A 72089-nucleotide genomic window follows, 5' to 3' on the forward strand; every position below is an offset into this window, starting at 1 on the left:
AGGTCTGCAATGTTCCCCAATGATGATCCGCATGTGCTGTGCACATGCTGCGGAAATTTCTGCTGCGGATTATCATTTCGGAAAAATCCGCAGCACTACCAATTATTTTGCGTAAGCGCGGCGTTTTTGCCGCCATTGACGTGCATTGAATCGCTTAATATCCGCATGACTACATGTGCACATGCGGATATTAAGCGATTCAATGTGTGGATGGTACCCGGGTCTGGTGAAGAGGAGACTCTCCTCCAGACCCGGGTACCATTAGTACCTGTAAAAAAAGAAAAAAGAATTTAAAATAAAAAATAAACCTTATACTCACCTTCTGATGGCCCCCGGTCTCCTTATTGATGCGTCTTGGCTCCCCAGCGGCTCGCGATGGTCTAAAAGGACCTTCCATGACGTCATTTAGTGATGTAACGGGTCACATCGGATAAGGAGACCGGGGGCCATCGGAAGGTAAGTATAATGTGTTTTTTTATTTTTTACCATTTTTATTCTTTTTTTTTAAACTAACTTGGTCACACTATAATAAAAGCCGGTTGCATGGATTTATATAGTGTGACCAAGTTGTCAAGCACTTTTCCAAGTGATGTTAAAATCGCTTGGAAAGCGCTTGATAACCCGCATGCGAAATCACATGTGCAAAACGCGTGAAAAACTCTTGTCCCTGGCCGAAAAAAACGTATGTAAAATCCGCGTGTGTTTTTTCTGCCAGGGAGATGCAGAAACGCTCAGGAAAAATCCGGAGCATTTCTGCATCGTGGGCACATAGCCTTAGAGTGCCGCTGTGCAGGCAAAGAAAGCATCCCCCTCTTTCTGAGAATAAGTGGGGTACGGCTCCCCATCAGTTATAAAGCCATGTCATATCATCAATCATATGAGTGTTATGTGGCAATGGCATTGTCTTGACAGCCAAGGATCCTACTGAAGGCCTCCATGTCTTCCATGATTGTACAATTATGAAGCCCATTCCATATCCGGATTTAATATCAGATTGGTAATTTTACTCTACACTGTAGCGGTAAAGCGATTGTATGTTTTCGGCGACCTGAGCCTGCAAAGTTAAATTCTCCCGTTACATCATTTTTGGCTTCTCCACATCTGTTTGTGTTAAAAGTAAAAAAAATATCTTGTATAAATCCAATCGTGTGGGTGATGGAATGAAAAAGATGAAACGGCAGAATCTCTGGATTTTTTTTTGTTCACTTTGCCTCACCAAGAAAAGTAATAAAAAGAGATCAGAAAATACTTATAAAAACTACAGCTCTAACTGCAAAAAAAAGCCCAGATACAGCAAATCTACTGGAAAAAAAAGAGATTAAAAAAATTGTAAAAGTGACGATTATCCCACATGCACTTTGTCACCCAAGGATCTGCATAAACTGCAGCCGGCCCATCTCAGCACCACTTCTTCTCTTTGTTCTTTTTTCTTATGGCATTCTGTGCCTTTTTAAAAGGGTTTTTTCATCATTTTTTTAAAGTAATTTTTTCCAAAGCATTTCAAATTGTGTATGACCCTGTGCAGGATATAATAGACATTTTAGCACACTAGGAATATTCTTTTAGTGCCACTAGATGGCACTCTAATCCTGCGTCCAGTAGTGACGCTCCTGTTGGTGCTGCTTTCTATGAAAATACATGTATGTTTGGTGCCCAGGAGAGTGCAGAGCAAAAAGGGGATTCTGTTATTAAAGCAAATAAAATGTCAATATTGTGTTATGGAAAGTTCTGAAAATTAAAATACAATTTTGTGTTTTTATTGCCATTCAATACAAATCTGTTGTGGCCGCACGATGGTTCTCAGCTTGTTACAGTGCGATTAGTAGAGCTCTCTGATGTGGTATTTAGGCTCTGGGAAGTTATCAACAAATATGTTGCTGGATCCAAATTAGTTTTAGATCCAAAATTCAGTGTTGACTAATCTCACAGCATTTCTGACTTAAATGAATGTAACTTGATGAAATACTATTTTGCTGCATGCAGCCACCACCAGGGGGAGCTGTTGACATGTGATTATGTACAGCTAATATTGGACCCAACCGCAGCAGTAGAAGTCTGTCTCCAGTGAGCGCCCTCTAGTGCCAGCTGTATATAGCTGTAGTGAACACATGCAGTGCTGGGTCCCAGAGCCGTTGCTACCTTCTTTTATGGTAGATTTGTACCTGATATTCAATGTAGAATTTGAATCTGCACTAATTGTGATGTTATATTACTCTCATTGTTTCCTAGATATGCTGAGCAAGTAGGTTATCTAATCGCTGGGATGAATGACGTACAGGAAGCACAAATAAGAGACACTGTGCATTTACTGAAGCAGCCAGTGGAGCCTCTGCCTGGCTTTAAGCCTGCGAAACCCATGGTGTTTGCAGGTGAGTTGAACCCTAATACAAATTAAATGGTCGCTGTACTTGATCTTATTCGATAGATAATGTGCAAAATCCCTTTATGAAGTTCAATTAAGTTGGAGTTACTTTTCAGGGGTTAGATAACATAAGTGTCGGCCGCTAGGGTCTCCCTTCTGTCCAAGTGTAATTTGTCTCTAGCAGCAGAAACCCCCCTATATGGATTACCGGAAGTGGGGCTTGGCCTTTGTCTCTCTGCTCCTCCCTGTCAAACTGTATATGCAGGCATAACAGAGATGCAGCCTTTCAGTTAATTGTAGGCATCTCATTAAGCAATGGCAGAAGCAATGCATGCTGAGTAATGAGAGAAAGGATGTCCCAGGACCTATAGTGCTGACAGAATGCTGATAATGAGGAATCGTCCACTCCAAAAGAGTGGATGGCTAGTTACAGAGCATGTGTATTGGTACTGTTCCAGGACCTACTGTTTTATCTACAGTCCATTTAGAATCAAAACTCTGTTCTACATAATATTGTACATGGAACAAAGTATTATGCCAATGTAACGGCAACACACATCGAAGTCAAAATCTAAGCAGAATTACACCTATAGCCCCCTCAGACTATGCAAAACACCAATTGAGCTTGAAGAACTTCAGCTCAAGTGCTCAAAAACTGTGTAACGGGGTCATAAAGCTATTGTACAGTATACAGTATATATTTTATTAGCGTAGTATTAAACCCTGTATTACAAGAGCACTTAGTTCAAGATTCAGCCTCCAGATGGAGTGACATCAGAGATTAGACACATCTGCAAGAGCGTCCTCAACAATGAATGTATAGTCAATCACATGGACTATACGTGTAATCTATTAGTACAACAGTATAATGAGTGTTGTGTAGAGATGAGCGAACCCGAACTGTAAAGTTTGGGATTCATACCGGACACCTAGTGTCCAATGCTGAACTCCGAACACTCACAAGTTCATTTTAAGAAAGAGAGACCCCTAGCTCTTACTACGACCATTTTACAGCAGCAAAGTTTGTGTCTCCATTGACTTCTATGGGGTTCGGGTTCAAGTTCTGGTACCCGAACCGAACTTTGGACTAAAGTTTGGTTGAAAACGAAAATCCACGGGGTTTGCTCATCCCTAGTGTAGTGTGAATTCTACATATTTTGTGCCTGAGTGCCAGTATTGAGGAGAGCCTTACCCATTATGTGCCTGCCACTCTCCTAAACACGCGTTTCACTTTTATAGCTTCTTCAGAGGGACACAGAGTATACCAAACACTGCCCCCCAGGCACCAGATGTAACCCACAGTATCAATTCCTTTAAGGCTAAAGTTACAGCTATAGAATAGATTGACCTTGACAATTCAAGTGCTTTCTCGTGGGAAGTATGTGCACCTCCCGATCATTTCAGTGGAGAGCGACCATTCCCAGCCACCTCTATTGAGAATCCATGACAGGCACAGGCGCTGTACCCTCGCCTATCACACTTTAGTAATGCTTCTAATTCCTTGTAACGGCCAGGAACGCCTCCACGATTGGATTAGGAACGGTGATCACAGAGTAGATAAATGCCAGAGAACATTTATTCTGCAGCCGCATTTTTCATCCCATTAGACTCAGCCTATTTTACAGAAGCCGAGATAATTGAGGAGAGATGTAAGGAAGGAACCTCACGATACACCAGGACTAGTCAGCTCAGAGCCGTGACGTGTGGGCAAGGTTTTTGCTACATTGTCGGGAATTTAGGGAGTGCTGCAGCAAGGGGGTTGGTAATGACACGCCACCGTGATACATAATGCATGGACTGTCTCCTCTCATTTGTTCTTTGAAGCTTGTTTTCCTCGTGAGTGATGCTCGGCGCATGAAAAAAGCCCAAACAATTAACATCAAATGGGTTTTCTGCGATTTGTAATAAATATAGCAGAGAGATGGGAATCTAGGAATGATTACATATGGAATAAAAAAATAAAAGACCTTCTCAATCTCTGCCCTTTGAAAATTGCGGCTCTCACGGTCCCTGCTCACTTCCTGCAGTGACCACATCCAGTATATCATTCATATGGACACTTAACCCCTTTCTGACCCAGGGCATATTAGTACGTATCTGTGCCCTGGGCCTTATGGGCCTGATACGTATTAATACTCCCTGGCGATTTCGCCCGCACACAAGCGGTGCGGGCGAGATTGCCGCCGGGGGTCAGCTGATTGTTACAGCTGACACCCTGTGCTATGTTATCCCAAAAAGGTCAAAAAGATTATTACCTCCAATCAAAATTTATCAACACAAAAACCTCAGGCTATAAACCCACGGTTATAAGGAAGCAAAAAGAGAAAAGACTCGTAAAATAAATAATTTATTTCAATATTTTTTAAAAATACTAGTAGAAGTTAAAAAACAGGAACCTTCAAAACAGCCCACAACAAACATACATCCCTCTTGGCTATTACAAAAAATTCAATCAACACCCTATTTAAAATAATAGTATATTACATCTGTAACTAATATTGCACATGCCTTTTTAGTAAAGTGCTATAGTTGCTGAACAAAGTGTGTATACACATTTAAGGAAGCCTTCAATAATTAAAGTGCCAATGTGCACATATACACATTTAGTAAGCAGAAAAAGTGCAAAAAAGTGTACATATAAGTAGAATTCAAGGCAGTGCAGACAAATACAATAATATATATACTCTATGCAGCCTATTCACTCAAGTAGTGAAGTTAAACCTGTAAGGCGGATGCATTAGAGTAGAGACTTTTTTTTTTTTTTTCCAAGGGTTACTTACATAATGTTTGCAAAAGAAAGAAATAGCCTGGGGGGATATGCCGTTGTAAACCCCGACGACGCCCTTTCGCCTTCAGCTGACACCCTGTGCTATGTGCAGGGAGTAGTCCCGCACCGCTCCCGGCACATTAACCCCCGAAATGCTGTGATCAAAATCGATCGAAGCATTCCGGTGACAAGAGGAGGTAAGCGCTATACTTGCCTTCTCTGCTGGCGTCCAGGGGCGTCTGAGTCCAGTGCCGGATGTTGCCATGGTGACCCGACGTCATCATGACAACATCCGGGTCACCAGGAGGCAGGAAGTTGCTTTGGTCATGCGCAGTGCACGACCAAAGTAACTTCTCCCTGTGCAGCGCTGACAGGCTGCATGGTATAGGGAGCTGCTGCTCTCTATGCCATGCAGGCGATCAGGCTACAAAAAGTGAAAGTCCCATAGTGGGACAATGTGAAACAATAAAAATGTCAGAAAGTAAAAAAAAAAAATTGTAAAAATATTTTTTTAAAAAATGAAAAAAATAATAAAATAAAAATAAAAATATATTGTACCCATAAATAAATAATCTTATGGGAAAAAAAAATAAACCAATAAAAGTACACATATTTGGTATTGCCGCGTCCGGAACGACCTGAGCTGTCCTGCTAGTTAACCCCTTTAGTGAACATGGTAAAAAAACCCAAAAAAACGAAACATAAAGCGATGTTTTATCATCATACCGCCAAACAAAAAATGGAATCAAAAAGACGAATGTAAATAAAAATTGTACCACTGAAAACGTCATCTTGTCCCGCAAAAAACAAGCTGCCATACAGCTCCAACAACCGAAAAATAAAAAAGTTATAGCTCTCAGAATAAAGCTATGCAAAAACAATTATTTTTTTCTATAAAATAGCTTTTATTGTGTAAAAGCGCCAAAATCTAAAAAAAATATATAAATGCAGTACCGCTGTAAATGTACTGACCCGAAGAATAAAGCTGCCTTATCAATTTTACCAGATGCAGAACGACATTAAAAACAAAAAACAAAAAATAATTCCTGAATTGTTGGTTTTTATTTATTCTGCCTTCTAAAAATCGGAATAGAAAGCGATCAAAAAATGTCACATGCCCGAAAATGGTACCAATAAAAACGTCAACTTGTCCCACAAAAAACAAGCCATCACATGACTCTGTCAGCCGAAATATGGAAAAATTATAGCTCTCAAAATATGGCGATGCAAAAACTAGTCTTTGCAAAAAAATGCGTCTTTTATTGTGTGACAGCTGTCAATCATAAGAACCCGATATGAATCTTGCATCGCTGTAATCGCACCGACCCAAAGAATAAAGACGTCTAATCACTTATACTGCACGAGGAACGGCGTAAAAAATAAACTTTAGGGTTAGGGTTGTGCTAGGGTTAGGGTTGTGCTAGGGTTAGGGTTGTGCTAGGGTTTGGGTTGGGGTTGGGATTTTTTCAGAAATAAAGAAAAAAAAATGATGACGATATGGCGACTAGTGAGTGCAAGTGCTCGCTACTTGAGTTTGCATCGGGTGCTTGCTTATGCACCGAGTATGGCGGGTGCGCGAGTGTCATGCTTGAGTCTCCGCCCCAAATGTTTTGCAGCTGTTATACAGCTAAAAAAACCTCGCGGGGATTGCCCGAGCATGATGCACGAGCTATCCCCGCATGTTTTTTTTTTGGGTGTCTAATAACCGTGAAACATGCGGGGCAGGGACTCGAGCATGTCACTTGAGCACCCGCGATACTTGGTGCATACCCGAGTACCTGATGAAAACTCAAGTAGCAAGCACTTGCACTCAAGACTTATGACAACTTATTCAATATGATGACCTAATGTTATCAAATTCTGTGTCGTACTTCTGGGTTCAAAATGTTCACTATACCCCTTGATAAAATCCTGGAGGGGTATAGTTTCCAAAAGGGAGTCACTGGGGAAAGGGAGGGGGTGGTTTCCACTATTTAGGCACATCAGGGACTCCACAAACGCAAATTTTACAAATCAAAAAGTCAAATGGCGCTCCTTCCCCTCTGAGCCCTGCCGTGCACCCAAACAGTGGTTTTCCCCCACATATTGGGTATCAGCTTACTCAGGAGAAATTGCACAACAAATTGCATGGTGCAATTTCTCCTGTTACCCTTATGAAAATGCAAAATTGGGGGATGAAAAACATTTTTGTTGGAAAAATGTGAAAATTTTATTTTTACTGCTCAATGTTATAAACTTCTGTAAAGCACCTGAGGGTTCAGGGTGCTCATCACACATCTAGATAAGTTCCCTAAGGGGTCTAGTTTCCAAAATGGGATCACTTGTGGGGGGTTTCCACTGTTTAGGCACATCAGGGGCTCTGCAAACGTAACATGGTGTCCGCTAATTATTCAAGCAAATTTTACATTCAAAAAGTCAAATGGCGCTCCTTCCCTTCCGAACCCTGCCGTGCGCCCAAACAGTGTTTTTTCCTCAGATATGGGGTATCTGCGTGCTCATGGGAAATTGCACAACAAATTTTGGGGTCCATTTTTTCCTGTTACCCCTGCAAAAATAAAAAAATTTGGGTCTAAGGCTGTGTGCCCACAATGCGTTTTTTAAGCGTTTCCGCAGCGGCAAAAATGCTGCAGAAACACATAAAAAACGCATGGTAGAAGGCCTGCCATGTTCCCCAATGATAATCCGCATGTGCTGTGCACATGCTGCGGACATTTCCGCTGCGGATTATCATTGCGGAAAAAAACGCAGCACTACCAATTATTTTGTGGAAGTGCTGCGTTTTCGCCGCCATTGACTTGCATTAGAACGCATGCATTCCGCTTCACTAGATAAGGACATGCGGAATGCATGCGTTCTAATGTGCGGATGGTACCCAGGTCTAGAGGAGAGGTGACTCTCCTCCGGACCCGGGTATCATAGAAACTGTAAAAAAAAGAATAAAATAAAAAATAAAGATTATATTTACTTTCTGACGGCCCCAGCTGCACTCCTCCTCTCATGCCGACAGATCGCGGTACACTGAAGGACCTGCGCTGACGTCATAGTCATGTGACGGGTCACGCGACGCTGATGTCGACAGGTCCTTCAGTGTACCGCTGCCGGCAGCCAGGATGAGCGCAGCAAGACACCGGGGGCCATCAGAGGGTAAGTATAGATTTATTTTTTATTTTTTACCATTCTTTCGGTCACAGTATATAAATCCATGCCGTTTGCGTGGGTTTATATACTGTGACCAAGATGACAAGCACTTTCCAAGTGATGCTAAAATCGCTTGGAAAGCGCTTGTCAACCCGCATACGGAAATGCAAGTGAAGAACGCTTTACTTCCGCATGTCCCTGGCAGGAAAACGCAAGTGCAATCCGCATGCGTTTTTTTCTGCCAGGGAGATGCAGAAACGCTCAGGAAAAATCCTGAGCATTTCTGCATCGTGGGCGCATAGCCAAAGTAACATTTTTGTGAAAAAAAGTTAAATATTGATTTTTTTCTTCCAATTTCCAAAAATTCCTGTGAAGCACCTGAAGGGTTAATAAACTTCTTGAATGTGGTTTTGATGACCCTGAGGGGTGCAGTTTTTAAAATGGTGTCACTTTTGGGTCTTTTCTGTCATAAAGGCCCCTCAAGGTCACGTCAAATGTGATGTGGTCTCTAAAAAAAATGGTTTTGTAAATTTTGTTGTTAAAATGAGAAATCACTGGTCAACTTTTAACCCTTATATCTCCCTACTAAAAAAAAAATTTTGTTTCAAAATTGTGCTGATGTAAAGTAGACATGTGAGAAATGTTATTTATTAACTATTTTGTGTAACATATCTCTCTGATTTAAGTGCATAAAAATTAAAATTTGGAAAATTGCAAAATTTTCAAAATTTTCACCAAATTTCCGATTTTTTCACAAATAAACGCAAGTGATATCGAAGAAATTTTACCACTATCATGAAGTACAATATGTCACGAGAAAACAATCTCAGAATCAGCGGGATCCGTTGAAGCGTTCCAGAGAAATTACCTCATAAAGTGACAGTGGTCAGAATTGTAAAAATTGGCCTGGTCATTAACGTGCAAACCACCCTCGGGGGTAAAGTGGTTAAAGTGTATCCATCGTTTTAATTTTTATTTCATAAATCAATAGTTTACATGAAAATAAGAAACTTTGTAATATATCTTATCAAAGAAATTTGCTTCTATATTTGCTAAAATTGATCAGTCATCATCAAGTCTCAATTCTGAGGATTTAAATTTGTATTCAGTGAAGACAGACTTTCCCATTACTGAGATAGGAGATGGCAGCTGCTTCTGATAAGGGGGAAAAGCTGTCTCAAGCTCCTCCCTCTTCCTGCCCACATAGAATTGTATCAGTAGCAGCTGCCATCTCCTATCTCAGTAATGGGAAAGTGTCTTCACTGAATACAGATTTTACCTCAGAGTTTCATAATGAATGATACATTTTGGCAGAGAATGAAGAAAATTACAATGTTGTTTAATTTCATGTGTACTATTGATTCATGAAATAACAATTAAAACGAGGGTTACTCTTTAAGATAATCGGGAGCCTTAAAGGTCATGTGCTGGAGATGTCGGCTTCACTGCTGAAGCCAGTACCTTAGTCACATGAATGATGTACGGAAAGTCTGCAGGAAGTAAGCGGAGACCAGTGCGGACTACCGGAGCAATAGTGATGGAGCCATGGGGGGAACAAAGAGGAGAGAATAGGGATTTTGAATTGAACACCTTTCCTGCTGTTTCCTGACTTTTTGGAAAACCATTTTAAGCTATGTGCACACGGCGTCTCTTAGATTTCGGCACCGCCACATAGATTTCCCAGACAAAAACGCTTCAGGAAGACCGCGACGGTCGTTTTCCTGAGGTGTCTTTTCCAGCGGCTTTGCAGCTTTTTCACTTTATACTGGTAACTATAGAGAGCAGGCGGCTTCCTAGCGAAAGACGCTCAAAGAATGAACCTGTTCCTTATTTTAACCACTTCAGTTTCCGAATCCTAAAGTGGTTAAAAGACATAAGACAGAAGATGTGCACAGCAATGTTGCTTTGACATTGCTGTGCATTATGTTCATATTATGGGGTGCTTTATCTGGCAGATTCTAGGCTGAAAAAGACGCCATGTGCACACACCCTTGGGGTAAGTTCACACACAGTATTTTGATGTGGATTTTTTTATGTGCATTTATTGAGTGGCCATACCCACTCCCAGTTGAGTTCTGACCACTTTTCAAAAACTTGGCAAAGTGGTCCTAGACGGGCGAAAAAACACACAAAATTTTAAGCAATTTTACACTAGAAAACAAACGTAAACTGCTGGATGAATCGGCCCCTTCTTTTTCTGAAGCAGTCAAAAAACTCAGTGTGAACATCCCCTAAATGTGGTTTTTGGAGCAGAATCCACTTCAGAATATTGTGGGAACATACCCTACTGGTTTCTTTTAGCTTTCTGTTCCAGGAGTGTTTCCAGTTGACCAATCCGAATACAGCAATTTGAAGAGTGCGCTGGAAAAGCTGACCTTGGACGATTCAAGTGGGTCTGTTAGTTGGGACAGCAGTGCAGCTCTGGGTGCTGGCTGGAGGTGCGTCTACTACTGCCATTATCTGACTTATTTTATATCACTATATATTTTATTTCAGTCATTTCCTATACTTATGATGAAAATATACCATGCGGGCATTAATGTGTCCTACAGTGATCATAAGAGCACAGTTATCACCTACTGGCCGATTAATTGAGCATTAGATAGACATTTCAATAACTTTAATTTCTGAAAAGGGGTCATTTGTGAAAGGTAATTATTGATTTAGTGTGTAAGGCTGAAAAAAACCATCTTCAGCTCAGAAAATTCTTCTGTAACAATGATCAGGAGGAAAGCAAAAAAACGTTACAAGGTAAAGGCCAATTTTTGGCAGAACAAACCACTGGCTCAACAATTCATCTTGGTAATGTGTTAACCACTTGTATATTATACTCACGAATGGTATCTAGTCCCCTAGTGAATTCAGCATTGTATCACGCAGAGAGTTGCACAGTCTCACGCTCTTACAGTAAAGAATCCTGGTCTTGGCCCTTTTGTTATAGATACGGTACTGAATATATTACACTAGGTCACTCCTTAGCATTTCTTTTTAACTAATAATTTAATAATAATTAATAATTTTAACTAATAATTAATTGTATTACTCTTTCCTTGTATTGCAGTCCACCTATTCCATCTTTACTTTAATTTCCCACCTTGTACTTGCTAGACTTCGGCTTTGTCTTTCTTGCACACTGGTGGCCAAATCTGTGCACCATGTTCCATATGGAGTCTGACTAGTGAAAATGTATTTTTCATTGTTAAATCACATTTGTCACTTCTCGGCCCAAACCTCCAGCTTATCCAGATATGTTTGTGACATATTATCCTGCAATTCCATAGGTAGGATTGTCATCAGTACAGTATTGTGTAGATCTGAATCCTCATATCCTCATCAATACACATGTACATGTACACATGAGCCTGCTGGACTTCCCATAGAGAAGTCAGAAATGGTTTATTATCACCTCTGCCTTCCTGATTGTTTCCTAAACAAGTGCTATAGTTTAGGAAGCTATGACGGTGATCATGTGAGTACCGGTTGCTGGCAGCATGCGTTGCTTGGTTAGCCCCAGATTGACTCAGCAGTTTGCAGGAAGTTGAATTTTGTCATGTTTTATTACTGAATTCCCCTGTAACTGGGCCTGGCATATAAGCCCCAGTTACAGGGGAATTCAGTAATGACAAAATGAAGACAAAAGTTATTTGGATGACTGAACCAGAGACATTTTTAGAGATCTTAAAATCCCATGTACGAAAAAGAAAAATTATGCCTGGTGATGATCAGAAATGATCTGGTCTTGAACTGGTTTGTAGTCCATTCTACGACCTGCCTTGTGTATAGTAGGCAGTGCAAATAGCCTGGTGTTTCTCTGTTATGATGGACACCGCGTTACTGGTATTTTCCAGACCAATTTCTATTAGAGTGGTGGATCCCTATCGAGCACTAAGTAGTTTCCCATTTTATTAACACTTTTGGTATATTTGCCTCTCTATATAAATTATAACTAACGTTCATGTCCTGCACAGGTTGGGCTTCCTGGGGCTTTTACACATGGAGGTGTTTAACCAGAGACTGGAACAGGAATACAATGCATCTGTCATAATGACGTCCCCTACAGTCCCATACAAGGCTGTGCTGTCCTCTCCAAAGCTGATTAAGGTACTTTCTGTCTATGGCTTCCATGATGCAGTAATGCCTTATACATGGATCTGGTGGATCATAGGCTGCAAAACGTAACCACTCTGCGCTGTATTGTGGGCCACTCTGATTTGTTGTGCCATACGCCAAAACTAACTATCAGGGTGTTTCATTACTTCTGGGGGAAACAAAATCAGTAAAATTGGACTTTGATGTTGAGATGTTGACATTTTTTGTTCAGTATTTGCAGTTAAAGTGGTTTTCTGCTACTGTAACATTAATGACCTAATCCCAGCACTGGTTATCAATGTCAGATCGGTGGAAGTCCCAACAACTGGCATCACCAACAATCTGCTGTGTGCAGCGGTGGCCAGATGGATCCACACCGCTCCAGCACGCTGGTCACTAGTCACTGCCGGGTTCTGCAGATCGGCTCCAATTGTATGATCCCATCTAATTTTCCACATTATTCCTTTAGGAATATGGAGAATCGGAGATTACTATTGTAAATCCATCTGAATTTCCTGACAAATCTGTAGTAAAGGAATATCTTGAAGCTATGATTTTGGGTACAATTATTTCACCAGATGACTATCTTGGAAAGATCATGTCACTGTGTCAGGTCAGTGACCATTGGATCACAAAGATTTGAGGTGATATTATTGGGAAATTATATCATAAACATTAATTTTGCAAACACATTATATGTGTTATCTTAAACTCTCCATATGTTAAAGGGGTTGTCCAAGACTTAGATATTGATGACTTAACCTTTGGATGGGTGGAGGTCCGCAGCAGCTCCCCCGGCAGCTGGGTGTGCACAGTATACGGAGGTGGAACACCTAAGCTCTGTACATTGTGTAGAGACCGTTATCAGGTTCTGCAGCTCTGCTCTTATTTACTTCAATGGGAGCTGAGCTGTAGTACCTGAGAATGTCCACTACGTGGTGTCCTGACTCCATACACTGTTCACTTTTGGGTGCCATGTGAGCTGCAAACAATGGATCAGTGGGGTGCCGAGTGTAAGAAGCCCCCTGATCTATCAAAGTCCTAGATAACCCCGTATTATACAAGGACGGCAGATTATAGGAAATGTCACCCTATTTTGGAGTAGATGTAGCAAAACTAATGTAGGAGCCAAGTGGAGCAGAGACACGTAGCAGGCAATTTGGTTTCTGACACCCTCCATTATATCAGGTTTCCACTCCCTTTTAATGTAGCGGTCAGTGGCGTACCGCCAATGGCGGCAGACCACGCGACTGCTATGGGGCCCGTGAGCCGGGGGGGCCCCATAGCAGTCCAGGGGTGGACATACCACCGCCAGTGCAGCTGCACCGGGTCCCCACCATGCAGCTGCACCAAGGGGCCCGCAAGGTCCTGCTGCTCCCTGCACGTGGCAGTCAGTGAGCGATCCTTGCAGCTCCGCTGCTGTCAGGAGGAGAATAGCAGCGGAGCTGGAGGGTTCATCCTCTGCTTCCTCCCTGACCCAGGTGCATGCAGCTTGATGACGTCATCATGCAGCGCGCCTAGGTCAGGAAGAAAGCTGCCGGCAACCAGGAGGATGCTGGAGGGGAGCGAGCTGAAGTAAGTTGTTTTTTTTTTCGTTTTTTTTTACTGAAATGCTGGGGAGGGGAGGTGGGGGAGAGCAATGATGGGATGGTGGGGCTGGGGAGAGCAATAATGGGGCTGATGGGGCTGGGGAGAGGAATGATGGGGCTGGGAAGAGCAATAATGGGGCTGATGGGACTGGGGAGAGGAATGATGGGGCTGGGGAGAGAAATATTGGGGCTGGGGAGAGGGCTGATGGGGCTGGGGAGAGCAATAATGGGGCTGATGGGGCTGGGGAGAGGAATGATGGGGCTGGGGAGAGGAATAATGGGACTGATGGGGCTGGGAAGAGCAATAATGGGACTGGGGAGAGGAATAATGGGGTTGATGGGGCTGGGGAGAGGAATAATGGTATGGTGGGGCTAGGGAGAGCAATGATGGGGCTGGGGAGAGGAATGATGGGGTTGGGGAGAGCAATGATGGGGATGGTAGGGCTGGGGAGAGCAATTATGGGATGGTGGGGCTGGGGTGAGCAATAATGGGGCTGATGGGGCTGGGGAGAGGAATAATGGAGTTGTTGGGGCTGGGGAGAGGAATGATGGGATGATGAGGCTGGGGAGAGCAATGATGGGGCTGGGGAGAGCAATGATGGGGCTGGGGAGAACAATGATGGGGCTGGGGAGAGCAATAATGGGCCTGGGGAGAGCAATAATGGGGCTGGGGAGAGGAATGATGGGGCTGGGGAGAGGAATGATGGGGCTGGGGAGAGCAATAAGGGGGCTGATGGGGCCAGGGAGAGGAATGATGGGGCTGATAGGTTTGAGAAGAGGAATGATGGGGCCGGGAAGAGCAATAATGGCGCTGATGGGGCTGGGAAGAGGAATAATGGGATGGTGGGGCTGGGGACAGCAATATTGGGGCTGATGGGGCTGGAGAGAGCAATGATAGGGCTGGGGAGAGCAATGATGGGGCTGATGGGGCTGGGGAGAGGAATAATGGCGTTGATGGGGCTGGGGAGAGGAATGATGGGATGATGGAGCGGGGGAGAGCAATAATGGGGCTGATGGGGCTGGGGAGAGGAATAATGGGGCTGGGGAGAGCAATAATAGGGCTGATGTGGCCGGGGAGAGGAATGATGGGGCTGATATGGCCGGGAAGAGGAATGATGGGGCGGATGGGGTTGGGGAGAGCAATAAAGGGGCTGATGGGGCTGGGGAGAGCAATAATGGGGCTGATGGGGCTGGGAAGAGCAATAATGGGGCTGATGGGGCTGGGGAGAGCAATGATGGGGCTGATGGGGCTTGGGAGAGCAATGATGGGACTGGGGAGAAGAATTATGGGGCTGATGGGTCTGGGAAGAGCAATAATGGGGCTGATGGGGCTAGGAAGAGGAATGATGGGGCTGGGAAGACCAATAATGAGGCTGATGGGGCTGGGGAGAGCAATGATGGGGCTGGGGAGAGGAATGATGGGGCTGGGGAGAGGAATGATGGGGCTGGGAAGAGCAATAATGGGGCTGATAGGGCTGGGGAGAGCAATGATGGGGATGGTGTGGAAGGGGAGAGCAATGACGGGGGTTCTGGGAGAGAGCAATGACGGGGGTGCTGGGAGAGAGCAATGATGGGGTGGTGGGAGAGAGCAATGATGGGGGTGCTGGGAGAGAGCAATGATGGGGGTGGTGGGAGAGAGCAATGATGGGGGTGCTGGGAGAAAGCAATGATGGGCGTGCTGGGAGAGAGCAATGATGGGGTGGGGAGAGAGCAATGATGGGGGCCTGGGAGAGAGCAATGATGGGGGGCTGGGAGAGAGCAATGATGTGGGTGCTGGGACAGAGTAATGATGGGGGTGCTGAGAGGAAATGATGGGGGTGCTGGGAGAGAGCAATGATGGGGGTGCTGGGAGAGAGCAACGATGAGGGTGCTGGGACAGAGCAACGATGGGGGTGCTGGGACAGAGCAATGATGGGGTGCTGGGAGAGAGCAATGTCAGGGGTGCTGGGAGAGAGCAATGATGGGGGTTCTGGGACAGAGCAATGATGGGGGTGCTGGGAGAGAGCAACGATGAGGGTGCTGGGACAGAGCAATGACGCGGGTGCTGGGACAGAGCAATGACAGGGGTGCTGGGAGAGAGTAATGATGGGGGTGCTGCGAGAGAGCAATGATGGAGGTGGTGGGAGAGAGCAATGATGGGGGTGCTGGGAGAGAGCAATTATGGGGGTTTCACTTTGCTTGTACTGTGAAGCCTTGTATGTTTTCTGTGTGCACATAGCCTTACAGTTAATTGGGGAGAGTCACAGAGACTGAAAAATTTATATTATTGGCTGGTGAAGATTATAGTTAATGGGGGGCACAGTGCTGCTTATCACTTAATATTTTGATTACTAAGTGGCTAATAGTATATTAATGGGGGGGGTACATATCTGTATTCAGGGGCGCAGAGCAGGGGAGACACATGTATGCATACAATATGTGACCTTGTTATTTTCTAGGCTGGAGATCATCGTGACAAGATGAGTCGTGGCTGGGGGATGTCGACATGAAGGTCTGACCAGATGGAGAAGAAGCAGCAGAAACCGACTCTGATCAGATGAGACGTCAGCGGTAAGTGCCTGGATGTAAATATTATTCTGTATCTGCACTGTGTGACTTGGAGTGATAATGTTCTCTGTAAAATCCCTTAGGCTGCATTCTCACATTTGTGTGAAATGCCTGTGTGCTGCCAGATTTTTTATCGGCTGGTCCACGGACTCGTACAGTTTTATAGATCCATTCACACATCCATGAAAATCATGGATCTGAGAATGAGATCTGTGAGGGTCAGAGAATGTCCTGTTCTGATCCGATTTTGAGGATTAGAATAGGACATGCTCAATGCGTCGGTAAAACAGGGCAGCACACCGACACTGCACACTGATACAGGAATGTAGTCTTATTATGTATATCACAGTCCCTTAGTATATAGTGTATTCACTTATTATGTATAGCGCCATCCTTAGTTATATAGTTTCCTCTTTTATTATGTATAACACCCTCCCTTATTATGTACCATCCTCTCTAGCGGCTCACAGTTGGGGGATAATACTGTGTTGGGTTCAGCATAATTTACCCTGGGAGTTGAGGTGGGGTACAGTAGGGTCATTATACTGTGCATGTGGAGGAATTCACCATGGGGGTTTCATACTGTGTTTGGGGGGCCCTTTTATTGGCACCACACTTTATGGGGCAATGAAAGAGAGATCTAGGACTTCAGCTGGAGGAAAATCACTATGTAAAGGATGGAAAGTTGTGAGATCTGATCTTTGGTGACCCCGACAATTATTTAAATTTTTTTTTTGGGGGGGGGGCCCAATTAGAGCTTCTGCTATGGGGCCCCATGATTCCTATGTACCCCCTTGGTAGTGGTAATGTATGTAGAAATAACGAAGACCGGATATACCAATTATAAGTCATTGGGACCCACAAGGATTCATTTTGTTTCATTTAGAAGACTGATCTCTTGGTTTATGGCTCCATGAGGAATGGCAGTCGTGATGCCAATGTGAACTACGTTCCAATAAAGCCAATTGCTTGTTTCCGCAGACCCGGTGAGCAGAGCAGAAGAGCTTTCTTTACATAGACGAACACCAGATCATGATGAAATATTTGTTCCCATTGAAGGAAGTTGTGGTTGATTTTTATGACAACTTAAAATCCTTATCTTCAGGATATGCAAGGCGAGACCTACAAAACCATGCAAAGCCTTCACCCCTTCCGCCCGGCCTTTGCTGTTCCCAAAACAAGATATATCTATATAGTCGAAAGATGGTACGATTGTTCTACATTTTCTTCTTACTCAACTCCAACTCCAAGAGACTGACAGTCTATTTGGTCAAGTTTGAGGCACATTATCACAAAAAGATCAGAATGCCCCATAAGGTAATCTCCTAGGGCCTCCTCTAGTGGTCTCGGACTCTTCGAGGAATAAGGGGCTTATGAGGTTTACCTTCTCCAGCAGCAATAAATGAGAGTACATAAAACCGTACACCATAGCAGGGTGTACATAATCGGGAAAGGAGAGCAAGAAACCAAATCCGTTCCAAGGTCTCAATCTTGACAGCGTTTAGCAACCTAAACCTTGTGAATCTCAGTGGTGCTAGGCCAGGAGTATCGAGCCAAGAAGCCCATAGGTCTTCACGTTTTTGCAGAGAGCCTGGAAGCTTTTGTTGATACGGAGATCACATGCACTGTGTTCATCATAAAATATTAAACTTTACAATTTACAAGATATAAAAGGAAATTGTATTTTCTACCAGCTTTACATAACTCAATAGAACAGGAGATTGTTAAAAAACAAAGCAAAACACCTTGTAATATATCTGATCAGAGAAATCTGCTTACTTATCCACTCCCCCTACCTCCTGAACTTGTCATAAAAAAAAAAATAACTCAAATCTAACTTGCTGAGAGAAGACGGACAGCAGGCTCACTGTGGTGTCGTGACGCTGCCCGTTATACTCTATGGAGAGTGGAAGGAGGAGTGAGACACAGACTGAGGAAAATGAGGACTGAGCTTCCTCTTAAGTGTTTTACCTTACATAAGAGCTGGATGCACAGCTACACAGCTCCGTACTGCTGTATAATGTTCTTCTGTCAACTTCCCCATTGCCCTGTATTTTATAAGCCCTTGAGGGCGGGGTCCTCTTCTCTGTACCAGTCTACTTGTTATATGTATATAACCCTGTTCACAAGTCCAGCACCCACAAATTAATGGTGCTTTAAAAAGAAATAATAATAATGTCCTCCATGCCTTTGCTTTGTCATCTATGTGCTAACTAGTGTTGAGCCACCCCCGTAGTGTTCGAGTTCGGTTCGGTTCGTCGAACACCCGTATGTTCGACGAACTGTTCATCGAACTGTTCGACGAACACCTTCGAACACCGTTAAAACCAATGGCAGGCAAACAAAAACACATAGCAACACATAGAAAACACATAGAAAACACTTCAAAGGTGTCCAAAAGCTGACAAACTGTTCAGAAGACACAACTAACACATGGAAAAGTGACAAGTACATATAGTCATGCGAAAAGAAAAGAGGTGGAGGAGTAAAAGGAGGGGAGACACAGATATAGGCATGTCATGCCCTTCTAAAACCAAAAAAGTGCGAAGCCGACATGGCCAGTCCGTTCCTGCCTGTGCGACCTCCGTGTCGCCGTGTTTGTGCCAGAGCTGCGTTGGACCCTGACGGCCAGCCCCCCTCTCCCAATACTGGTGCCTGTCCGCTGGTGGGTTGAGCGAGCCCCCCTGCGGTGGAGGCAGGTCTAAGCTTTTTCATTTAAATTGTCTCTCTAATTTGAATGAGTACACTTTAAATCCTTTTACAAGGATCTATTGGAGGGCAAGTCTGATGCCAGCAGCTGCTGGAATTCCAGCTCCAATAGCGTCCACTAAAGCTTCTGCAGTTAAAAAGCTTTTATAAGGATCGAGCTTGGCGGTCCACCGCAAGGCATCCTACCGTCAGTCCCAGCCCCTGTGCCTTGGGGTGCCTCCCGATGCTCTTCACTGAGTATCCTGGGGGCCCGAAGCATTTCCTTTGAAAAAATTAAGTGTCCAAACTACAGGTAGTGTAGCTTGCTTAACAGCTGGGATAATCCGCTGACTAGCAGACACTGCTACTAGGCACAAAGTATTTCCTGGGCTAGATGCAGTTAAAAATTTGTAATTAGATACTCTCGTTGGATGCTGAGAAAGCATTCCATAGAGTCTTCTGGCACGCCATATATTATTCTCTTAAAAAGCTTGGGGTAGGGGTCTAGGGGACCTTTTTATAGCCAAAATCACAGCCCTGTATCGCAATACATCACCTAGGCTGAAGATAAATGGAACTGTAGCACCCCGAGGGCTCGGTTGCTACAGAGGTATTGCACCTCACCCAGAGGTGTGATATCTCACTCTCAGGTAAGGATGGAGTGTGGATCAGGACCCCGACACCTGCATGCATTACACCACATTGCCGTGGGGCAGGGCGACCAATATGCCCCTGAGATGGGCACGACAGTCCCTGTCCCTGGCTGGAGTGGGGGGAGGGAACACCGAGGAAGGGGAACCCTGTAGTGCAGGAGCAGGGAGTAAGCAGTTCCTGGGTGCATTGAGAAGGGAGTATAAAAGGTGGGCACCATCTTAGTTCAGTGCAGAGAAGTCTGAGCAGAAGTGACAGGGAGCAGGGGCTCTGCATGAGCTCTGCTCCGGAGGCTGGCCTAGTAACAGAGGCCCAGGCCTGGAAGAGGGAGAAGGAAGGAAGAGGAGCGGAGAAAGCTCCAGGAACGAGGAACGAGGGGATCCCAGGGGTGCGGACTGGCGAGTCGCCACCGCACGCCCGAATCCACCTGCGTGGAGGGGTCAGGCCAAAGGGGGAGACCGGTCCCAGAAAGTAGTGGAGGCGGGAAACGACCCTCAGCTAGAAACTGGAGGCTGTGACATTTTATGTGGCGCAACCCCTCGCTACACCCGCTAGGAAGGCACCACATAGGGTCAGGGAAACTGGCGCCAATTTTACCAAGAGGAAGCCCAAGGCAGCCGGACAGAAGCGTGGTCACTGGTGGGGTAAGAAAGGCCAGAGAAAGCACACACAAAGGGGGTCCTGTGAAGCGCTCCAAAGTTATCTGGGAGTTGGCCGAGCCCCTCACTTGGTGAGCACAGTACGACGTGGGCAGCCGTTACCTGCAGATGTGGTCTGGATAATAAAAACTGTGAGTAAAGGCCCTGGACTGCATCACTGACTCTGTGTCGTTACTGCTGCTGCCCTGCACCATCACCCCCATCCTCCGCATACACTGCCCTGAGGCTATACTCCTCCCGTGGGGAGTTATACTATGCTCTGCTGCACCCACAACACCAGCCTCAGCGGTCTGCCCTGCAGCGGCGATTCACTCTGACCGCAATCCACGGGTGGCGTAGTCGGACATTTAAACATCAAGACCACATAAATAGTTCCGCCACTGGTTTGACCGCCCTGAGCAACGGAACCGGGTCGCAGCCACGGAGACTACAACCCCCAGCATCCACCAAAAAGGGTCCGGCTCCGGGTGTCCCAAGGCCCAGGGGGCGCGTCAGAACATTTTCATCACCTTTCATAATCACCAATGGGACAAGGCAGGGATGTCCTCTGTCCCCTCTCTTATACATCCTAGTGACGGAGCACCTGCTCTCATCAATTCGCCATAACCCCAATATTAGGTGGATTGAGGTGGGAGGCACCGAGTACAAGTGCTCTGCATTTGCTGATGATGTTCTAGTATATATCACTCAATCACATATATCCATCCCTGCTGTTATGGCTGAAATAGATCACTTTGTTACATGGTCAAATTTTAAAATCAATGCAGCGAAGTCTGAGGCCCTCGATCCCTCCCCAAATCCATACAGGATTCCATCCAGTCCAACTTTCCCTTTGCCTGGCCCTCACAGGGTATCAAATACTTAGGAATTCGTATTCATAGAGACCTCTACCGTCTATGTTATCTTAATTTTGGGCCCTTTATTGAACAACTCCATACAGACCATGGTTGGCAAGTTAGAACTGTAAGATTCACTACATGAACCACTGGTGTTTTGTGGAAAAGCACATGAACACTGTGTTCCAAATTATTATGCAAAAAGTGTTTAGGAGTGATAAGGGAAGAATTTTTTTGTTTGTCAGTTAAACTTATTGATGGTGATGTGTGTCAGGGCTCTTTATATCACTGTAAGCAATTGCAGACACCTGTGCTAATTAGTTTGGCAGGTGTGTCCAATGAAAGGCAAGACTACTTAAGAAGGCTGTCCCACATTATTAAGCAGCCTACATTTTCTGCCAAAATGGGAAAGAAAAAGGATGTGTCGGCTGCTGAGAAGCAACAAATTGTGGAGTGTTTAGGTCAAGTACAAACAACATTGCCAAGACACTTCATCATGATCATCGCACAATCAAGAAGTATGTAGCTGATTTACAGTACACACGTGTGCGTGCTGATAAGGGAAAATTGAGGACTCTTTCCTACAGGCAATTACGTCAGGTTAAAAGAGCGGCGGCAAAAAAGCCTTGTCATAGCAGCAGACAAGTTTTTGAAGCTGCTGGTGCCTCCAACGTCCCCCGAACAACAAGATGCAGGGTCCTTCAGAGGTTTGCAGCTGTGCGTAAGCCACCCTGTCGACCTCCTCTATCCACTGTACACAAGCAGAAACGGCTCCAGTGGGCCAAACAATACATGAAGACTGACTTCAAAACTGTTTTGTTCACCGATGAGTGCCGTGCAACGCTCGATGGTCCAGATGGATGGAGTGGAGGATGGCTGATTGATGGACACCCCATGCAAACACGGCTACGGTGCCAACAAGGAGGAGGTGGAGTAATCTTTTGGGCTGGAATCATGGGGAGAGAGATTGTCGGCCCCTTAAGGATCCCTGAAGGGGTAAAGATGAACTCCATAATGTATGTGGAGTTTCTCAAACAGCACTTCCTGCCAAGGTTCAAGAAGAAGAACCGTGTGTTCCGCAGCAAGATCATTTTCATGCATGATAATGCACCGTCTCATGCTGCTCATAACACATCTGCATCTCTGACTGATATGGGCATAAAAGGGGACAAACTTATGGTGTGACCCCAATGCTCCCCTGACCTCAACCCCATTGAGAACCTTTGGAGCATCGTGAAAAGGAGTGTCTATGATGGCAGGAGGCAGTTCACATCTAAGCAACAGCTCTGGGAGGGTATTCTGTCCTCATGCAAAACAATTGAAGCCGAAACCATCCAAAACCTGACAAATTCAATGGAAGAGAGAGTTCAGAAGCTCCTTTCGAACAAGGGGTCCTATGTGCAAATGTAACATCACCTAGAATAAAGTTTTGAGTTGAAAACTGTTTGATTTCAGTTTCTAATAACCTGCTAATGCTTATAATTTCAAAAATGACCATTTTTTTGTTCTTTATTAAAATGAAAAGGTTGATCGAAGAGTGTGGGGGATCTAAGAGTGTGGCAACCCAGTAGTCAGGATTATTTCGAATTTTGACAATCTGAGGGTCATGTTGCAGGTAGTGCAGCAAGAAGGCACTCATGTGTCTTGCACATCTAGGAGCCCCAAAATTATTTTCCAGGCTAGATGCAGCTAAAAATTATTATTAATTTGAAAGCTGGTGGAGCTTAGTATAGATGGCCTAATAGAATCAGTACTGCAAACTGCTACAAGGCCCAAATTATTTTCCAGCCAAGATACAGATAAACATGGTTAGTAATTTTAAATCTGGTGGAGTTTAGTATAGATTGCCTAATAGAATCAGTACTGCACACTGCTACAAGGCCCAAATTATACTCCAGCCAAGATACAGATAAACATGATTAGTAATTTGAAAGCTTAAAACGGTTGGTGAGGTGATTTTAACAAATCATCAAGCTTTTACTCTCCCCAGGATGACACAGTGGTAGAAAAGTCGTTTTGGATCCATGATTTGTTCATCTTTATGAACGTGAGTCTGTCTACATTATCAGTGGAGAGCCGCGTGCGCTTATCTGTCAGCACACCACCAGCAGCGCTGAACATACGTTCAGACAGAACTCTGGCTGCGGGGCATGACAAGATCTCCAAGGCGTAAGTGGCGAGCTCCGGCCATTTATCCAGATTGAAAGCCCAAAAAGAGCAAGGGTCCAGTGACACAGTCATGGCTTCAATGTTTACTTGGAGATACTCCTGTACCATCGTCTCTAGGCGTTGACTATGTGTCAGACTTCTTGTCTCCTGTGGCCTTGCAAAGGATGGGCTAAAAAAGTGGTGAATTGATTCCGCAAAATTGATGTTACCAGCAGATACTGTGTTTCTGTTATGGTTTGAGTGCTGAACACTCGACGGTCTCATGGTTGGCAAGTTGGAACTGTGAGATTCACTATGTGCACCACTGGTGTTTTGTGGAAAAGCACATGTAAGATTCTGCAACAGTCTCTGCTGATACTCCTGCATGCGTGCATCCCTTTCTATGGCAGGAATAATTTCTGCAAATTTACTTTTGTACCGGGGATCTAACAGTGTGGCAACCCAGTAGTCAGGATTATTTCTAATTCTCACAATTCGAGGGTCATGTTGCAGGTAGTGCAGCAAGAAGGCACTCATGTGTCTTGCGCATCCAGGAGCACCAAGTCCCTGTTGTGTTGGTGGCGAGGTAACAATCATGCTTCCTTCCTCTGTCCTCTCCCCCCAACCTCGCACAACAGAAATGTGATCAAGGTCTCCCTCATCTGATGAGTCTTCCATCAGTTCATCCTCCACTTCTTCCTGGGCTCCTGCACCTTCCTCACTAGTTTGGCTGCTACCATGCGCCCTGGTAAAACCTTCTCCCCCACCCTCACATGCCTGCCGCCTTGGTGCTGCCGATCGTCTGGACCTTGCAGATGTTAGCCCTTCCACATACAACTCCTCCTCCTCTACTTCCTCCACCTCTTCTTGTGCCACCACCTGACTCTGAATTCTGTTTAACATGTGCTCCAGCATGTAAATCACCGGAATAGTCATGCTGATAATGGCATCGTCAGCACTAAACATCTTCGTCGCCATTTCAAAACTGTGCAGAAGGGTGCATAGGTCCCTGATCTGAGACCACTCCTCCAGCGTGATTTGCCCCACTTCTGGATCTCGTTGTCCCAGGCTATACGTCAGAACGTATTGCACCAGGGCTTGTCGGTGCTGTCACAGTCGCTGCAACATGTGCAGAGTTGAATTTCACCAGGTAGGCACATCGCATTTTAGCCGTTGAAGTGGCAGGCCCAACGACTTCTGTAGAGATGTAAGTCGCTGAGCTGCGGGATGCGAACGGCGGAAGTGAGCACACAGCGACCGTGCCCTCTGCAGAAGGCCATCTAGTCCGGGATAGTGGCCTAAAAATTGCTGGACAACCAGGTTCAACACGTGAGCCATACAAGGCACGTGTGTGACATTGCCCCGGTGAAGGGCCGCACCCAGGTTGCAGCATTGTCGCACACGGCCTTCCCTGGTTTCAGGTCCAGTGGAGACAACCATTTATGAAACTGGTTCTCCAGAGCTGACCACAACTCCTCAGCTGTGTGACTCACATTTCCCAGACATTTCAAAGTAAAAACCACCTGATGACGTTGAGCCCTGCTGCCAGCATAGTAAGGAGGTGTGCAGTATCACTTCTGCGCAGTTAGAAAGCTTGTGACATGACCAGACAGGCTTTGGTTGCAGGTGGAGGACCGAGAGGAGGTTGAGGAGGCAGAAGCAGTGGAGGAACTTTGAGATAAAGAGGATTGACGCACAACTCGTGGGGACGGCAAGACTTGGACAGCAGCCCCTTGTCCTGCTGTCACTATAGTTACCCAGTGCCCAGTCAGCAACATGTAACGCCCCTGTCCATGCCTACTCGTCCTAGTGTCTGTGGTGAAATGCACCCTGTCACACACAGAGTTTCTCAAAGAAGCGGTGATGTTGTGTGCGACATGCTGGTGGAGCTCAGGAACACCTTTCTTTGAGAAGTAGTGCCGACTGGGCATCTGGTACTGGGGCACTGCGACGGACATAAGGTCTCGAAAATCCTCTGTGTCCACAAGGCAGAAAGGCAGCATTTCTGTAGCCAAGAGCTTGCAGATGGTGAAATTCAACCTCTTAGCTTTCTCATGGCTAGGAGGAAATGGTCTTTTACTTGTCCACATCTGAGGGACCGAGGGCTGGCTGTTGTGCTTAGACGGGGTTGAAAAGGGTGTCCCCAGCAAACTACCGGTCTGTGAGGAAGATGCAGGCGGACATATTAGGTTGCCTTGATCCAAAGGTGGTGCTATCGATGTCGGACGGCGCTGAACACCAGCTGGTGTTTCCACCTCCATAGAAAATGATGACCTGCCAATCACGCTGGCTGTTGCGGGTAAAGAGGTAGAATCATAGAATCATAGAATCATAGAATGGTAGAGTTGGAAGGGACCTCCTGGGTCATCTGGTCCAACCCCCTGCTCAAAGCAGGATTCACTAAATCATCTCAGACAGATGTCTGTCCAGCCTCTGTTTGAAGGCGTCCATTGAAGGGGAACTCACCACCTCTCGTGGCAGCCTGTTCCACTCATTAATCACCCTAACTGTCAAAAAGTTTTTTCTAATATCTAATCTGTGTCTCCTCCCATTTAGTTTCATCCCATTGCTTCTAGTCTTTCCTTGTGCAAATGAGAATAAAGATGATCCTTCTACAATGTGACAGCCCTTGACATATTTGTAGACAGCTATTAAGTCTGGCAGGTCTGCGTCCCAAAACAGGTGTGACTGCTGTCCCCCCAGTCACAGAGGATGAAGAGGCCGCGGATGCACAAGATGTGGCAGACGGTGGTTGGCCCGGCCGGCTAGGCCGCATTTTAGCACAGTGAGCTTCCCACTGCAACTTATGCTTCATATCCATGTGCCGTTTCATGCATGAAGTACTCAAACTATGTATTTTTTGGCCTCTACTTAGCTTTTGCTGACAAATGTTACAGATAACACGAGTTGGGTCATCTTTATCGATCTGAAAAAATGCCCAGGCTATGTAAGGCTTAGCACCCATGCGACCTGAAGAGCCACCCCGACTTGTGGTCAGAGGCAGAGTTTTGTTTGAGGATGCAGTTGTTGACGTGCTTCCAGTACTACATCTCTGTCCAGGAAGGCGCAACCTGACCTTGTCGTCACTAGCATCCTCCTCCACCTCCTCTGCTGACCTCATCGACTGGCTGACTGTGGGTTGACAGTAAGTGGGATCTCCAACCTCGTCATCATCACCCTGTGTGTTATCACACCCGTCGTCCTCAGAGCCAACCTCTTCCTGCCCTGACAAAAAACTAAAGTTGTCGCTACAATCAGGTATTTGAGTCTCATCATCGTCTTCCTCATTGTCTCCACCAACAGGAGTTACAGTTTGGGAACTTGGGTCGACATTATGGTCAGAACCTTCTGCATCTGGTCCTGGATCCGACTCATAAAGATTCTGGGCATCAGTGCAGATCATTTCCTCGTCTGGATTCACAGAAGCTCTGGAGCCAACCTCTGATTCCCAGGCTATAGTATGAGTAAACAGCTCTGCAGACTCAACCATCTGTTCTACCCCATACTCAGATGGGCAGCTGGAGACTTGGGAGCTGTGAGGAAGCAAGTGCGATTGGGGTGACACCTCTGAGGACTGGAGTATTTGTGATGTTGAAGTTGAGGTGGAGGAGAGCCCACTTAAAGGAGCACTTGATATCCGTTGAAGCACCTGCTGTTTTTGTGCCTCATCTGGAATTTGTAGCGATTGGCGTGGCCGTAAGAAAGGGATCTTATCACATTGTCCGCTAAAAGAAGTAGACATCTTAGTTTGGCTGGAACATGGTCTTTCTTCTGCAGATGTTACTGTTGCTTTAACACCTACCCCACGGACACAACCTTTTTTTCCCTTCCCAACATGCCTATTCCCCTTTCCACCAGCAGCAGGCCTTTTTCCACTCATTTTGGTGGTTAACTAATTCACAACTCTGGAGTTGTTAGCACAAAAAACAATGGATGGGAACCGAGCAGAGCTGAGTGGCCAAACTGAGATATTAGCCCAAAAGTATTGGCTGGGTTAGATGTAGATAAAAATTATTTTGAATTTGCAACCTGGTGGAGGTTAGTATAGATGGACTAATAGAACAAGTCCCACACACTGCTACAAGCCGAAATATTTTTTCAGAGCTAGATGCAGATAAAAATTATATTGAATTTGCAACCTGGTGGCGGTTAGTATAGATGGACTAATAGAACAAGTCCCACACACTGCTACAAGTCGAACTATTTTTTCAGAGCTAGATGCAGAAAAAAATTATATTGAATTTGCAACCTGGTGGAGGTTAGTATAGATGGACTAATAGAACAAGTCCCACACACTGCTACAAGCCGAAATATTTTTTCAGAGCTAGATGCAGACAAAAATTATATTGAATTTGCAACCTGGTGGAGGTTAGTATAGATGGACTAATAGAACAAGTCCCACACACTGCTACAAGCCGAAATATTTTTTCAGAGCTAGATGCAGAAAAAAATTATATTGAATTTGCAACCTGGTGGAGGTTAGTATAGATGGACTAATAGAACAAGTCCCACACACTGCTACAAGCCGAAATATTTTTTCAGAGCTAGATGCAGATAAAAATGATATTGAATTTGCAACCTGGTGGAAGTTAGTATAGATGGACAAATAGAACAAGTCCCACACACTGCTACAAGCCGAAATATTTTTTCAGAGCTAGATGCAGAAAAAAATTATATTGAATTTGCAACCTGGTGGAGGTCAGTATAGCTGGACTAATAGAACAAGTCCCACACACTGCTACAAGCCGAAATATTTTTTCAGAGCTAGATGCAGATAAAAATTATATTGAATTTGCAACCTGGTGGAGGTTAGTATAGATGGACTAATAGAACAAGTCCCACACACTGCTACAAGCCGAAATATTTTTTCAGAGCTAGATGCAGAAAAAAATTATATTGAATTTGCAACCTGATGGAGGATAGTATAGATGGACTAATAGAACAAGTCCCACACACTGCTACAAGCCGAAATATTTTTTCAGAGCTAGATGCAGATAAAAATTATATTGAATTTGCAACCTGGTGGAGGTTAGTATAGATGGACTAATAGAATGATGCTATGCCCAAAAGGTTTTAGTTCACTAGGTGCAGTAATAAAATTGGTATTCTATACACAGGTGGTGTAGCTTGCAACACAGATAGACTACTCCACTGACTAACACACACTGCAAGAGGCCAAAAAGGATTTGCTTTGGTAGATTTAGCCAAATGCTGTGAAAAAAGCTTGCACAGCACTGGCACAGACCTGCCTGGCAAAAACTGATAGGAACTGATGTAACTTAGACCTGAAATGGACTGCAATTACAATTAGTCTTTACTCCCAACCTATCTATTTAAGAGCACAGACCTGCCTGATAAAAGTCATAGGAAATGATGTAACCTAGTCCTTAAAAGGACTGCAATCACAACTATTCCCTACTCCCAAGCTATCTGTAGATTTGTGCGAAAATTGGCTTGAAATTAACAAAGTATAGCGCACACAGCAACAGCGGTGCCGTCTAACACACAGCTGCAGCAGTGAGAAAATGGTGGCGACGGGGAAAATGGCTGGACATGTGACATACACTGCCAATGGCACATGCCATTGCTTGTGTGAAAAAAAGCACTTCGCTCCGTGTGTGCGCTGCTGATAGGCTGACAGATTGCACCTCCCCACTGTAAATGCGGGAAAGAGAAAAAAAATGGAGATCTTCATTATTTCTGCAGAGATCCATCCCCTGCCCCGCTGTACACTCAAACTGCGCATTAACATTAATTTTCAGCATTACTGAGAAAAAATCCAGTTATGATTTTGGTGCACGAACAGTTATCGAACATAGCCTCGAACAGCCGAATTTTTTTCAAATCGTTCGTGTTCGCCGAACAGTTCGATTCGAACACCGCTCATCTCTAGTGCTAACTAAGGAATAAAGAGCAAGAATCCCTCTGTAGCTGCCAGGAGTCTCCTCCCTCCAGCTCAGCATCTGTTGAAAATTAAGAGATAAAGCCTGCAGAGGGGAAAACTGGTGACTATCCAGAAAAACAAGTCCTATAATGGCCAGAAAGTGTTATACCTTACGCACAAACACAAGACTGGTTATTCGTAAACGTTACTTGAAAGTACAACTACAAAAAAAAAAAAAATTGAAGTTAAGTATTGCACCACCTGGTGTTCAAAGTGTGTTTCAATTTGCATGTCCATCTAATAAGCTGAATGCTAATGGACCTATGTCCCCCCATCCTGTCCTCTGCACAGTTATCCTCTGTTCACTGTGAAGGACCAATGGGAATAGCTTTCTGTGCACAGACACAGAGATCTGGCTGTGCGGAGACTGAGCATGTGTGTCCTCTAGCACTTAGCTCAGTAGACGGACCTGACGTTGCTGTACAAATTAAACAACAGGTGGCGCCATATTATGTAAATGTCAGAACTCCTTCCTGGATTGTTTTTTTTTTTTTTCACGTAAATGTCAAATATTGCTTAATTTTCATGATCTACACCATGGATGTAATGGCAGAACCATCCGATTTATATGTTAATATATCTGTTTGGGTCTACCTACTTTCCATGGACTTGATGTATTAGAACATCTGCAATTTTTGATTAGTGTAAGAACATTTCTAATGGACGAATACATATGTTATTATGATATATAGCTTTGACTATGAAGACGCGGGATACTAACCTGCTGATCTGGTGAAAATGAATATTTTATTGAATGGTTGGCCGGTGGAAGAACTAGTGACTATTGCACATAAGTAAGTGTTGTGGCCATGAAACCTAATGAATTATTTTAAGGGGAAAATGGAAGATTACATATGTAATAGTAAATTGTATGTAGCCCCTAGAGCTGGAATTTAAGGGAGGGGTGACTGGTTGGGGTCCCTAGAAAGGTTCTCCTTTGATTCGGAGGGCTGGTCTATTATTGGGTGACATGCCACTTTCTCCTGTCCTGAATGTTAAATCTGCCTATTTATGTGCTTCTTCCCCATGTTTGAGGGAAACTGGGTAATAACATCTATGGCAGGTTGATGGGTGCCTATATAGACTGGAAGCCACTATATAGAAATTATTGGTACTTGGTAGATGAGGACTCGTTAAAGGGCTTCTTTATACTCGTTATTGTAGAGGATATGTTCTTCGTTAGAGATGGGCTTTACAAAGGTGAATAAACCCCAATTAACAAGAAATTGAGTTACATGTGATTTTTAATGAGCTCACGCTTTAACTTAGGGAAAAGGCGTATGAAGTGGGTAAAGCAATGTGTGAACGGTTACGTGACTCCATACCAAGAGAGCTGTTTGAGATAGCAGTTCCATCGGTAGCAGGATAATTGCTCGAGAAACGTAAGTATTAATTACTACCTTTGTCTGGTGTGTCCAATGTAGTGAATAAAGGAGGATCTAGGCCAGGAAACCTGGATGTTCGTCTCCTTCCATTAAAATAAAGTAGAAAAGCATGGCATTCTTTAAAAAAAAAACGATCCGTGTTAAACTACCCTCATGTGGTTTTTCACACTATAATTTTCAGTGTTTTTTTATATTTATGCTATAAAATCCTATGCTACTGGAAAGTGAAAAGGGTATCCCAACAAGAGACGCAGTCTATAGATTTGTCATGTATGACACTTTATGGGATATTCCTATTAAAGGAAACCTGTCATGTCCTCCAAGTCTCCCAAACTGCTATTATCCTTCATTATGATGCAGGAATCAAAAGTTGATTGCTATGTGCAGTAAAAACATTTCTTACATCGCTGCTAGCAATAGGCAAATTGGCTGGGACTAGTCCAGGGGGGGTCTATTGGCTGGGACTAGTTCAGAGGGGGGGATCTATTGGCTGGGACTAGTCCAGAGGGGGGGGATCTATTGGCTGGGACTAGTCTGGAGGGGGGAGCTGCGGCATCTATTGTCTGGGACTAGTCCAGAGGGGGAAGTGGGGGTGCGCAATGTATTGGCCGCCAATACTAGTCCAGAGGGGGGTGGGCATCTATTGTCCGGGACTAGTTCGGAGGGGGGCGGCTTTATCTATTGGCCAGGACTAGTCCGGCCTCATGTGCTATAATCATGCCCCCTCTTTGTGACTGAAGAAGAGATCAATGTCCCTGTCATAGTTTTAGTGTAGGACGTCACTCACTTCCCAAAATTTCCTGCACCGAGGCTGTGATGGGAACAATAAGGAAACATCCGATTCTAGTCACCTGAGCGCTGCTGCCAATCACAGGCTTGAGCAGTTGGGTCCTCCAAACGGAGCAGGCAGCACAGACCTCAGAGCGAACTGCGTTGGATTTATTTTTTTAAATATATATTTTTTAAGAGCATCCATGTCTTAAAAGAAATTCTCAAATCTGCACAGATATTTTTCCTTTATAAACACAAATTCTGTACTGAACTTTATTGCAGATATTGATGGTGAATCCTCAATAATTACACCACATGTAAACATATTGTAGTCTTACAATAGTGAGAGCATTAAAAGGTGTTGGAGCAAGTAACTGTTCTTCTTGTGCTTATTACCCTTAAGATCATTCAATACAGAATAGAATATTAAGTCTTTACAGCAGACGGCAACTTGGGGCCCATATTTCCAGGTCATAACCTAATTCATTGGGTTACACTGTAAGGCTGAGTTCACACGATGCGTTTTTCATGCGTTTCCGCGGCGTTTTTGCAGTTGCGTAAACGCTGCGGAAGCGCATGAAAAACGCATGGTAGAAGGGCAGCAATGTTCCCCAATTGAAATCCGCATGCATGTCAATTAATTTTGCGGAAACGCTGCTCTTTTGCCGCCATTGACTTGCATTAGACCGCATGGAATCCGCATCACTGTATATGTTCATGTGCTTTTCATGCGGTCTAATGTGCGGATGGTACCCGGGTGTGGATGAGAGGACTCTCATCCAGACCCAGGTACCATTAAAAAAAAAAGAATAAAATAAAAAATATATATATTCTCACCTCCTGACGGCCCGTGCAGCCCTCCTGCTTGATTCCCCGCACTTCGCGGTTGAATGAAGAAGGACCTTCGCTGACGTCAGAGTCATGTGACCGGTCACGTGACGCTGACGTCAGAGTCATGTGACCGGTCACGTGACGCTGACGTCGGAAGGTTCTAAAGTCTTCACTGCCGGCAGCCGGGACCGAGCGAAGCAGGACACCGGGGGCCATCAGAGGGTAAAGTATATATTTATTTTTTATTTTTTGACATTCACACACTATATAAATCCATGCCGGTTGCATGTGTGACACCCCAGGGGTCTGGTTGCCACAGTAATAGAGATATTATGTCTGAGAGCAAGTGGGAGGTTTCTCTGGTCAGGAGCCCTAAGCATGCAACACTGCCCACCCAGACCTGGGAGGGGAGGAATCTGCCCTTATAAGCTGGGTCTGGGGCGGGATTAGGTTAGACAGAGACAGAGCCTGCAGAACAAGCAGAGCAGTCAGAGCCTGGAGAGGGAAAGTGAGAACAGGAGCTCTGTAGGAGCAGCAGCTGAAGGCCAGGGGCTGTGAGCAGAGATATAGCTCGACCTGGCTGAAGTTACTAAAACCGGACACAGGAGTCCGAGGCTGTGGGACTGATATATACCCAGCAGCAGAAACCAACCGGCAGGGGATTCCAGGTCCTCTGGCCATAGAAGCCCGGAGGCTCAGTCACAAAGAAGGGACCAGCGCCGCCATCCAGGAGCGGAGGCTAACAGAAGGCCCCAAGTCACCAGCCATATGGGTGAGCACCACACGGTATACTCAGGGATGTGGGTTACTTGTAACCACTGACAGCAAGGTAGCCAGGAAGAGTGCAGATAAACGGGGAGGCCTACAACTCCACCTGGCCAGGGGAACTCCTGCTTGCTTGCAGACTGACCAGGCCCCTTATACTAGCCAGTACTCCCGGGAGGGTCTGCCTTGTACCATCAGTAAAGACCCTGAACTGCACCTCACGTCTCTGTGATTCCTTGCCGCACCAGCACCATTAGCACTGGGACCCTCACACCATCACTCCCATCATCTCTCGCATTAGCTGCCCTGAGGCATTACTTCTCCCGTGGGGAGTTATCCCATACTCGGCTGCGCAATCAACATCAGCCTCAGCGGTCGGCAGCGCAGCGGCGGTCCCCACTGACCGCAATCCACGGGTGGCGTAGTCGGACATTTGCTATACATTAAGACTGCCACTGGTTTGACCACCCTGGGCACGGACCGGGTCACCGCCACACGGAGACTACAACCCCCAGCATTCTACAACAGGCCCGGTTCCGGGTTCCCCTGCACAACACAGGCCCAGGGGGCGCGTCAACTTTGGCGTAGTCGGCAGGATTTCGTGCCCGCAACCACCGGGTACTGCGTGCCTGAAAAAGAGACTTTTATACTTACCTGTGGTGAAGTTTCCCGCCGTCCGGAGTCGTTTCCCGCCATCCGGAGCCGATTCCCGCCATCAGACGCCATCTTGGACCGTTTCCCGCCGTCTTCTGCCTTCTTCCCGCCTTCGGATGCCATCTTCGGGACGCCGCACGGGAAGAAGAGGGGCGTGGACGCCAAAAGCGCGCGAGATCCGAAGCTCCGCCCCACGTTCCGCCCCACGCTCTGACGCTGCGCAAGGTCCTGGAAGGGAGGAAGAGCAACGCTGACGTCATCGGAGCGCGACGCCAGGTCCTCAACCCCGACGATCGACTGCGGAGCCGCGGCCTACGGAAGAAGAGCATCGCAAGGTAGGCCACGGTCCACTAGGGGGGAGGAGGATGCCGGATACCGAGGGGAGCTCCACTGCCACAGCCACCGCCAGCGCAACCGCTGCAGCAGTCATGCCATTCACCATGCCCTATATCCCGGGGGCAACCTGGCTACCCCAGTACTCAGGGGAGTCACATACTCTAAATGACTTTAGAGAAAGACTGGATAGCCTCTTCCAGGTGTACCCCCTCACAGAAGAGCAAAAAGTGAGCATCCTGGTGGCCCAATTAATCGGGGCAGCCCAAAGGGAGGTAAAGTCCTGGCCACCTAGGAGGAAGAGGACTGTCAGAGAAATACTAGCCCGCTGAAAGACACATTTGATACCCGCACCTCAGGCGAAATAAAGCTCAGATTTTACCGGTGTAATCAGCGGGCACATGAGAGTATAAGAGACTATGCTCTAAACCTACAAGAGGCCCTGAGAGCCATTAAGCAGGCAGACCCTGACAGCGTGGGAAATGAAGATAAGCTGTTGACTGAACAATTTATTGAGGGTCTATTGTGCAATGCCCACCGAACCCAGTTGCGGGCAATGGCCTTACAGGACCCTGACCTGGACTTTGCACAGTTCAAGGACAGAGCCATCCAGGTGCTCCGAGAACCGGCACCAGGTGGCGCTGTGACCCACAGGCCCCCTGCTATCACTTACCACCAGGAGACGGCGCCCTTGTCTGCAGGGCCTGTGGGAGCTGATGCGCAGGCTTTAAACAGTGACCCGGCTACAGACCTGCACCATCAGGTCCAAGAGCTGACTAAGAGCGTTGCCGCGCTAACCAGAACTGTGCAGTCTTTACAGGTCTCTTCTCCAGGAAAGATCCAGCTGGCATCCGGACCGGAGGACGTCCCGTGGCGCCGACTGAGGAGGACCCCACCGGCCAGAGGAAGACCCAGCGACAGATACAACGAGGACGGACGACCCATCTGCCGCCGCTGCAATCAACCCGGACATGTGGCAAGGTACTGTCATTTAAACGGGCACAACCTGGGGTAGAGGGCCAACCCCCAGGCATAAGACCATCAGGCCCATCAAACTGGCGTGATAAATAGTAGGGGGACGTCCAATCTTGCCTGTGGTACTGGATGGCATTCCTATGAGTGCCCTACTAGACACTGGGTCACAGGTGACCACCATCCCGTACGTGCTCTTTAAACAGTACTGGAATGACTCGGACATAACCCGCTACCCAGATGACGACCTGAGTATCATCGCCAGCAATGGTCAGCCCGTGCCGCAGGTGGGATTCAAAGAGGTGACCATTAAGATCGGTAAAGTCGAACTGGCGGCACAAGGACTGATTATAGTGGACATAGACCGTCATGAGAGTCACCCTAGAATAACCTTGGGAACTAATGTGATTGAAAATTGTCTTGCAGAGGTGATTCTTATTTTGCAACAGGTTGCCAAGAACGCCAGTTCCAGCCAGCAGCGTGTGCTCCAAAAAGAGATCCGGGCACTGATGAAACGGCAACAGGTGGAACTATCTGGTGGCGAGATAGGTAGCGTGAGAATGTGTGACCAGTTCCCTATTGCCATGCCCCCAAAAAGTGAGATGATGATTTGGTGCCGGGCAGCTATTGGTCTAAGAGGTAGAGACTACCAAGCAATGGTAGAACCCGTCTACTCAGACAGTAGGCCCACCATTTTGACAGCACGGGGGGTGGTCGATGTACGCCATGGGAGGGTGCCCGTTCGCATCATAAATATCGGGGAGAGAGAAGTACACCTGCCCCGGTATGCCACGCTAGCCAAATTGTTCACCATCAACCAGAACTCTGTACAGGCCGTGGAACCCTTGCCTCCATCTCAACCAGAGGAAGGTAACGGCTCTAAGAAACCAATGGAGGACTGGTGTCAGCAACTGCATTTGGGTACTGACTCCACTCCCTCACACCAGAAACAGGGAGTCTATCGGGTGGTTCGAGAGTACGAGAGAGTGTTTAGTAAACACCCGCTAGACTTCAGGCTAGTAAAGGGGTAGAACATCACATCCCCACGGGAGACCATCCTCCCATAAAGGAGAGATACCGACCCGTACCCCCGGCACACTACCAACACGCCAAGGGGATGCTTAGAGACATGAAGGAGGCTGGGGTAATCAGGGACAGCTGTAGCCCCTGGGCAGCTCCACTAGTCTTAGTGAAAAAGAAAGACAACACCATGAGAATGTGTGTAGACTACAGGAAGGTCAACCGTATCACACACAAAGATGCGTACCCGTTACCAAGGATAGAAGAGTCCTTAGCTGCATTAAAATCTGCTAACTTCTCTACTTTGGATCTCACTAGCGGGTACTGGCAGGTTCCTGTAGCAGAGGCGGACCGGGAGAAGACCGCATTCACCACCCCGATGGGTCTCAGCGAATTTAACTGTATGCCGTTCGGGCTCTGCAACGCACCAGGAACCTTCCAACGGTTGATGGAATGCTGTTTGGGACACCGGAACTTCGAGACGGTCCTGTTATACCTGGACGATGTCATCGTCTATTCCAAGACCTACGAGGACCACCTGAAACACCTGGCAGAAGTGTTCGAAGCTCTGGCAAACTACGGCCTAAAGGTGAAACCCTCCAAGTGTCACCTCCTGAAACCAAAGGTGCAATACCTGGGACACGTGGTGAGTGCTGACGGAGTGGCTCCTGACCCTGATAAGATCACCGTGATTAAGGACTGGCCAAGACCCTCCAGCATAAAGGAAGTGCGGCAGTTCCTCGGGTTGGTAGGCTACTACCGAAGATTCATTCCCGGTTTCACCAAAATGGCAGCCCCTATGCAGGACCTCCTGATAGGTCAATCTCGGAAAGCCAAAAACCAGAAGCCGCCCTTTAGGTGGGAAAAGCTGGAAGAGGAGTCCTTCTGCCAGCTGAAGATGGCCCTCACGGGGGATGAAATCCTGGCATATCCAGACTACAGCCAGCCCTTTATCCTCCACACGGACGCAAGCAACATCGGGCTAGGAGCCGTACTGTCCCAGATCCAGCAAGGGAAAAAACGGATAATCGCTTACGCCAGCCGAAAGCTACTGCCCACGGAGAGGAACCCTGAGAATTATAGCTCATTCAAGCTGGAGTTCCTGGCAGTAGTGTGGGCAGTGACCGAACATTTCAAGCATTACCTTGCCTCCTCCAAATTCACCGTGTTCACGGATAACAACCCGTTGACACACCTGGACACTGCAAGGCTCGGTGCCCTGGAACAGAGATGGATGGCCCGCCTGTCCAACTTTGAATTCACCATCAGATACCGGGCAGGACGCTCAAATGCCAACGCGGATGCCCTGTCTAGAATGCCGAACTTACCGGACGTAGGGGAAGATCCAGAAGATCTGGAAGAAGTTGAGCTCCCTGCGTTCCACCGTCATGGGATTACCCTGTATTCCCACCGTGTGAAGGACAGGCGCTCCATGACATTCAATCCCTTGCCCCACTACAACTGGGCGGAGACGCAAGACAGTGATCCCGCAGTCCATTTGGTGAAGGAAATGCTGACCCAGGCCGATGCCCGTCTTGACCCAGATGCTCCGGAGGAGACCAAGCAACTGTGGAAGGAGAAAAGTAAGCTGTTCCTCTACAGGGAGAAGCTGTGCCGGAGAATGGTTAACTCTCGAACACATGAGTTGACCTGGCAGGTAGTGGTCCCAAGACGAGACGCGGCTATGGTTCTGGAGGCATACCACAACGGAGCAGGGCATTTCGGATGGAAGAAGCTGGAGTTCTTGTTGCGTGAACGGTTCTACTGGGTAGGCATGAGAGGAGTCATCGAGAGGTGGTGCAGAGACTGTGGCCCGTGCCACCTGAGAAGAAAAGACCGAGCCAGCCAGAAGACTCCCCTGCAGCCCATCATCACCAGACAGCCACTGGAACTGGTAGCCCTGGACCATGTGAAACTGGCTCCAAGCAGATCTGGGTATGTCTACGCCCTCACAATCGTAGATCATTACTCCCGGTTCCTGGTTGTGGTCCCGGTCAAGGACTTAACGGCTCAAACAGCACCTAGAGCCTTCCAGCAGCACTTCTGCCGTCCACACGGGTACCCGGACCAAGTGTTGACAGACCAAGGACCAGCCTTCGAAGCCGAGGTCTTCCAGGAGTTCTGCAACCTCTATGGCTGCAAGAAGATAAGAACAACGCCCTATCACCCTCAAACCAATGGACTCTGCGAGAAGATGAACCAGGTGATGATAGATCTGCTAAAAACATTGCCCCTGGAAGAATGCAATCTGTGGCCTGAGAAACTGCCCGATCTGGTGGACCTGTATAACCACATCCCTGTAGGTTCAACCAACTGTACCCCGGCTTACCTAATGAGAGCAAGACCTGGTAAGCTGCCTATTGACCTGGATATGGGAGTCCTGACGCCTGAGGACACCTCGCCAGAGGCAGACTGGGATACAGAACGGCAGCAGCAGTATCGGAAAGTACAGGAGAGCGTCGAGCGAAGTCTGTCTCAAGCTAGAGAAAGGCAAGAGAAGGCTTATAACCAGTATGCTCCCGCTGTTCTCCTGGTACCTGGAGAGCAGGTCTTGAAGAGGAAGAGGCGGCTCCACAAGTTGGACGACCAGTGGGAGAAGGACCCGTACACCGTACTGCCATCAAGCCATGAGAACCCAAAAATCTGCATAATCAGTAAGGATGGAGGAGAAACCACAGCCATTGTCTCCAGAGACCACCTGAAGAAGTGTCCCGAGCAGCTGCAAAGCCCTGAAGAAGATCAAGAAAACCCTCAACCCGCAGAGGAAAGGGAAGAAATGATCAGTACCGTACTCGGAGACTTCCCCCGGTCTTGGACACAAGTAAACGGCGCTGTCGTGGTACCCGTCCTCACCTTTCTCCAGCCAGCCCCGCAAGTGCCTACAGAGGAACCGGTAGAGCTGGAAGAGCAGCCGGCCCAAGAGGCAGAAGAGTCCACACCAGCAGTACAGGAGGATCAACCCTCTGCTAGTAGTAAGCCTGCCGTGCCCCTAGTGAGCCAAAGAGTGCGCAGACAGCTGCCCAGCTTACCCATAACACCTCCTACACCCTGTAGTGCAGAACCAGTTAGTGAGCTCCGTAGGTCCACTAGAGGTCAGATGCCCGCTCGCTGGAGAATCTAAACTAATGCACTGTGAATTTATCTGTTAACTGTTTATGGTTTATGTTTGTTGCCTGTTATTAATTATGTTTCTCAGTTACCCTGCAGATTTTTATGGACTAACAGGTTATGAACGCTGGATAACCGGAACAGTTTTGTAGATAGTTGCACCTTGGTGCCTCTTGTGAAGACGGCCGCGGAAGAGAAAACCTGTCTGGCGTGGCCTACTTGCGGCCCAAAGTAGCTAGCTCCAGCCTTGCAGCCACGCCCAAGGACAACACAAGGGGTTTGCTTTGGACAGGTCCCCTACTTCCCTTAAAACTTCACCTTGGGTGATATGGACACCCGTGACCTTTAAAGAACTACAGCTTCTTGTAAATATGTTATCGAATTATTGTTATACCCTGTTATTATGTTTTAAAAATGTGTTTAGTCCCGGAGTACTAAAATTTACTAGGGGGGAATGTGACACCCCAGGGGTCTGGTTGCCACAGTAATAGAGATATTATGTCTGAGAGCAAGTGGGAGGTTTCTCTGGTCAGGAGCCCTAAGCATGCAACACTGCCCACCCAGACCTGGGAGGGGAGGAATCTGCCCTTATAAACTGGGTCTGGGGCGGGATTAGGTTAGACAGAGACAGAGCCTGCAGAACAAGCAGAGCAGTCAGAGTCTGGAGAGGGAAAGTGAGAACAGGAGCTCTGTAGGAGCAGCAGCTGAAGGCCAGGGGCTGTGAGCAGAGATATAGCTCGCCCTGGCTGAAGTTACTAAAACCGGACACAGGAGTCCGAGGCTGTGGGGACTGATATATACCCAGCAGCAGAAACCAACCGGCAGGGGATTCCAGGTCCTCTGGCCATAGAAGCCCGGAGGCTCAGTCACAAAGAAGGGACCAGCGCCGCCATCCAGGAGCGGAGGCTAACAGAAGGCCCCAAGTCACCAGCCATACGGGTGAGCACCACACGGTATGCTCAGGGACGTGGGCTACTTGTAACCGCTGACAGCAAGGTAGCCAGGAAGAGTGCAGATAAACGGGGAGGCCTACAACTCCACCTGGCCAGGGGAACTCCTGCTTGCTCGCAGACTGACCAGGCCCCTTATACTAGCCAGTACTCCCGGGAGGGTCTGCCTTGTACCATCAGTAAAGACCCTGAACTGCACCTCACGTCTCCTTGCCGCACCAGCACCATTAGCACTGGGACCCTCACACCATCACTCCCATCATCTCTCACATTAGCTGCCCTGAGGCAATACTTCTCCCGTGGGGAGTTATCCCATACTCGGCTGCGCAAACAACATCAGCCTCAGCGGTTGGCAGCGCAGCGGCGGTCCCCACTGACCGCAATCCACGGGTGGCGTAGTCGGACATTTGCTATACATTAAGACTGCCACTGGTTTGACCACCCTGGGCACGGACCAGGTCACCGCCACACGGAGACTACAACCCCCAGCATTCTACAACAGGCCCGGTTCCGGGTTCCCTGCACAACACAGGCCCAGGGGGCGCGTCACATGGATTTATGTAGTGTGAAGTTGACAAGCACTTTCCAAGTGATGCTAAAATCGCTTGGGAAGCGCTTGTCAACCCGCATGCGGAAATGAAAGTGAAGACCGCTTCATTTCCGCATGCCCCTGGCAGGAAACCACATGTACAATCCGCATGCGTTTTTTCCTGCCAGAGAGATGCAGAAACGCTCAGGAAAAAATCCTGAGCATTTCTGCATCGTGTGCACATACCCTAACAGCATGCTTATTTCTGTGTGTCCTGTTATATTATACCTCTTCTTTTTCAGAATTAAAGCCTACAGAAAGAACGTCTTGGCAAAATGTGTATGTATTGTATGTCTTATATATATAGTGCTTTTGCTGCTTTGATTTAAAAAAAAAATATATATATATTAACGCCCATTCAAAGATTATGATTTTCTCAATTTACAGCTCAGCCGGAAGATCAAGCAATGTCTCTAAGGTTATAAAGTATTGAAGCCTTGTGTGGCAGGGTTGAAGAATATATTAACTTGTCAAACACTTTCTCTATTTAAACAAACTTTTAGATTTAACACCTTTTGTGTTTTTGTTAAATTCTAGTCAGTATTAAAAAAAAAGTAAAGCACGTGTATTTTTTATAAATCCATCTTTCTAGTTTTCAATGGATGTAAAGGAAAACTCTGAAAATAGCTAATTTTTTCTGCCATGTGCTAATTGACTATTGTAGAAAAGGCAGTACACGGTGTAATACAGCGACTTGCTGGCATTACGGTAATCGTCCAGGATGTGTTTTACCTGACCATGTACCTTCCCCCTCAGGTGACTGGTCACATGACTGTGACATAGCACAGGTCCTGCACGCACCGAATGTCTGTCTGATCACATGACTGTGACATCAGCAAGGTCCTGTCAGTGTGTGTGTGTGTGCACGGGATGCATATATAAACTCTGCTTGATGGGAGACAGGTGTGTTCGGTGTGTTCTGTGAGAGAGGCGTAAGGCCTGTTCCCGTGTGTGTGGGACACCGACCGTGTGAGGCCTAGTGAGGCCGAGTGAAGCCTGGTGCCTGAAAGGCAGAGCCTGGATCCTGTGTGGATGCTAGTGGCCTTGGAAGGCAGAGGCTTGAGTAAGAGTCCTGAAAGGCAGAGCCTGGATCCTGTGTGGATGTCAGTGGCCTTTGAGGGAACGACGGCTGGAGACCCCTACCTGGGAAGCCGCAAAGCCACAGTGGTGGCGGAGTAATGGACTGAGACAGCTAAACCCGGCAAAGGTAATACCCTGTGTTATATGGACATTAATATGGACATTGCTATTTTATTACCTTGCTGAAGGCTGTTACTTGGGCCACTTGGGCCTGTCTGCTACTTGAGAGACTCCCGGATGTTAAGTGTGGAAACATGCCGGTGGCGGACTAAGATGGACTGTGTGAACTGTGGTTTATGAAGTAATAAACTGCTGAGCATTGTTTAAAAACGGAAAGACATCGCACGTGTGCATTGATTGTCGCAGCAAAACGAGTATTCCCCATTATGATGACTAGTGCTGCCTTACATATGGTTCGAGAGTGCGGGCAGCTGCAGCCCGGTTGCTAGGGGCAACGGCACAGGACGAGTGTGGATTAAAGCATCTGGCTGCAACTCGGCGGGGTTGCGAAGATTGGCGTCGCACTCAAACCTGGTTTGCCGTGGCTCGGCGGGGCTCACGAAGTTTAAAGCATCTGGCTGCAACTCGGCGGGGTTGCGAAGGTTGTCGTCGCACTCAAATCCGGTTTTGCTGTGGTTCGGCGGGGCCACGAAAATTTTCCGGGGAGAGCGGTGAAGTTCTGGTGTGAACAGTGCACCGCGATGGCTGTGAACGGAGCAGCAAATGGGTCTGATGAGTCGGACCGCATATATGAGAAACGTCTACTGGACATGAAACTGGACATGGTGCAGCAACCACAGGAGCTGTGGGCACCATATGGAATGGCGGCAGTGGACCATTCTATGAACTCTCCGGGGGCGCCAGTGTTGTCCCAGAGTGCCCGGGGAAGTGGTAAGAGCTGTTGTGAACTAAGTCCTAAGACTATTGCTGATTTTTTTTCTAAAAATTACCCTGTAGGTGTGTTTGTTAAAAAGGGGGCGGAGTCTAAAAGGGGCAGATTTTCAAAACAGCGTAGAGTGCAGAAAACTGGAAATTGTTACTGGTTGTGGGTTGGTACCTCCTAAAAATGACAATGTGACCGTTGATAACGGGGGAACTCCAGTAGAAGGGGGTGACGTCAAAGTGGGAGGTGACCTGTTAGTCCACAACACCATGGGGAGTGACACAGACCCCGTAGCTGACTGTGACACTATGAAAGTAAAAAGTGAGTTCAGTCAGGAGGGGCTAGACGAGGGGAGAGAGTCCCCCTCTCGTCGTCGACGGCGCAAGGGCCACAAAAAGGTTGCTCCGGTAGTCCTCGCTGAAAATGAAAATAAAGAGAATGTAGTACTGTGTGCCTTTGCTTCAAGTGTGGATCCTCCATTAGAGATAGAAAAGGAGGTGATGTTGCCAGTAGCAACCTCCGGTACGGTACCGAGTCAGAAGGATCTGACAGCCCTGAAAGAGGAGGCGGCCAGTCATGACCAAGAGCTGGAGCCTATCAGGCAGCAGTATCAGAGTGACGTGCAGCAACTAAGGGAAAACCTGGGGAACGTGTCCTCATACCAGCTGAACCTGGAATCTGAACAGCAGAAAATATACCAGGTTATGAGGAACTGGCAGCGAGATGTGGAGGGAAGCAACGCGGAAATTAACCATTGGAAGGAAATGTTCTATGGAATTAAGGAGGACCGCCGCAAAATCAAGGAGGAGGTTTTTCAATTAGAGATTGACAGAGCGGTGTGTGAAGATGAGTTATGCGAGGTGAAAGATCGCTTCTCCCTGGTACAGTTAGAGCTGTCTGTCCTCAAAGAGGCGCTGCAGCATGAAGTTGCTGGGCGTGAACAAACCCTAGAATGACTGCGCAAACAGCTCAACCAGGAGCTGTGTGACTCCAAGAAGGAGTGTGGTGAACGCAGTAGGGAACTGCAACAGAGTAAGAGAGATTATGAGGATCTCCTCAAGGTGAAGAAAAAACTAGAGGAGGATAAGGCAGGTGCAGGGCAAGTGCGCCAAGTGGTTGAGACCACTCTGCAAGACACCCGTGAGGAGAATGATGATCTTCGGGGAAAGACCCTAGATCTGGAAGCTCAGGTGAAGGAGCTACAGATGTCCTGTGATACTCTCCAGAAGGCGGAGACGTACCTTAAGGAAACAGTCAGCAAGATGGAAGCTGAGCGAGAGAGGATGGAGGAGTCCATCGGAAAAGCCACAGACCAGGGCCAGGAGTTGACCGCTGGTCATGGGAGGTATGAAGCAGATACCTCCTCGAGTGATGTGGGCTCGGAGGGTTCGGTGGATGTCGGAGCCGAGATCAAGCAGCTCAAGGAGTTGCTACAAACCCAGTGGACGCAAGAGAGGCGTGAGAGACTGGCTATTGAGAGCCGAGTGGGCACATTGGAGACGGAGAGGTCTGAGAGAGCTCTGCTGCTGGAAGAGCTGTTGAAGCAGGAAGAGCTTCAGAGACGGGCCGCTGAGAGGCGAGTGGCGGAGCTAGAGGAAGAAGTTTCCGGGCTCAAAAGTCGCCTGACAAAGTATCACTCAGTGAACGAGGCCTTCTTGGAGAAGGAAAAGGGCGAACACGTTGCACTCACTCCCTTATACCATGAGAAGGTGGACCTGAGGAGAGCTAAGAGAGTGTTAACCACACATAAATATGAGATGGAAGTGGTCAAGACGAAAATTCGTGAATTTGTAGCTGTGAGTCAGCTCAGGGGAAGCATACAGGGTGAAGAAGCTTGAGGTCAATTGCCCCTGAAACCTGAGCTGGTTGATCGTCTGGAAACCACTGGTGAGACCGAAACGTCTCGGTACAAGTGCCTTGTAGATGTACCCGAGGATTTGAGGGAAGAATGCACCAGTGAGTCCGTGCATGAGGAGTTTAAGAAGGCCGTGGGAGCCTGTAAGGTGTACTTGACCTCAGAAGCTAAACAGCTGGTGGTCCTGTCCACGACCGAAGTCACAGTGAAGAGGGTGGCTATCCTAAGTGACATGCACTGGCGATGTATTCGCACAAAGCGGTTTCTCCGGTTGAAGACGGAACAAGCCGTTAGACAACTGGAGTTGATGAGGAAAGCTCACAGTATGCGTGAAGAGGTCATCCGGGTGCCTCATGTTCTGGTGAGGAAGCTCGTTGGGAGAAATGGTCGAGCCATGCAGATGATGGTCAAGAAGTCTGGGGTGGTGAAAGTAAGCAGTCCACATGATCGTCAGGACTGGATACCCGACGAAGACGGCATGGTATCATTCTCCGCTGTAGGAACAGAAGAAAGCCTGGGATATATGCGCATGCTGTTGGAGTACCGAGTGACCTACCTGCGAGAGGTAGAACAGTTGAATCTCGCTAGACTGCGAGTGGATAGACAGCATCATCTGAGCAGCAGAAGATGGCAGCCGTCTAGAAATTGTGAGACCCGACAGAGAAAGGGCCCCCTAAATAACAGAACAGCTACAGCTGAAGTTAGGGACCTTTCAAGATGTCCTGAGAGTAGTGGGCGTGGGTTTAGAGGTAGTGAGACCTCCAGTAACTCAGGTTTGAGCAGCCCATACAAACGACCCAATAGAGGACGGGACATTACGGAGTCGAACCAGACCTTAGATACCAGGGCATGTGAGTCACACCGCTGTATGACTGACCGCTGGGAGCGGGGGAGACCTGATGAGGTTACGACTGACCGCTGGGAGCGGGGGAGGTCTGACAAGATTATGACTGACCGCTGGGAGCGGGGGAGACCTGACAAGGTTACAACTGACCGCTGGGAGCGGGGGAGCTCTGACAAGGTTACAACCCGGAAAGGTGACCTGACGAAGTCAGTGACAGTGACAAATGGTAGGTCCCTAAGGAATGGGCTAATGTCATTGACTAATGTTCCAGGGGCTGAGTAGCACAATTGTAAAGTACATGGTCTCTATGTGAGCTGGGGGTTATAGTGATTGTGTATATTATGTGTTCAACCCCACAAGTTTGAACAGAGGGGGGGGGTATGTAATGCAGCGACTTGCTGGCATTACGGTAATGGTCCAGGATGTGTTTTACCTGACTATGTACCTTCCCCCTCAGGTGACTGGTCACATGACTGTGACATAGCACAGGTCCTGCACGCACAGAATGTCTGTCTGATCACATGACTGTGACATCAGCAAGGTCCTGTCAGTGTGTGTGTGTGTGTACGGGATGCATATATAAACCCTGCTTGATGGGAGACAGGTGTGTTCGGTGTGTTCTGTGAGAGAGGCGTAAGGCCTGTTTCCGTGTGTGTGGGACACCGACCGTGTGAGGCCTAGTGAGGCCGAGTGAAGCCTGGTGCCTGAAAGGCAGAGCCTGGATCCTGTGTGGATGCTAGTGGCCTTGGAAGGCAGAGGCTCGAGTAAGAGTCCTGAAAGGCAGAGCCTGGATCCTGTGTGGATGTCAGTGGCCTTTGAGGGAACGACGGCTGGAGACCCCTACCTGGGAAGCCGCAAAGCCACAGTGGTGGCGGAGTAATGGACTGAGACAGCTAAACCCGGCAAAGGTAATACCCTGTGTTATATGGACATTAATATGGACATTGCTATTTTATTACCTTGCTGAAGGCTGTTACTGGAGCCACTTGGGCCTGTCTGCTACTTGAGAGACTCCCGGATGTTAAGTGTGTAAACATGCCGGTGGCGGACTAAGATGGACTGTGTGAACTGTGGTTTAAGAAGTAATAAACTGCTGAGCATTGTTTAAAAATGGAAAGACATTGCCCGTGTGCATTGATTGTCGCAGCGAAGCGAGTATTCCCCATTATGATGACTAGTGCTGCCTTACAACGGATACAGCACCTATGTCAGTGAAAGGTGCCAGACCAATATAATCTGTATATGACCTCCTGTTCATCTATCTGCATTTCATTCCGTGAATCATGCACACATCCGTCCATCTCTGCCGAGGACTGGCAGCCATCTTTCCTAGCACCTTCATTGATGGCTAGTGTTGAGCGATACCTTCCGATATCGGGAAATATCGGATCGGATTGGATCGGACCAATATCCAAAAAATATCGGATATCGCCGATTCCGATACCGGAAACCAATGCAAGTCAATGTGACACAAATATCGGAATGAAAATAAACCCTTTCTTTCCTTGTAGGTTAATTCTACATGAAGGAAAACAACTAAGAATAATGTAGAATGTATTACATGAAAAGCCAGCAATTCAGCAGCGGCATACACCGGTACCCGACAATTTAGAACAGAAAGAATAGAGCATCACACATAGATTAGATAGATAGAAACATGTCAGTCACATATATAATAAGTACAGTGATAGTGTTGATTACTGTACTTGTCATTTAGTGTTAAAGGATTTATTTAAAAAAATAATAGTGTTTTCATGCACCGTCTCTTTAAAAAAGCCGGCCGGCAATTCAGCTTCGGTACCCGACAATTTAGAACAGAAAGAATAAAGCATCACACATAGATTAGATAGATAGAAACATGTCAGTCACATATATAAGAAGTACAGTGATAGTGTTGATTACTGTACTTGTCATTTAGTGCTAAAATAAAGGATTTCTTAAAAAAAAAATTGGTGTGGGGTTCCCCGTAATTTTAGTCTCTAGCGGAGGTTAAGCAGATGGCTGGGGCAGATGTTTGAAGCCTGGGAAGGGGGTAATACCCACTGAGCTTCCCAGGCTACTAATATCAGCCCCCAGCTGAATACCTAGCCTTTACTAGCTATTAAAATGGGGGACCCCCCAAAAAATTATGTGGGGTCCCCCCTATTTTAATAGCTAGCAAAGGCTAGGCAGACAGCTGGGGGCTGATATTAATAGCCCAGGAAGGGTGCCATGAATATTGGCCCCCTCCCAGGCTAGAAACACCAGCCGTCAGCCGCCCCAGAAATGGTGCATCCATAGGATGCGCCAATTCTGGCACTTAGCCTCGCTCTTCCCACTTCCCTGTAGCGATGGCAGTGGGGTAATAGGGCTGGGGTTGATGTCAGCTTATAATGCCAGCTGACATCAAGCCCAGGTTAGTAATGGAGAGGCGTCTAAAAGACACCCCCCATTACTAACCCCATAGTTAAAGTTAAAAAAAAACACAAACACCCAGAATAAAGTCCTTTAATTGAAATAAACACACAATTCTTTATTGTTCTAAATTAAACTATACTTACCATCACGCCCATTCCAGCTGAAGCCATTGTCTTCTGCAATAAAAGTAAAATAATAAACCAACATCATCCTTACCTTTCCATGATTCCCAGGACGGCTCCAGCTCTGCTACATTCTCTCATGCTCACTGCAAGCACAGGAGAATTTTCCCACGCTGTCAGTGACGTGCATGAGGTGAGCCGAGTTCATTGGACATGACCTCGGCTCATCTGGATGCCGTCACAGGCAGACACTGAGGAGCGCAAGCATGCCTGCGCTTCTCAGTGTCTGCGGCATAGCAAGCTGGATGGCAACTTTCGGCTGCGATCCAGCCTGTCATGTGAATGTAGCAGAGCTGGAGCCATCCTGGGAACCATGGAAAGGTAAGGATGATGTTGGTTTATTATTTTACTTTTATTGCAGAAGACATTGGCTTCAGCTGGAATGGGCGTGATGGTAAGTATGGTTTAATTTAGAACATTAAAAAATTGTGTGTTTATTTCAATTAAAGGACTTTATTCTGGGTGTTGTGTTTTTTTTAATTACTTTACTAGAAATTCATGGCGGTCATGTCTAATATTGGCGTGACCCCATGAACTTTGGGCTTAGGCCAGCTGATAATACCAAGCTGGCCCTAACCCCTTTATTACCCAGTGAGCCACCGCACTGTTAGAGATGTTAGTCCCGAACAACCCTCCTCCTTTTCAGCTTTTTGCTTAAAAGCAATTGCAAGAAGGGACCCACAATGGTAATATTAGTTGTAAGTAATTCTAGGATTATTTGTGATCATAACAGAACATGAGCACATGAGGCCTGCAAGATAACAAGATTTTAGTGAATGCTTTAGGAATAGTTCATGTGGCTGGGGTAACATATAGAAGCAATATTGGATCCAGCTCACCGTAGGGAACATCTTGAAAGTGTTCAGAGCACGGAAACATCACGTTGTGGCATAGCACAGTCATAAAATGAAGGTAATTCAGATCAACGTACCGTGAATAGGCTTTTATTCACAAAGTGCATAACAGAGGCAGGATCAGCAGTAGTTAGGAGAAATGTGACAAACGCATTTCGGGTGACAGCCCACCCTTATTGACTGGTGGTGGGCTGTCACCCGAAAACAGTTGACGCATTTCTCCTAGCTGTACTGCTGATCCTGTCCTTTGTTATGCAATTTGTGTGAATAAAAGCATTCACAGTTCGTTGAGCTGGATTACCTTCATATCATGCGGTAAAGAATACCTCTAAGGCTGCGTGCCCACTATGCGTTTTTCAAGCGTTTCTGCCGCGGAATTTCCGCAGCGAAACCGCTTAAAAAACGCTAGGTAATCCGTCCCCCATGGTCCCCAATGACAAGCCACAATGTCAATGCCCATGCTGCTGATTTTTCCACAGCGTTTGTGCTGCGCTCAAAAATCCGCAGCATGTCCATTAAGCATGTCCATGACTCAGTGACATCATGGTAGGTCCTTCACAACGCCGAGAGCAGTGCAAGAGACCGGACGGAGCAGCGAAAACACTGGGAGGACATCGGAAGGTGAGTATAAACTTTTTTTTTTTTTTTTTTAACTAACTTGGTCACACTGTATAAAATCCATGCCGGTTGCATGGATTTATATAGTGTGAACAAGTTGTCAAGCACTTTTCCAAGTGATGCTAAAATCGCTTGGAAAAGCGCTTGATAACCCGCATGCAGAAATGCATGCAAAGAAGCTTGACAAACGCTTCTACCTGCCGGGAAAAATGATGTAAAAACCGCATGCATTTTTCCCGCCAGGGAGAAGCGTAAAAAATATGCTGCATTTCTGCATCGTGGGCACATAGCCTTAATGCAGCTAACAAATGTTCAGTTAAGATGGTTACCTCCATAATCATGTAAAAAATCTGTTTTGTAATTATTAAAATATTATAAGTGATACATTTTGCTTTAAAGGGAACGTGACAGCAGACATGGACATCATGCATCAGGCACTGGCTGTATATTCTCAGCCAGGTATGTTTGACTTTCAAACACCGCAGCGTTTTAGAGAAAAACAGTCTAAAAGCCGCCGGGGACCGAGACGCGCTATAGACTAGTCAAAAAGACCAGTCCCCAGCAAATTCTCCCGCCCGCTACCAGCGACTCACAGGTCCCTCCGTGTACGCGAGTGCAGGGAGAAGCTGCCGGGACCTTCCTGTCCGACTAGTCTTACATGCAACTTTTTGACCGGCAGCTTTTAAATTGTTATTTTCCAAAACGTCACAGCATTTCCGAGTCATACAGTCAGTGCCTGATACTCGCTGCCCGATTCCCCTTAGGCCTCATTGACCCGTCCATGTTTAAACACGTATATGAAAAAAAGGTACCAGTATCTTCAGTGTGTCTGTTTTTACCATTGGGGATTTTCACGGATGAATTAAGAAAATAAATGACAAAGTTCCTCCTATACAATGCAGTCTTATATACGGATAGTACACAGACACAATCCATGTGCTGTATGTGTTTTTCATGAACCCAAAGACTTATATTCATCCATGCTGCCATAAAAAACTTGGACAGGTGAAAAGCATCATAGAACACGTACCCAATATAGCCTATCCATGAAAAACACACACACGTACGTGTAACATGGACGTCTGAATGAGGCTTAACAGTACTTAGTCTGTTATTTCCACTGTTATTGACTCTGCCGTTACTACATCTTACGGCAGAGGCACTCCACCAACCATGCAGAAGCTCTCCGGTTTATTAATGATGCCCCCGAAGTACTAAACCTTAGAATATTTTAAAATCTTCATACACCAATCTTTTCATAGAATATTGATATCTTGTATCACTCGTATTTTGGCAGTATGGCGGCGATATCACAAGGAAGATGAAGCTGCTGAAAAGACAAGCTGAAGGCAAGAAAAAAATGAGGAAAATCGGCAGTGTCGATGTGCCTAAAGATGCATTCAATAGTGTATTAAAGAGATGGTTGGACAAGTGACACCGTAGAACTAACACTACCTCCTCAGCAGACTATGGATGTAGAAAAGCAGAAATGCAAGTCTGGTTGGGACAAAGATTTCCCAACGTGCTGCAATTCCTGAGATTAGGAAACCTAATAAAACCTGATCTTTAAGGGTTTTTTGCTAATGTTGCAGAGCATAATAAATGCCAAGTACATTAATAAGGCTCTGTTCACATGTCCGTTTATCTTTTCATTTTAGAACCAACAAACCCCAGATAAATGGCATTAGCATCCTGTGCATTCCTGGTTCAAATGCAAGTGGGGGGATCATTAATTTATAAGGAGGCCATCTGGTTACTTGTAGTTTATTTTTAGAATGGTAGAGTTCTGCATTCAGGGCTAATTTTTTTTCTCAGTTCTAAAAATTATACAGTACACGGACCCCCGTATAAATCAATGGGGCCCCTCTACTTCTGTTTGAAACAAGATGTTAATTTAGTTTATCTGCAAGAAGTTTGTGTGTTCTCCCTGTGAGTTTCCGCCCACACTCCAAAGAGAGTGACAGGGGATCTAGATTGTGAGCCCCAGTGGGGACAGCGATGATTGTAAAGCGCTGCAAAATATGATGGCTCTATATGCGCAAAGCATAATAAATCTCTTCCATTTGTCTGTTCTATATGGTATAGACAAAAAAAAGATAAGCGGACATGTAACAATTCTGGGGGGAGGATTTGTAACTTTTGTCTTTTGTAGTGTAAATCTATGTAATGATACTGTTTTATGGTTTTTTTTTTATAAACAAACGCAGTTCTCACATCAATATGAATAATCATATTGGCATTTTTTATGGGTTATTGAAAAGTTTATCATTTTCTTGGAATGGGTGGGGGTTGGGTAAGGATTGCACAAAGCTACAACCCCTGGCAAAAATTATGGAATCACCGGGCTCTGAGGATGTTCTTTCAGTTGTTTAATGTTGTTGAAAAAAAGCAGATCACAGACATGGCACAAAACTAAAGTCATTTCATATGGCAACTTTAGGGCTTTAAGAAACACTGAAAGAAATCAAGATTAAAAATGTGGTACTCAGTAAGGGTAATTTTTTTCAGATCAAGCAGAGGGAAAAAATTATGGAATCACTCAATTCTGAGGAAAAAATTATGGAATCGCCCTGTAAATTTTCATTTCCAAAATTAACACCTGCGTCAAATTAGATCTGCTCGTTAGTCTGCATCTAAAAAGGAATGATCACACCTTGGAGAGCTGTTGCACCAAGTGGACTGACATTAATCATGGCTCCAACACGAGGGATGTCAATTGAAACAAAGGAGAGGATTATCAAACTCTTAAAAGAAGGTAAATCATCACGCAATGTTGCAAAAGCTGTTGGTTGTTCACAGTCAGCTGTGTCTAAAATCTGGACCAAATACAAACAACATGGGAAGGTTGTTAAAGGCAAACATACTGGTAGACCAAGGAAGACATCAATCTTCAAGACCGGAAACTTAAAGCAATATGTCTCCGAAACAGGAAATGCACAAAAAAACAAATGATGAATGAATGGGAGGAAACTGGAGTCAATGTCTGTGACCGAACTGTAAGAAACCGCCTAAAGGAAATGGGATTTACATACAGAAAAGCTAAACATAAGCCATCATTAACACCTAAACCGAAAAAAAGAAGGTTACAATGGGCTAAGGAAAAGCAATCGTGGACTGTGGATGACTGGATGAAAGTCATATTCAGTGATGAATCGCGAATCTGCATTGCGCAAGGTGATGATGCTGGAACTTTTGTTTGGTGCCGTTCCAATGAGATTTATAAAGATGACTGCATGAAGAGAACATGCAAATTTCCTCAGTCATTGATGATATGGGGCTGCATGTCAGGTAAAGGCACTGGGGAGATGGCTGTCATTACATCTTCAATAAATGCCCAAGTTTACATTGATATTTTGGACAGTTTTCTTATCCCATCAGTTGAAAGGATGTTTGGGGATGATGACATCATTTTTCAAGATGATAATGCATCCTGCCATAGAGCAAAAACTGTGAAAACATTCCTTGGAAGAAGACACATAAGGTCAATGTCATGGCCTGCAAATAGTCTGGATCTCAATCCAATTGAAAATCTTTGGTGGAAGTTGAAGAAAATGGTCCATAACAAGGCTCCAACCTGCAAAGCTGATCTGGCAGCAGCAATCAGAGAAAGTTGGAGCCAGATTGATGAAGAGTACTGTTTGTCACTCATTAAATCCATGCCTGAGATGCTGTAAGCTGTTATTAAAGCCAGAGGTGGTGCAACAAAATACTAGTGATGTATTGGAGTGTTCTTTTGTGTGTTTGTTTTTCATGATTCCATAATTTTTTCCATCTGCTTGGTCTGAAAAAAATTACCCTTACTGAGTACCACATTTTTAATCTTGATTTATTTTAGTGTTTCTTAAAGCCCTAAAGTTGTCATTTGAAATGACTTTAGTTTTGTGCCATGTCTGTGATCTGCTTTTGTTCAGCAACATTAAACAACTGAATGAACATCTTCCGAGCCCGGTGATTCCATAATTTTTGCCAGGGGTTGTATTAATATAAATTTTTTTCATAGAAAATAAAAGTCTATCTCTGTATGCAGTCATGAAAAAATTTAAGTACATCCCTTTGAATGCTATTATTCTACATATCAGTCCATTTCGAAAGTCTTAATTAGGTAAATACAACCTCAGATGAACATAAGTCACACTGTCATATTTTACAGAATCTAGGACAAAATGCAACAGACTCTGACAAATTAAGTACACCCTTACTACTTCTGACGGTAGGCATTAACTGCTTAACGACCTGATACGTACATTTATATCATAGCTCACTAAAGTAAGTATCACGCTGGCTCAGGAGCTGAGCCAGCTTTGTAGGAGGCAGATGCAAAGTGGTGTTACATAGCCGACCTCTGCCTGTAGCTGCAGCAGTCGCTGATGTTTTACCATGTAATGCCTGAAGGGAAAAAAACTAACTACAAAAAGCCATGCTTACCAATCCCTAATACTAATGTATTGCAGGATATAAAAGGAAAGATTAGAACAGAGTATTAAGTTACCTAATATGATCAAATATAATGCACATCTATCATCCATATTGCAACCTACTCTTTTAGGATATATATATCCGGCCATTCGTATGAACTACAATATTTTGGGGAGTGCCGAAGCAGAAAAAAACGAACATATGGCCCATTTTATAGAGAATTAGAAAAAATATGTTATTAACAAAATCTTATTGTACAGAGTTGAAAGTGACGCAGCATGTGTCAAAAAATACATACAGAGTTTAAAACATACTTAAAAACAAGCAGGTGTCACAAGAGTGTAAGTATCACATCCCACAGGTATCATTATTCATAATTATTGCATCACTGAAGAAACTGAATTGATGGATAGGGGTAGTATGGACAACCAATCCATGTACAAACAGTATTCGGTCTAAAAGACTATGGATATATGTATATATATATATAACTCTCCCTACCCCTGTTCATCAAAAATCACTAATGTCCTTCATAATTACCTTTGTGGAGTGAAGCCCACACGCTGTGTGGTTCCCCGACGCGCGTTTCAGCGCTATTGCCTTCCTCAAGGGGATGTATTGCAGGATGCAGCAGCAGCACCCCATGGTAAAAGGCGGAGGCAGCGCAGGTGTGAAATACTGAATAGACACTCGCCACCTCCTCACCATGGATGGCCGGTGTATAAGTAGTAATAATGCACACAGATAAGATCTGTATAAGGTGTGTGGAAGAAATTATTAAAATTAGGGGGAAGACAATTGAATTATATCACCTTGGCACATCAGAAATTGAGCATCTGCTTAGAAGGAAAATTCTATCTTGGCTTTTGTATGAACATTTGCTAAAGAAGAACTGCGCCCAGCGGAGCCAAGCTGAAGGAAGAGAATGGACTTGATCTGACTTCACAGACATTTTTCAAGTTGCCCCTCAGGAGGGGGCCAGTTCACTTTTTAGCTGGGTTAAAATACACTGCTCAAAAAAATAAAGGGAACACTCAAATAACACATCCTAGATCTGAATTAATGAAATATTCTCTTTGAATACTTTGTTCTGTACAAAGTTGAATGTGCTGACAACAAAATCACACAAAAATCATCAATGGAAATCAAATTTATTAACCAATGGAGGCCTGGAGTTGGAGTCAACCCCAAAATTAAAGTGGAAAAACACACTACAGGCTGATCCAACTTTGATGTAATGTCCTTAAAGCAAGTCAAAATGAGGCTCCGTATTGTGTGTGGCCTTCACGTGCCTGTATGACCTCCCTACAATGCCTGGGCATGCTCCTGATGAGGTTGCGGATGGTCTCCTGTGGGATCTCCTCCCAGACCTGGACTAAAGCATCCGCCAACTCCTGGACAGTCTGTGGTGCAACGTGATGTTGGTGGATGGAGCGAGATATGATGTCCCAGATGTTCTTAATCGGACTCAGGTCTGGGGAACGGGTGGGCTAGTCCATAGCTTCAATGCCTTCATCTTGCAGGAACTGCTGACACACTCCAGCCACATGAGGTCTGGCATTGTCCTGCATTAGGAGGAACCCAGGGCCCAGTGCACCAGCATATGATCTCAAGGGGTCTGAGGATCTCATTTCGGTACCTAATGGCAGTCAGGCTACCTCTGGCGAGCACATGGAGGGCTGTGCGGCCCTCCAAAGAAATGCCACCCCATACCATTACTGACCTACTGCCAAATCAGTCATGCTGAAGGATGTTGCAGGCAGCAGATCGCTCTCCACGGCGTCTCCAGACTCTGTCACGTCTGTCACATGTGCTCAGTGTGAACCTGCTTTCATCTGTGAAGAGCACAGGGCGCCAGTGGCGACTTTGCCAATCCTGGTGTTCTGTGGCAAATGCCAAGTGTCTTTCACGATGTTGGGCTGTGAGCACAACCCCCATCTGTGGATGTTGGGCCCTCTTACCACTCTCATGGAGTTGGTTTCTAACCGTTTGAGCAGACACATGCACATTTGTGGCCTGCTGGAGATCATTTTGCAGGGCTCTGGCAGTGCTCCTCCTGCTCCTCCTTTTTCAAAGGCGGAGGTAGCGGACCTGCTGCTGGGTTGTTGCCGTCCTACGGCCCCCTCCACATCTCCTGGTGTACTGGCCTGTCTCCTGGTAGCGCCTCCAGCCTCGGGACACTACGCTGGCAGACACAGCAACCCTTCTTGCCACAGCTCGTATTGATGTGCCATCCTGGATGAGCTGCACTACCTGAGCAACTTCTGTGGGTTGTAGAGTCCATCTCATGCTATTACGAGTGTGAAAGCACAACCAACATTCAAAAGTGACCAAAACATCAGCCAGAAAGCATTGGTACTGAGATGTGGTCTGTGGTCCCCACCAGCAGAACCACTCCTTTATTGAGGGTGTCTTGATAATTGCCAATAATTTCCATCTATTGTCTATTCCATTTGCACAACAGCATGTGAAATTGATTGTCAATCAGTGTTGCTTCCTAAGTGGACAGTTTGATTTCACAGAAGTTTGATTTACTTGGAGTTATATTCTGTTGCTTAAGTGTTCCTTTTATTTTTTTGAGCAGTGTATATAATAATATAGAGGACTTGACCCCTATAAAAATGATACTAAATCTCTACCTGTTACTGGTACAGTGCTTTTGAAAATTGACTTTTAATCCATAAGCAAATGAGGGGTTTTCAGTGCACCCATGGCCATGAGCTGGGTGCGCTGTTATGCCCCCACAATTATCGCTGTCCTTCACAAGCTAGGGCAGTCTCTAAGAGACAAATAGAGGGGGCATTACCATGAGCTGGGTGCACCAAAACCCCCTCATTTGCTTTTGGATTAAAAGTTATTTTCACAATCTCAACAAGAGGTTTGACTTGCTCCAAAGCTCAATAACGAAATTAAAATGAATGCTGAAGCAACAGAAAAAAAAGTGAATACAATTTCAACCAGACAAGACAACCTAGAAGAATCTAATACTGCCCTAAAATCTGAAATCAAATTTCTCCAGACAAAAATAATCGAGCAAGAAGATAGAAATAGATGCAATAATTTGAAATTCAGGGGGATCCCAGAACAGGTTTCACCATCTGACCTCGCTCCATACATTAAGGGTATTATTCAAAAAATGTTTCCAACTATATCCAGTCTTGAACTTGTTCTAGACCGAGCACATAGAGTACAAAAGCCAAAGTCCATTCCCAAGATTTACCAAGAGACACAATAACTAGATTTCATTTTTACGAGACTAAAGAAAATCTTCTTAAATATTTGAGAGACCACAAGACCCTCCCTTCCCCATTTGAAAAAATTAAGATTTTCCCTGATTTCTCTAGGGAAACCTTAAGTTTTAGAAAGTCCCTAGGAGACATAACCCTAATCCTGAGACAAAATGACATTTCCTATAAATGGGGCTTCCCCATGAAACTCCTGGTTTTCTTTAAGCGGAAAACTTACACCATCACAAACATTGAAGAAGGACAGTCTTTTATAAAAGACAAAAACCTCATGAGAGAAGGTGACGATCAAACTTGACTTTTCAACATCTCTGACTTGGCCCTTGTTTTCTTTTAAGGAGGAATCTAATACATCATACACAAAGCGCATATATTTTAACTAGTTGTGTACTATGGATGCGAATTTGACTATTATAATTTTTCCTCAAGGCTTTATCCGAAAGCTCATATCTACAATCCAGGTTTCCATCGCAGAGCAATGATGAACTTTTCTTTCCCCTTTTTTGTTGAGGTTAGAAGTTGGGATTTTGTTTTCTTATTCATCCCGCTCTAACCCCTCAGTCAGTTCTGAGAATTTATCAAATGTCTATTTGTTTTTTTTAATCTTTCTTGTTGTTACTTTTTGTCTCTCATGGTTATATTTTAGGCTAAGATTTGACAAAGTTGTCATTAATGTTTTTGTAATAATATATTTTATTAAGGTTCTGATGGTGGTAAGTCTATTATCTCATTTCTTGTACTATGGCTTTAACATTTTTATCTTTAAATGTAAAGGGACTTAATAGTCCCATTAAAAGACACTCTGCTTGGAGAAAAGCCGTTCAGTCAAGAGCAGACCTAGTTACTTTTCAAGAAACTAAATTTAAAAATAAAAACCCACATAAATTCAACCACAAACAATTCTCGTTTACCTTCAGATCTTCTTCTCCAGTAAAGAAAGCTGGTGTTCTCACAGCTATAAGAGATACTATTTCATTTCATTTTGTAAAAGAAATAATAGATTTAAATGGCAGTTTTCACATATTAATATGTGAACTAGACTCAGTATTACATACAATAGTTAATATCTACACTCCCAATATTAGCCAAATAAATTTTGGGCGATTTCAACATCATTCCGAATAAAAATCTTGACTCTACAGCTACAAATAGGATTAAAATGCCTTCATTAGAAAATTGGCTAGCAAAAGAACAACTCTATGATGTGTTTCGAAGCTTGAACTCTTCCTCAAGGGAATATACCTTTTACTCAAACCACCACAAATCATACTCAAGGATTGATTTAATCCTTACAAATCTCTCGTCTATTCAGAAATTCACAGAAGCCTCTATCGGACAAATTACTTGGTCCGATCACGCCCCTATATTAGTTAAATTAAAATTGACGTCACCCAAATTTCCAACTAAGGAATGGAAGGGAAATTCCTTTTTCTTTAAACATCCAAAGTATAAGAAAATAATAGATAATGCACTGTCTCTTTATTTTAAAGAAAATAATTCTTCTGATACTTCTCCATTCAATCTCTGGAACGCCCATAAGGCTGTTATCTGTGGAATTCTTATACAATTAAATGCGGCTCATCAAAAAAAAAACAAAGAACAAATTAAAGAAATTACAAAGCAAATAATGATTGAAGAAAAAATCCAACAGGAAAACCCATCCATTACAACCCACACTAACTTACTAAAACTTAGATCAGAATTTAAAGCTCTACTTTTAAAAGATTGTGACAAAATAATTAAATTTTCTAGACAAAATTTTTATTTATCTTTTAACAAGATGTCCAAACTCACTGCAAATAGAGTAAAAAGTCAGCGTCTTAAAACTAGAATAAAATCAATAAAGATTGGAGACTCTTGTTTTCATACTCCACAAAATATTGCGAAACAATTTCAAAAATATTATTACAACTTATATAACCTTAAAGATGACCCCATTAACCAACACCCCAATCTAGAAGATATTCAAAAATTTCTATCCAAAATCTCTCTTCCCAAATAAAACTTAAATCAACTCAATTTCCTAAATGATTTATTTACTAAAGAAGAAATTATTGCAGCTTTTTCTAATTTAAAAGATAACAAAGCCCCTGGCCCGGATGGATACCCCAACGAATATTATAAGACCTTCCAACATCATTTATGTCAACCCCTCCTATCCTTTTTTCATCTGCATCTGCCTACGGCTCATTCCCAAAAGAATCTCTCCATGCAAATATTAGTTATTCCCAAACCTAATAGTGACCCGGAAGTAATTCAGAATTATCGACTCATTTCTCTCCTCAATGTAGATGTGAAATTATATGCAAAAATTATAGCTGAAAGATTAAAAAATATCATACCAGACTTCATACACTCCGACCAGGTCGGTTTTGTTAAAAACAGACAAGCTCTTGTCTGTACTAGGAAAATTATTAATTTAATATCTTTAATTGAAAATAATAAAATTCCTTCAATTCTCCTTTCAATAGACGCCGAAAAAGCATTTGATCGTTTAAATTGGGAATATATGACAGCAGCTCTTATGAAATTCGGTTTTGAAGGTAGAATATTAAATTCAATTTTAGCTCTTTATTTTTCTCCGTCAGTCAAAACTTCTGTTAATAATCACAATTCTAAAATTGTATCCCTTATGAACGGTACACGTCAAGGATACCCCCTCTCCCCTTTATTATTTATTTTATCTATAGAACCATTCGCCAAACTAATTCGTCTAAATAATAATATTAAAGGCATCCCTTTGAAAATAAGGCAATATAAGTTGAGCTTATATGCAGATGACATTTTACTAACCATTACAGATCCGCTAAACTCCATTAGAGAATTACTAAAATTAATTGAAAATTTCTCTCTCATTTCATATTAGAAAATAAACCAAAAAAAGTAAAAATTTCTTAGCTTTAATCTAGACCTAAAACTACAAAATATTATTAAAAGTGAATTTCCCTTTTCATGTGAAGAGTTCAAGCTAGATTTTTTGGATATTAAAGTTACGAATCCTTTCATGCGGATGATGGATACAAACCTTATGGAGATTTTTAAAGAAATTCAGAAATCCCTAGATAATTATGGAAAAACTGAAACCTCCTGGATGGGTAAGATAATATATAAAATGATGATCCTCCCTAAACTTTTATATATCTTTAGAACTATTCCTCTTACTATAACACCGACATGGATTCAAAAATTCCAAAAACAGATTTCAGATTATATCTGGAATAAGAAACATCCAAGAATTAATAGAAATCTTCTTTTCAAAAGCAGGGATAAGGGAGGAATGGATCTTCCCAATCTACAAGCTTACTATGAAGCCAGTATTATCTTACAGATTAAAAAATGGTTTCATAGAAATAATCCATGTAACTGGGTCTCATTGGAAGAGGAATCTAATGGAGGTTATCCTCTTTCATCTTTAATTTTAATTAATTTATTTACTTCAGACCTTCCTCTTCCAATGCATCCACTTCTTAAAGCCACAATTTTACAGTGGAGAAAACTCTGTAAGCTTACATCAGACAAAATATGCCCATATTCTCCTGATAAGATTCCATTATCCATTTTTAATTTGGTTATCTCAACAATTTCTTTTGTGAAATGGTTTAAGTTATGTATTAAAAATTGCTCCTCTTTTCTCACAGGCCATAATAAAAATGTCCTTTTACATTTTCAATCTTTAAAAGTCCTTTATGGCCTCCCAGAAGAGGAGCTCTTTAATCTTTCTTCCATAAGCAATGACAGCCCGTCCAACATCAGCTCACACTTCTTGGTGGTGCTTCAACACACAAAGATGTTTCTTTGCGCCTTGAATTTCATGACTACAGAGTTGGGCTATGGCCTGATCTACAATGTGTTTTCAGAAATAACATGCAGAAGCAAAGCCACTGAAGGTCATCATTAAGCGAAACTCATACAGCTTTCCCACAGAATGAAAGAGGGGTATTAAGACTTCCAAGAAAGCCAAGACTTCCCTGTCCTCACTAAGAGGACGACTGTCCATGTTCTCCTCCTCCTCATTATCACCCAATCCGCCTTGAGATAAGATGAGGCTGGGCTGTGTAGCATCACCCTGTATAGTTCCTTGCTCTGCTTGCATGGCCTTGTCTTTGTGAGCTGCAAGCATTTCAGTAGACAGAGAAGCGGGATGGTGATGCTAATTATGGCATCATCGCCGCTCACCATCTTGGTGGAATCCTCAAAGTTTTGGAGACAACACAGATGTCAAGCATCCATCCCCAATCATCAGCTGTTATGTGCGGAGGCTGACCTGAATTCCAACGAGCATGTTGAAGCTGGTACTCAACAACTGCCCTCTGCTGCTCACAAATCCTTCCCAACATCTGCAACGTTGATTTCCAACGTATGGTCACATCGCACACCAGTCGGTGAGCTGGAAGCTGCAAACGCTGCTGAAGCACTGCCAGGGTGGTGAAAGCTGTAGCTGACTTTCTAAAATGAGCACACACGCGGCATTTTCATGAGCAGCTCTGGCAGATCTGGGTAATTTTTGAGAAACTGCTGAATCACTAAGTTGAGCACATTTAGTGCTTGCTCAACACTAATGGGTACCCCTGTCTGGAGAACAATATCATCACCAAAGAATTAAAAGATGAAATGTAGCCTGCTTTATATACCACAGTACTAAGAAAACCAATTTTGATTTTATCATGTGTACTCCTGTGACAATATCTGTAGCAAAGAATTATTTTCACTAGATATAGAACTAGTATAATGGGGACCGACACCCACTACAGCAAATCCAGCAGATGAAGACCCAACCAGGAGTGTTCACATTTCAAAAAATTAGGGCCTGACACCACCATTTCCGTGGCCAACAGATTGGAGATGGTGGAGTTCAGTCTCTTAGTTTTGTTATGTGTAGGAGGAAACAATCTTTTGCTGGCTGCAGTGCTGAGAGAGGGCAGAGTACAGTGGACCGGACAAACAGCTGAACCGTGAGTGAGATGCAGTCGGAAATGTTATGATGGATAAGGTTGTTGTGTGCTCGTTCTCGGAGATCGGTCAAAAACAGGCATGTCCTCTTCCATTACAGGTGATGGGATCTCACTCAGCCTGACTGAAGCGGGTAAAGAACCGGAGGTTCTGCAGCTGGAAACCTGCTTGACAATACTTGGCATGGTAACAAAAGAGGAGGAAGAAGCAGCAGATGCATTTGATGGGCTGGCTGATGGTTGTTTATTGAAAATCAATTTTAAGTTTAACATGTTTGTGTACCCCTGTGTGGAGATCAATATCTGCACCAAAAAAATAAATTTCACTAAAGTATAACTATTATAATAGAGACCAAAACCTCTTCTACTACAGCCAACCCAGCAGATGGAGACTCAATCAGGAGTGCACCATCCTCTCCAGTCGTTCATGTGTCAGACTTGTACTCTGTTGTGCTGGTGAATGAGCTCGTCTAAAAAATGTGTGAAAGGACTCACAGAAATTGCTTCTGCCACTTACACTACTGCTGCTACTAATATTTTTGAGTTGATAAATTGACGTGCCAGAGATTGGAAGTGTAGAGCTGCAATGCACTCTGTGTGCCTCATTGGTGTCTTGGGAAAAACCTCTCTTAAGGTTGTGTAAAAACGTGTTTCGATACTCCAGCATTCGCGGGTCCCTTTCCAGGGCGGGAAGCATGTGGCAAAATTTACTCTTATAACATGGATCGAACAGAATTGCAAGCCAGTAGTCAGCATTATTTAGAATCATAACTATACGGGGATCATGTTGCAGATAGTGCAACAAGAAGGCACTCATATGTTGGGCTCTTCCAAGAGGTTCAAGATCATGCTGTGTTGGTTGCTGGGTAATTCTGAGGCTACGTGCCCACAATGCTTTTTTCAATCGTTTCTGCAGCGGCAATTCCGCTGCAGAAACGCTGAAAAACGTTATGTAGAAGGCCTGCCATGTTCCCCAACGACAATCCGCATGTGCTGTGCACATGCTGCGGAAATTTCCACTGCAGATTATCATTGCGGAAAAAAACGCAGCACTACCAATTATTTTGAGGAAGCGCTGCGTTTTCGCCGCCATTGACTTGCATTGGAACGCATGGAATCCGCATCCCTGTATCTGTAGATGCGCATTCCATGCATTTCAATGTGCAAATGGTACCCGGGTCTGGAGAGGAGGAGACTCTCCTCCGGACCCAGGTACCATAGAACCTGTAAAAAAAAGAATAAAATAAAAAATAAATATTATACTTACCTTCTGATGGCCCGCGGTGTGCTTGTCTTGCTGGCAGATCGCGGTAGACTAAAGGACCTGCGCTGACGTCATTTAGTCATGTGACTGGTCACGCAATCGTTGACGTCGGCAAGTCCTTCAGTGTTTTCCCGCGAGCTGCCGGCAAGCCAGGACGCATCGGATAAAGACTCCGGGGGCCATCAGAAGGTAAGTATGATAATTATTATTTAATTTTTACCATTCTTTCGGTCACACTATATAAATCCATGCGTTTGCGTGGATTTATATAGTGTGACCAAGTTGTCAAGCACTTTCCAAGTCATGCTAAAATCGCTTGGAAAGTGCTTGACAACCTGCATACGGAAATGCATGTGAAGAACGCTTCACATATGCTTGTCCCTGGCAGGAAAAACGCATGTACAATCCGCATGCGTTTTTTCTGCCAGGGAGATGCAGAAATGCTCAGGAAAAAATCAAGAGCATTTCTGCTTTGTGGGCACATAGCCTGAAGCTAGTTTCCTCTGTCCCCTCCCACCAAACACGAACAGAGAGGGGATGATTATCCTCTTCATGCTCTGAATGTTGCTCGCCCCCATCACCTCTTCCTCTTCCATTTGTTCCTCACCTCTCGCACCTTCACTAACAATTTGTCTGGTATCACCAACCCCCCTTCAATCGCAGTGAACCACCCTCCCTTGGCACCCTGAGATGTCCCCCAGTGTATGACCTTAGTAACAGAAGAAAGTATTTTAGTGTGGATGAGGCCTCTATAACATAGCAGATATGCTCTAAACTACACTGCTCAAAAAAATAAAGGGAACACTTTAACAACAGAATAGAACTCCAAATAAATCAAACTTCTGTGAAATCAAACTGTCCACTTAGGAAGCAATCAATTTCACATGCTGTTGCGCAAATGGAATAGAAAATAGATGAAAATTATTGGCAATTATCAAGACACACTCAATAAAGGAGTGGTTCTGCAGGTGGGGACCACAGACCACATCTCAATACCAATGCTTTCTGGCTGATATTTTGGTCACTTTTGAATGTTGGTTGTGCTTTCACACTCGTGGTAGCACGAGACGGACTCTACAACCCACAGAAGTTGCTCAAGTAGTGCAGCTCATCCAGGATGGCACATCAATGCGAGCTGTGGCAAGAAGGTTTGCTGTATCTGCCAGCGTAGTGTCCAGAGGCTGGAGGCGCTACCAGTATACAGGCCAGTACACCAGGAGACATGAAGGGGGCCGTAGGAGGGCAACAACCCAGCAGCAGGATCGCTACCTCCGCCTTTGTGCAAGGAGGAGCACTGTCAGAGCCCTGCAAAATGACCTCCAGCAGGCCACAAATGTGCATGTGTCTGCACAAACGGTTAGAAACCGACTCCACGAGGGTTGTATGAGGGCCCAACATCCACAGATGGGGGTTGTGATCACAGCCCAACACCATGCAGGACGCTTGGCATTTGCCACAGAACACCAGGATTGGCAAAGTCGCCACTGGTGCCCTGTGCTCTTCACAGATGAAAGCAGGTTCACACTGAGCACATGTGACAGACGTAACAGAGACTGGAGACGCCGTGGAGAGTGATCTGTTGCCTGCAACATCCTTCAGCATGACCGGTTTGGCAGTGGGTCAGTAATGGTGTGGGGTGGCATTTCTTTGGAGGGCCGCACTGCCCTCCATGTGCTCGCCAGAGGTAGCCTGACTGCCATTAGGTACCGAGATGAGATCCTCAGGCCCCTTGTGAGACCATATGCTGGTGCGGTTGGTCCTGTGTTCCTCCTAATGCAGGACAATGCCAGATCTCATGTGGCTGGAGTGTGTCAGCAGTTCCTGCAAGATGAAGGCATTGAAGCTATGGACTGGCCCGCCCATTCCCCAGACCTGAATCCGATTGAGCACATCTGTCCAGGAGTTGGCGGATTCTTTAGTCCAGGTGTAAGAGGAGATCACACAGGAGACCATCAGCAACCTCATCAGGAGCATGCCCCAGGCGTTGTAGGGAGGTCATACAGGCACGTCGAGGCCACACACAATACTGAGCCTCATTTTGATTTGTTTTAAGGACATTACATCAAAGTTGGATCAGCGTGTAGTGTGTTTTTCCACTTTAATTTTGGGGGTGACTCCCATTCGAAGGCTTCGATTGGTTAATACATTTGATTTCCATTGATGATTTTTGTGTGATTTTGTCGTCAGCACATTCAACTTTGTACAGAACAAAGTATACAATGAGAATATTTCATTCATTCAGATCTAGGATGTGTTATTTCAGTGTTCCCTTTATATTTTTGAGCAGTGTATTTCAAACTCAGACACGCATCTGAGGTTATATCATAGATAACACCCTTTCTGCTCTGTTGCTCGGCAGGCACAATCTAGCAACCTTCCTCACGTGTGGTTTGGGGCACAGCAGGCACCATCTAGTCCCGTCCTCACGTGTGGTCTAGGGCACGGCAGGCACAATCTAGTACCGTCCTCCCGTGTGGTCTGGGGCACGGCAGGCACTATCTAGTCCCTTCCTCCCGTGTGGTCTGGGGCACGGCCGGCACTATCTAGCACCGTCCTCCCGTATGGTCTGGGGCACGGCAGGCACTATCTAGTACCGTCCTCCCGTGTGGTGTGAGGCACGGACGGCATAGTACCGTCCTCCCGTGTGGTCTGGGGCACGGCAGGCACCATCTAGCACCGTCCTCATGTGTGGTCTGGGGCACGGCAGGCACTATATAGTACCGTCCTCCCTTGTGGTCTGGGGCACGGCCGGCACTATCTAGTACCGTCCTCACGTGTGGTGTGGGGCACGGACGGCACTATCTAGTACCGTCCTCCCGTGTGATCTGGGGCACGGCAGGCACCATCTAGCACCGTCCTCACGTGTGGTCTGGGGCACGGCAGGCACTATATAGTACCGTCCTCCCATGTGGTCTGGGGCACGGCCGGCACTATCTAGTACCGTCCTCACGTGTGGTCTGGGGCACGGCAGGAACCATCTAGCACCATTCTCACGTGTGGTCTGGGGCACGGCAGGCACAATCTAGTAACGTTCAGTCCTATGGATGTTGCTGGTCTTCATCTGACATTGTCCTCCTTCTCTGCTTCATGTGGATTACACTTCCAACGTCAGCCATACAGCCTCTGCCATCACGCTCCTGCGCAGGCACGCAATGAAATACACTGGATGATGTAGGACATGTCATCCACTTGAAGAAAGAAGGACGGCAATCTTAGGAAGAGGAGGCTCTGGATTAACACTAGAGAAACCCATTGGAGGGGACCACCCTGTAGGTGAGTCTAATATAAGGATTTTTTTTGGTTATGCAGATCGGCTTGGGGACTTATATACAGCATTCTAGGGCATACAGGTGGTGGTCATACTTTATATGGGGAAAACCAGGTGACAGGTTCCCTTTAAGCAGGTTTTCATCTATGCAGCTTGTACAAGTGAACTTCATTGTTTCAAAAGTGGGTTACCTATCTAAGCCATGTTATTATAGTACCTTTTACATGGTTTACACAGATGCATCATGGGCTTTTCCTGCCCTATGAGTAAAATGAAAGGCTAAAATACAATGTGGAAACTTAATCAGAGAAATGTTTTATTTACATTCAGAACAGATTTAAAAGAAAGAAATAACAATTACCACAGAAATCTCAAGCTTTTAATTGCAGAAATATTGAATAAATAACATTTTAACATTATGTATAGAAATAATTCTAATTTTATAAAAGTGCATTTATGGGAGGATTGTGGTAAGGTTTTTGGCTTTGCCCCAACCCCTCAGCCTGCCTCCGGTGTCCGATGTTTCAGCGTCCTGGAACTGAGATCATGATGCCTGCTTTGGATAGCAAATCAATAGCCTTGAAAAACCCGGGAATAAGTGTAGGGGGTCTTTGGGAAATTGGTCTCGAAAACAAGGCAGCATGGAAAATTCTATTTTGTGACTGTAGTCGACAACATCTCAGACCCAAGCGCTGTTGACTACTGAGAGCCACTCATCCCGAAACCAAAGGAGACGGCCATCCTCCCTCAGAAACATCCCGGGTGGGAACACCGCGTCATACCGAAGAGAATCTGCTAGATCCTGACCGGCGCTGGTGAGGTCGTTGATGCCAGGTGGGGGCTAGCCTAAAGGAAGGTCTCCTCTTTTCCTGGCAGGCCGGAGAGTTGTCCTTTTGGTTGCTGTTCTACACTGAAAATCTCCAAAAGGACCAAAACTGGACTGTGCGTCTCTTCGGAGGAGGGCATTTGGCTCACTGTTGCGGAAGCAAAATACTCTTACCCCCCATGGCATTAGAGATCATCTTATCTAGGTCTTCGAAAAGGCGGGACCCTTGGAAGGTGAGGCTGGTGGACTTTTTGGAAGCTGAATCCACGTTCCATGATTTCAGCTATGAGGCCATGTTGATGGTGATGTTGCCAGCTGCTAGAGGGCTGAATAGGTGGCTGCAGGGGGGGCACACTCTCATTATAGGTAGTGAGGAGCTCCTGGGGAGGTGACATTGTGGGCGGACTGCAGTCCTGGCAGAGGGACCAGGTCTGACTAGAGGGAAACCTTTTGTTAGAGGAGAAACCTGCAAAATGCAGGACAATGGGAGTGAGACTCCCTGGGGTTAGGTATAGAGAGAAGAGAAAGAAACAGGTGCTAGAGGGGAGCTAGGCTGTGGATAAAGAGCTGCCCCCGGTGGCAGAGCTTACTCAGACACTGCATCCTGAGGACCTTGAGAGGCTGAAGGTGGCGGTGATCCGGCAGAACCAGGCGATGAGGCAGCAGAGTTCAGGTGAGCAGCGGCAGTATTATAAACTGGCAACAGAAAGATGGGGCCCAGCAGAAAAAGGAGGAGAAAGAGGCAGCGTCAGGAAAAACACGTGTAGGGATCTTGAGCACCAGAATGCAAAGTGTGCCCTGATAGGTGGAGGGCGGATAGCGCTGGAGAGCCGGCGTGCGTGATCGTTTAGGCTGCTAGGGGTGTGGCCCGGCCACTGGAGAAAGTCTGGACTGAAGTCTGGATTTTTTAAGAGAGGGGCCGCAGGAGCCTCTTGAAAACGTGGAGGTGGCGAATCGAGCACCCTCACTGCCTGGTAGGATATACAGTTAGGTCCATATATATTTGGACAGAGACAACATTTTTCTAATTTTGGTTCTAAACATTACCACAATGAATTTTAAACAAAACAATTTAGATGCAGTTGAAGTTCAGACTTTCAGCTTTCATTTGAGGGTATCCACATTAAAATTGGATGAAGGGTTTAGGAGTTTCAGCTCCTTAACATGTGCCACCCTGTTTTTAAAGGGACCAAAAGTAATTGGACAGATTAAATAATTGTAAATAAAATGTTCATTTCTAGTACTTGGTTGAAAACCCTTTGTTGGCAATGACTGCCTGAAGTCTTGAACTCATGGACATCACCAGACGCTGTGTTTCCTCCTTTTTGATGCTCTGCAGGGCCTTCACTGCGGTGGTTTTCAGTTTCTGTTTGTTTGTGGGCTTTTCTGTCTGAAGTTTAGTCTTTAACAAGTGAAATGCATGCTCAATTGGGTTGAGATCAGGTGACTGACTTGGCCATTCAAGAATATTCCACTTCTTTGCTTTAATAAACTCCTGGATTGCTTTGGCTTTATGTTTTGGGTCATTGTCCATCTGCAGTATGAAATGACGACCAATCAGTTTGGCTGCATTTGGCAGGATCTGAGCACACAGTATGGCTCTGAATACATCAGAATTCATTCGGCTGCTTCTGTCCTGTGTCACATCATCAATAAACACTAGTGACCCAGTGCCACTGGCAGCCATGCATGCCCAAGCCATCACACTGCCTCCGCCGTGTTTTACAGATGATGTGGTATACTTTGGATCATGAGCTGTACCACGCCTTCACCATACTTTTCTCTTTCCATCATTCTGGTAGAGGTTGATCTTGGTTTCATCTGTCCAAAGAATGTTCTTCCAGGACTGTGCTGGCTTTTTAGATGTTTTTTAGCAAAGTCCAGTCTAGCCTTTTTATTCTTGATGCTTATGAGTGGCTTGCACCGTGCAGTGAACCCTCTGTATTTACTTTCATGCCGTCTTCTCTTTATGGTAGATTTGGATATTGATACGCCTACCTCCTGGAGAGTGTTGTTCACTTGGTTGGCTGTTGTGAAGGGGTTTCTCTTCACCATGGAGATTATTCTGCGATCATCCACCACTGTTGTCTTCCGTGGGAGCCCAGGTCTTTTTGCATTGATGAGTTCACCAGTGCTTTCTTTCTTTCTTAGGATGTACCAAACTGTAGATTTTGCCACTCCTAATATTGTAGCAATTTCTCGGATGGGTTTTTTCTGTTTTTGCAGCTTAAGGATGGCTTGTTTCACCTGCATGGAGAGCTCCTTTGACCGCATGTTTACTTCACAGCAAAACCTTCCAATTGCAAGCACCACACCTCAAATCAACTCCAGGCCTTTTATCTGCTTAATTGAGAATGACATAATGAAGGGATTGCCCACATCTGTCCATGAAATAGCCTTGGAGTCAATTGTCCAATTACTTTTGGTCCCTTTAAAAACAGGGTGGCACATGTTAAGGAGCTGAAACTCTTAAACCCTTCATCCAATTTTAATGTGAATACCCTCAAATGAAAGCTGAAAGTCTGAACTTCAACTGTATCTGAATTGTTTTGTTTAAAATTCATTGTGGTAATGTCTAGAAACAAAATTAGAAAAATGTTGTCTCTGTCCAAATATATATGGACTTAACTGTATCTATAGTGAAGAACCTGAATCCTTCTTCGCAGACCGATGATGAAGCTGGGCATGAGATAACCTGAACAAAGACCTTCGAGAGGCTAGCAGGGGACGGATCAGTCTTCCCTCCCTGCACCTTCTGGATCTGGGGGGGGAGCGGGCAGGGGATTAGTGCAAAAGACAGTCTGCCAGGGAATCCCAAACACTCTTGTTTTGTTAGGGTCCTGCCTCGTAGACCACAGAGGATACAGTAGTGAAACAATGCCACTGTCGCCCTCACAAACCGTATCTGAAAGAAAAAGGGGAATCAATAATAAAAAAAACAAACAAACCTAAGGCTACATGCAAATTGCATTCTGTGTCCCAGTCGGGGTATACGTCCGAAATCTCCAGCAAAACGGGGTCTGATGTATGCGCTGATGGGGGCCATAGACTGCAATGGTGATGGCAGAGCGAACATGCACTCTTTTTGAGAGTGTATGCCTACAGGAGGTGGACTCTTAGACACAGTAGCCTATGTCTGAGTGTCCGCCTCCTGTGGGCGTACACTCCGGAAAGCACACGTTCGCTTTGCCATCACCATTGCAGTCTATGGTCACCTTCAGCGCATAAGTCCCAACCCCGTTTTGCTGGGGATTTCAGACGTATGCCCCAGAACGCAATGTGGAAACACCCTAAGGTAGAGATGGGCCGAGGTCCAGACTCGTGTCTGCCTCCTATTGACACTAAGCTAAAACGGATTAGCTTCATGCCAGTTGATGAAGCACCCTTCTGGGGAAGAGCTAACTTTTCTTTTGCATAGTGTCATCAGCATACACCCATGTTTTTTTGTGTCCCCCAATGAAACATTAACCCCCCACCCCAAATCCCCCCCAGCATTAACCCCCCCACTCCAAATCTCCCTCAGCATTAACCCCCCCACAGAGGATCCCCAGGATTAATCCCCCTACATCAACCAGAGGGCCCTAAAGCATAAACCCCCCAAATCCCACCAGTCCCCCTCCCTTCAAGCATAAACCCACACCAGCCGCCTCCCCAAGCATAAAGCCCCACCCCAAATTCCAGCAGACTGCCCTCTACAAACATTATCCTCCCCTTCCCCAGAGCCCCCACAAGCCCCCACAAGCCGGCAGCATGCCCCCAGAGCCACCACAAACTGGCAGTGTGCCCCCAAAGCCACCACAAACCCGCGGCATCCCCCCAGAGCCCACAGCATATCCCCCCAGAGCCACCAACAGCTCCCACAGCGCCCCAAGCGTGCATCACCCCCCCTCAGAACCCGCAGCATGCCCCCCCAGAGCCCCCACAAACCCTCAGCATCCCACAGAGCCCGCAGCATGTCCCCACAGAGCCACCACCAGCCCCCACAGAGCCCCAAGCATGCATCATCCCCCCCCTCCAGAACCCACAGCATGCCTCCACAGAGCCCGCAGCATCCCCCACAGAGCCTCCACAAATCTGCAGCATGCCCCCAGAGCCCGCAGCATGCCCCACAGCATCCCCACAGAGCCCGCAGCATGCCCCCACAGAGCCCCAAGTGTGCATCATCCCCCCCCGAACCCACACAAACTTGCAGCATCCCCCAGAGCCCGCAGCATGTCCCCACAGAGCCACCACCAGCCCCCACAGCCTCAAGCATGCATCATCCACCCCCTCCAGAACCCGCAGAATTCCTCCACAGAGCCCGCAGCATCCCCCACAGAACCCCCACAAACCCGCAGCATGCCCCCACAAGCCCCGCAGCATCCCCCCAGAGCCCCCACAAGTCCCACAGCATCTCCCCAGAGCCCTGCAGCATCCTCCAAAGCCCCCACAATCCCTCCATAGCCACCACCAGCCCACAGCATGCCCCCACAAACCCGCAGTATCCCCAAAGAGCCCCCACAAACCCGCAGCGTGCCCCCACAAGCACGCAGTGTGCCCCCCAGAGCCACCACCAGCCTGCAGCATGTCCCCCAGAGCCACCACCAGCCCGCAGCATCCCCCCAGAGCACGC

The 72089-nt window shown here is 45.7% G+C and overlaps 1 pseudogene; it reads left to right on the plus strand.

The window, feature by feature from the left end:
- Nucleotides 1-2248: 2248 nt before the first annotated feature.
- LOC141246302 (translation factor GUF1, mitochondrial-like) lies at nucleotides 2249-50944 on the plus strand (annotated as a pseudogene).
- Nucleotides 50945-72089: the final 21145 nt, after the last annotated feature.

This window comes from Phyllobates terribilis, unplaced genomic scaffold (genome assembly GCF_046119375.1).
Source record: "Phyllobates terribilis strain yellow unplaced genomic scaffold, ASM4611937v1 Scaffold_2425__1_contigs__length_132829, whole genome shotgun sequence".
NCBI lineage: Eukaryota > Metazoa > Chordata > Amphibia > Anura > Dendrobatidae > Phyllobates > Phyllobates terribilis.